Genomic DNA, 72,089 nt, shown 5'->3' on the forward strand with positions numbered 1-72,089 from the left:
TGACTACGTCTATCACTCAATTATTGTTTGATCCATCAATCCTCGTAGGATCGACCCTCACTCACCTGAGGTATTACTTGGTACGACCTAGTGCACTTGCCGGTTAGTTTGTGGTTAGAAATTTTGCACCAAGTTTTTGGCGCCATTGTCGGGGATTGACTGTGATTAACAACTATCAGTTGTTTGATTGCTTAGATTAGGCGTTTTAGCTTTAATATTTTTATTTAAATTTTATTCAAAAATTTTTGGAAAAAAATTTAAATAAATAAATAGCACTAATTTTTTCCTTAATTTCTGAAATTAAATTTGGTGTTTCCTAGTTAGTTTTATTTTAATTTTTTATTTTAATTTTTAGAATTTTGTTCTTTCTTCTTTGCTTTTCTGTTTACCACATGGTGCGTTTAATTCTGTTTGATGTGTTGTGCTAAGGAAAAATATTGGAGAGAGATCACATGGGTTACTACTCCCACCCAAGTAGTAATTCATATGATTGTGGATGGAGGAACTACCCGAATTTTGGTTGGCAAAGTCAAAACCAAAGAAACTTTAATGCTCCAGGTTCCAACTATCAAGAACCACCATCTCCATATTCATATCAAGAACCACCACCTCTCTATCCATATCAAGAACCATCATCTTTCTACCCATATCAAGAGCCACTATCTCCCTATTCATACCAAGCACCATCCTTTTTTTACACTTATCAAGAACCATCACCTTCTCCTTATTCATCTCAAATACCATCAGATCTTGAGCTTCTCATGAAAGAATTCCTTCATGATATAAAGATGAGTGTCAAAAATATAGAAAAACATGTGCAGTTGATTATTAAACCACAGGAAGAAGAGCAAGCAAATTTCTTCCCAAGAGATATAATACAAGATCCTATAGAAAAAAATGAGGAAATCAATCAAAGGAGTTCATACTCCAGTGAATTAGAGAACTTTCCATCCTCACACATGGAAGAAGAGGAAGATGCAAAAACAAAGGAGGAAGATGCACCCACAAAGGAGGAAGATGCACAACCTTTCATGCCCTTGGTAAGAAATGAAGAAGAGATTGAATTAGAAGACAGCTACCAAGAGGAAGAGGTTAAAATTGAGGAAGCTTTCAAAGAAGTGAAAGAATTCAAAGAAGAACACAAGGGAGTGGAGCTTGCAAGGTCTCTCCCAAAGCCATCACCATCCAATACAACATTCAAATGGGTAAAATTCCTATCCTTAACCTTTACGTTCCCACTTGAATATGGGCTACTGGAGACGGATGGTCAACTTAGAGCTCTTTGTGGCATTAAGAGTAAGAGGAAGATGGTTAGTGGTAATAGTTGTCAAGCAAGGGTCAATATGGTTGCATGCTCCAAATTGAAGTGGAAGGATTGGTGTAGAGCTCAATTGAATGGCTCTAGAAGGTTGTTTGGATGTCTCTGTGAGAATTCAAATTGCTTGCCACCCGGTGGAAACAATGGTGATCCACAAGAAGACGGGTATAAAAGCAAGGTTTGGGACCCTGGAATTCATTCTCACAATCAACACTCTTGGGGCCTTGTCACTTGCTTCAACGTGCTCGAAGGAGTTATGCGCCTAGTTTGGAATCCCGGTGGCCATTGGATTTACAAACATTGGTGGAGATTCCTGGATCAGTACAAGCACAAGCCACCATGACAAGAAGCTCACCACATGTCCAACTTAAGGACTTTAACTAAAAGTGCTAGGTGGGAGACAATCCACCGTGGTATGATAATTCCTTTTCATTCTTAGCTTTATTTTGTTTTATTTTTATTAGTAGTAGTTTTCTTACTTATTTGATTTATATTGAGTTTTTGCTGTTTCTCCGATCATGCAGCTATTTTATAACAGGAACCGAACTCCTCAGGCGAAAAAAAGGAGCACATGACGCGCAAGCGTCGCTAACGCGTACGCGTCATATGCATGTGCGTGAAAAATAAAATATGACAGAGTTGAGCGGGAGTAGTGCTGGAAGCACAAGACGCATCACGTGTATGCGTAACTCATGCGTGCATGCCGTTTGCACTTTTTTCCTTCCACGCGTGCGCGTCAGTGACGCGTACGCGTGACTTCGCAAATCGGCGTCAATATGTGTTTGGACAGAGAGTTGTGCGTGCGCGCGGCTGGCTTCGCACGAATCGCACAAAACCCAGGGCACGCGGATGCGTGCCTGATGCTTACGCGTCATTAAGAAAATCTCGCGACCCACGCGTACGCGTGCCGTACGCGTACGCGTCGCCTTCGCCGCACAACTACACTACTTCGCTACCCAGTTTTAATTTTCTTTCTCTCTCTCCCAATCCTAATTCTCTCTTGTTCTTTTATCCTTTTCTTATTCTCTCATCATAATAGTTGTTTCTTTCTGTTTTTAGTTCTTCTTTGCTTGAGGACAAGCAAACCTTTAAGTTTGGTGTGACGCTTCGCTTAGAGGTTTTCTGTTTATTTTTATGGCACCAAAAGGGAGGCGAATCATCTTCACAAAGGAGCACAACCTGAAGAATAAAATGACTGCTAGGATAACTAAGGTGGTTGAGTTCCTATCATTTTTAATTCCTCCCCTCTTTTTCTATATTATGTTCTAGTTTTCTGCTATTTTTGCTTTGTTTGTTACATGATCCTTTATTAGTTAGAATCCTAGGTCTAGTTTAGTTTTCTCTTAATTGCTTTAATTCTGAAAAGATGTCTCATGTATTACTCACTGAGCTTGAATTCAAATAAAAAATACAGAAGTGATGTATTGCATGAGAAATTGAGTAAATTTTAAGAGTAGTCTTATTTACTTAGATGCGGTGGCAATACTTTTTATTTTTTGAATGAATGCTTGAACAGTGCATATTTTTTATAGTGAAGTTTATGAATGTTAAAATTGTTGGCTCTTGAAAGAATGATGAAAAAAGAGAAATGCTATTGATAATCTGAAAAATCATAAAATTGATTCTTGAAGCAAGAAAAAGCAATGAAAAACACGAAGCTTGCAAAAAAAAAAGAAAAAAAAAAGAAAAAAAGCAAGCAGAAAAAGCCAATAACCCTTTAAACTAAAAGGCAAAGGGTAAAAAAGGATCCAAGGCTTTGAGCATTAATGCATAGGAGGGCCCAAAGAAATAAAATCATGGCCTAAGCGGCTAAATCAAGCTGTCCCTAATCATGTGCTTGTGGCGTGAAGGTGTCAAGTGAAAAGCTTGAGACTGAGCGGTTAAAGTCGTGGTCCAAAGCAAAACGAGTGTGCTTAAGAACTCTGGGCACCTCTAACTGGGGACTCTAGCAAAGCTGAGTCACAATCTGAAAAGGTTCACCCAGTTATGTGACTGTGGCATTTATGTATCCAGTGGTAATACTGGAAAACAAAATGCTTAGGGTCACGGCCAAGACTCATAAAGTAGCTGTGTTCAAGAATCAACATACTGAACTAGGAGAATCAATAACACTATCTGAATTTTGAGTTCCTATGGATGCCAATTATTCTGAACTTCAAATGATAAAGTGAGATGCCAAAACTATTCAGGATTGCAGTTGTAAACCCCACTATAAGAAGAGACATGAGCTTAATCAAACTCTCATTCTCATACAAATTCACATCCTAAGCCTATATTAATTTTGGTTGCTTGAGGACAAGCAACAATTCAAGTTTGGTGTTGTGATGCATGAGCATCTTTCCTATCTTTTCCTAGTGAATTTGCATCTAATTTCTTGAGTTTAATAAAGAATTAATTATCTTTTAGCCAATATGGATGCTACTTTGAGTCTTTTGCAATTTTGTTTATTTTAGGTAGCATTCGGCGGAATTTGATGGAGTTTCTGCAGCACAAGAATCAAAGGAGATGGAAGCGAGGAGCGACGCGTACGCGTGACTGACGCGTACGCGTGAATAGGAGCTTTCCATGGCGACGCGTGCGCGTGACTGACGCGTATGCGTGATTTGAAGATTTGCACAGCGACGCGTGCACGTGACCGACGCATCCGCGTGACTCGCGAAAAAGACAATCGACGCGTACGCATGACTGACGCGTACACGTGACATACGCCACGTGCAGAAAAATGCTGGGGGCGATTTCTGGGCTGTTTTGACCCAGTTTCCAGCCCAGAAAACACAGATTAGAAGCTGCAGAATGGACAAAACAAGTGGTCCCCACCCATCAACTGAAAACTTGTTAATTAATTCAAATTTAAATTCAAATATTATTTTTAGGAAAAGATATGATTTTAGTTTTAGATAATAGATTTTAAATTATTAGGATTAGATATAAAAGGGATTCCAACAGGGTAATTCCAACACAACATTTTGAACACAACATTATTCCCATTTACAATTTACAACATTATTCCATTCCAATTTACAATCCTTATTTTCTACTCTAAACCATGAGCAACTAATCATCCATTGTTAAGGTTAGGAGCTCTGTCTATTTGTATGGATTGATTTTTTTGCTTTTTCTATTTTAATTTATGCATGGATTTATAATTTAAGAATTATTTTCGCACTTCATCTTATGAATTTGGGTGGAACGGAAGTATGACCCTCTTTCTATTTGAGTTCTTGTATAACTTGGAAAAGCTCTTTACTTGAACAACAGCTTGAAAACATATTCTCCTAAATTTTAATTATCTGGATTTAATGGGATACGTGACATATAATCCTTCTATCTTTGGGTAATTAGAGTTTTTGTGGCATATAAACTGAAATTTGATCATCACCCTATAATTAGAATTAATTGACCAAGGAATTGGCTGTTAATGAAGTTTAGGAGAGACTAGAAAGGTCTAAGGAATTAGGGTCTAGTCACATATAGTTTGCCATAAATTAAATCCTACATGATTAAAATAGTTAGTAAGAAAAGTTAATCCAGAAAAATAGATAACTCTGAAACCTTAACTGCTTTCTCAATAGTTTATTCCCGACTTATTTATCTGCCTATATTTAATATTCTTAATATTGTTTAATGTCTTTTATATTGCCCAAACATTACTTTCTGTTTGCCTGACTAAGTCTATCACTCAATTATTATTGCTTGATCCATCAATTCTCGTGGGATCGACCCTCACTCACCTGAGGTATTACTTGGTACGACTCGGTGCACTTGCCGGTTAGTTTGTGGTTAGAAATTTCGCACCACTGCCAAAGCCCAATCCAACTCATTTTTGAAGCTATTAGAGGCCAAATTCAAGATGGGACAAAGGGAGAGCAATTTAGGATAGTTTAGTAACATACTTTAGGTCATATTTTAGAGAGAGAATCTCTTTTCGCTCTCTAGAATTAGGGTAGATTAGGTTAGATTTCTCTTAGGCTTATGCTTTAATTGTTGCTTTGATTTAGTTTCCCTTGCTATTTCTTGTTCTTACATCTTGGTTCTCTTAGTTTTACTTGTTTTTTCTTTTATTTGGTTATTTTGTTGTTGATACACTCTTGTTGATTTGGATTTTTTATTAATGCAATTTAATGTTTCTTTATTTATTGATGTTTAATTGAGTTGTTATTATTATTTTTTTTGCATTGGGTAGTTTAGATTTTATTATTTCTTTTTATTTTAATATGCTTTCATTTTATGCCTTCCAAGTGTTTGATAAAATATTTGGTTAGATTTTATAGTAGAATTTTGTATTCTTGACTTGGGTTGAGTAATTGAAAACTCTTGAATTATCAAATTCTTTTATTGATTGGTGATTGAGGATTGCTAGTTAGCTTGTGGTGCATGAAACTGGCTCCGCAGAATTCGCACAGATAGACCGACAAGTATACCGTGTCATCCAAGTAATACCTCAGGTGAGTGAGGATCAATCCCACAGAGATTGTTGGTTTGAGCAAGCAATGGATACCTTGCATATCTTAGTTAGGCAGATAGAAATTATAGTTAGTCACGAAAAGCATATAAAACAGATAAATAGAACGTTACTAGGTAGATAGGAATTCAATGGTGATAGAATGGTTGAGGCTTCGGAGATGCTTTGACTTTTCGGATTAACTTTTCTTACTGTCTTCTTCAATAACCTTCTGATTCCTTCAATGGCAGCCGTAAGTGATTAACTCATGTCCTCTCATCAAGTTAATCTCCTCTACTGCAGCAATCTACCACGTTGAGATGACTCATGTCCTATCATCAAGCCACCTCTAGGTTTCTCACTATAGTAGAAGATGAAGCTCTAAGCAATCCACTCCCCTTCACGATCTTACTCAAGGTGCCACAGACAAGGCAGATCTTCCAGATCAGAAAGTACGGCTTCTCTGACTCTAGCCTTAACACCACAGAGACTTCACGCACCCATAGTCAACGGAATTATATGTCACATATCCAAAGTTGCTCAGATGCTCTATTAGAATCCGCAATGCAATCTCTAACTTTAGTTCAACGCTATCCGGGTCAAGAATCACACGGAACCCATGTAGAACAAGGGTGATTGTCACGGGTCATCCTCAATTCATAAGATGAAGAACGAGGTTGCATAAGAGAATAAAATCAGACATATTGAATGAAAACAGTAATATTATTGATCCATAAAACTCGGCAGAGCTCCTAACCTTAACCTTAGGAGGTTAGTGACTCATGTTGTTCGAAAATACAATGGAAAAAGTAAAATTGGGCAAGAGTCCTCTAACAAGGGTGAACTCTTGTATATATATACTAATCTGTTAACTAGGAATTACAAAAATAAGATAAACTAGTCTTGTAGTGCGAAAATCTACTTTTGGGGCCCACTTGGTGAGTGTTTGGGCTGAGCTTGAGTGTTTCCCATGAGCTAGTACCCTTAGGGGCGTTGAACGCTGGCTAGGGACTCCATCCTGGGCATTGGACACCAGCTGCTCCCCTGTGGGCGCTGGACGCCAGGAATGGGGCTGGTGGTTGGCGTTGAACGCCAGTTTTGGGCCTTCATTTCCAAAGAAAAGTATAGACTATTATATATTTCTGAAAAGTCCTGGATGTTAGCTTTCCATATTCATTGAGAGTGCGCCATTTGGACTTCTATAGCTCCAGAAAAGCTCCTTCGAGTGCACGGAGGTCAGATCCTGACAGCATCTGTAGTCCTTTCTCTGCTTTTGAATCAGACTTTTGCTCAAACTCCTCAATTTCAGCCAGAAAATACCTGAAATCACCATAAACACAAACTCAAAGTAGAATCCAAAAATGTGAATTTTACACTAAAACCTATGAAAACATAATAAAACTTAAACAAAGCATAATGAAAACTATATGAAAATGATGCCAAAAAGCGTATAAAATATCCGCTCATCAGCTTGAATTCCACTAAAGCTAATCTTTGATTAAGACTTGTGGACTAGAGTTGATTTTTCTCAGTTGACTTTCCTTCAATTGTTAGAAGATAACTAAGTGAGAGCAAAAGACAATTACCATCACAATTGAGGATGATAATGAGGATAGGAATCTCAATTCTCACCTCTTGCCAAGACCTTTCTTAGTTGTTAGTTCATTTTCTTGTTATTTCCATTTCTTGTCTATCAAACCCGAAACCCCAACAATACTTTTCCATAACCAATAATATGCACACTTTCCTGTAATTCCTTGAGAGACGACCCAAGGTTTAAATACTCTCGGTTTTTATTAGGTTTGACTTAAGTGACAAACAAATTAAACTTTGATTGAGGGTTAATTGTTGGTTGGGATCTATACCTCGACGAGATTATTTTGTGAAAGTTCTTAACCAATGATTTCCATCACATCAAGATGTAGGCACTATTACCATGCTGAGAACCTCTGGTTCTCACCCCATACATATTTTGTGGTTTTCAGATGCAGGATGTGAGGCACCTTGTTGAGGCATATTGGAAGCTTCTTACAACGAAGACCTTTTGCATTTTGGGGCTTTACTTTTGGTTATGTTGTTTATAAGTAGATACTTATTATCTCCACTACTTATGTATATGATGTATTGTTCCTCTTAGAGGTTATTTTGGAAAAACAGGTTCTGTAAAACTGTATTTTGGACTTTTTTGGGAACTCTCTTATATATATATATATTTATGCTTATGTGCTCTGGCCGGTTTATCTTTGCGATTCGAGTCAGGAGCTTTGTTATTTGTATCTTCGAACTCTTTAGTATATAACCATGTTTAGCTTACTCTTATCTTACTTCGGTTACGCTATCGTTGATGTGAGTGTTGCGCCTTTTTTATTTAACGTTTTTGCTTTAACTTTTCATCAAAGGCTCCTAGATAAAACTTATTTTCAACTATATTTATATATATAATTTTACTTTTAGAGGCTGTAATACCTCACCACCTCTGTCTTATGACTTAAGCATAAGATTCTATATGGTAGGGTGTTACAGTTGATATCATTGAAATGAGAAGATGATGACGGGGATTATGTGTATATGTATATCTATGAATACTTGAGATGTCGAGATATAATTGAGGGCGATAATGATTATTATGATGAATTGTGATTGAAAATCAATCAATATGTGTTTGAGCTCCCCAGGTGGATGTAGTGGTTTGCCCTACTTGCTCCGGGTTGAGATTAGAATGAATTGGAAGTGATTGAAGAGGATGAGTTGGTATGATTAGAAGATAAGGATGAGTTTGATTGAGATGATTTGAGTTCACTGGGTAGATGCAAGGGTGTGGTTCACCCCACTTGCTCTAGGTTGAGAAGATTTGAGCTTCCCAGGTAGATGTAGTGGTTTGACCCACTTGCTACGAGTTGAGATTGAGCTTCCCGAGTTGACACAAGGATTGTAGTTTTGTCCCGCTTGTTCTGACCCTCCGTCGCAAGATATGGCCAGACACTTAGACTTTTCAGGATAATTCCTCAAAGAAAAGAAAATTTTCATTGGGGTTGCGCACACCGAGGGACTGTCTAGGGTTCGCTACCGGGAATGTTGGATTTTGGCTGTATAACCGATAGATGAGCTCATTGGCCATAGGGCAGATATGCATCATTCGCATTTGTGTGTATTGTTTGGATGTGTATCTTGTATTTGGTTTGCCTTATTGATTAATTGTATCCACCTGCTATTTGATCTAACTGCTTTATTTGTTCTCTCTATTTGTGTATTTTTTTGTATTATCTTGTATGTGTTTGCATAACTGAGAGATCACTTATGCTGACGGTGGTGACACTGAGGGTTATTCCAGATGAGATGTAGTGATTATAAGTTTGTGTGAAATTGAGATAAAGAGATAGATTAGAATCCCTTAGACAAGTTACCATGTTCTGCTTAGTATGAACTCTAGGCTTGAACCTTGTGGAATTAGAGATTAAGATTCTCTAGTGGGTTCATATAATTTTACATAGTCTCTATTTAGAATTATTACCCTACTGAAAATACTATAAAGGATGATGTTCTCACCCGTTGTAAAAAGTATTACTTTTCAGACGCAGGTCCTAGCGCTCCTCAGTGAGTGGAAGGTTTATCTGAAAGATAATAAAGAAGACCCTTTATTCTGTTTTGATTTTAGACTCTCTCCTTCTTTTGGAAAAACTTATATAATGTACTTGTTTTAAAGACTTGCATTTAGAGGTTGTTGATGTATTTCTGGGGAGATAGGTTATGTATATCAAACTGTTTTACTATTGTAACTCTAGCCATCTTAATCTTCGCGGCCGAGACTAGTAGATGTGTGTGTGTTTGCCTGACGAGTAGACTATTGTCGATCTAGAATTAATCAAAATAGGAATCAATTCGTTGTAAGTATAGCCTAGACCAACAAACAATCCTCTCAATCAACGTTTAATTTTCAAATCAATAATTAACCGAGATCAAGAGTAATTCAACCTCGGGTCGTTCTCCCTAAGATGCAATTGGAAGTGTTCTCTTTCGGTTGTGGAGACAAAAAGGGTTTTTTTTTTCAATCAAAGAACGAAAGATTAAAAGAACTAAGCAATAAAAGAACTAAGGAATGAGCAAAATTTTCAATTAATGCAAGTAAAACTCAAGTAAGATCAAAATTAGTGAAAATGCTATAAATGCAATAAAAGCCTTGACTTAGGAATGAGGATCCAAGGAATCCTATCATCGCTATAACCACAACTATGATAATTATCATGAGTCAATCTCGACTAGTCAACCCCAACCATCGAGGAGTAAGTCAAGCAAGCATAATTGACCTTAATCCATAAGTCCTAGCCAACTTACCAAACTAGTTGATAAAAGGCTAGCGTCAATGGAAACAAGAGTCAACTAACTATCCAAAAATTACCACTAAATGTCGGACATTATGACTCTAGTATCCTAGGAACTCAAATCTCAAGCCAAGGTGTGAAAATCTACTTAAATGCTAAGGTTGGCATTTTCAGAAACACCTTGTGTGCATAAAAATAAAACATAAGAAATTGCAAAAGGAAAATGGAAAGCAATAACCAACTATCAACAAAACCAAACATAAACAAGCAATCAAACATAAAGAAAGCATGAAACATAAAATTCATTGATCAAAACTTCAAGAAACACAAAATTGCAAACATGGACAAGTAACTTGAACCAAAGGGAAATGAAAGTAAAGACAATGTAATTAAAGAGGAAATTGAGAGTACTTACAATTAAAGAAGCAAAATCCAAAAGAAAAGCTTGCTATAAAATGCTACAATGGAGATGGAAATTAAACCCTAAGAGAGCATTTTCTACTCTACTCCTACTCCTACTCCTAATGTATTTTCTACCTCATCTAACCTCATGAAAAGCTCTCCCTTTATAAGTGTCGAATTCCCCTTTTCATAGCACTCCCATTTAGCATTTCAGCTTTCCAAAAATGAGCCAAAGGCCTCCAAATTTGTGCAGCATGTGTTTCATTAATACAATCACGTGCAGGGACCTGTGCGGACGCACAGACGTGTGCATCCACACACTCGGCTGAAAGTTGACCTGTGCGTACGCACAGGTGCTTGTGCGCATGCACACATGAAAATTCTCGCTTGTGCGCACGCATGCAAGGCTGTGCGCATGCACACTTCGCTGTGTGTGCTTTTCCTTATTTTCTTCATGTTTTCTCCCTTGTACATGCTTTCTTCCATTTTTAGCCATCCATTCTTGCCTCTAAGGCCTGAAATCACTCATAAACCATATCACGGCATCGAATGACATAAAAGTGGAATTAAAAATCACTAATCTAAGCATTAAAATGCATATTTTCACATTTAGAATCAAATTAGGGATCAAACACAAAAGTATGCTATTTTGGTGATTAAGTGTGAGTTCATGTGCTAGAATCCATTCAAATCAAGCCAAAATACATCAGAAAATATGGACTCATCAATTCCCCCACACTTAAACAATAGCATGTCCTCATGCTAAACCAACAAGGAGAATGATCAAAGGGGTAATCAACTTATTAAATGCAACTATCTATATGCATGCAAGTATGTATATACTATATTTATCTATCTATCTATAATCCTATTGATTTGGTGAAAACAAACAATCAAATTCCAAGCAAGTACATATGTATAGGGCTAAGCAAAGAATTAGTTCAATGCAACAAAAATCTAGAGAATTGATTCAATGCGTCAAAATTAGGCACTTGCAAGAATGCATGATAGGAGAAGTGGAAACATAGAATTGAGTAATTGAACCTTCACTAGGTGTGTATATACTCTAATCACTTGGTGTTTAGGGTCAATTCACTCAAATCTCCTTCCAATCATGCTTTCAAGGATTTGCTTTTCAACTAACAATCAACAAACAAGTGATGCATGAATGCCATTATCATGAGGACTTCATATGGTTGTAATGGGGTTAGGGTAAGGTGGGATAGATATGGCCAAGTGGACTAAATGCAATTGAATCCTTGATTAGTTTATGTCTCCACATCAACCCGTACCAACCAAATCAAAACAAAATGCAATCCTAACCTTCCATCATTTTCTATTCACTAGCACTCATGTATGCTTTTCTCACAAAAACATCACATATGTAATTCCTTTATTCATTTGTTTACTCTTTAGGGTGCCTTTGCGCCCTTTTTATGATGAAGAGTTTTTTTTTTTCGAATTTAGAATTGCATGGTTAAGTAGTTCATACATGAATGTTCCCATTTTCCACAATTTTCAATGAATACCCGAATTAAACATTTTCTTTACTACCAAAGTTTCCCAAAAGATTCTCCCACACTTAAATGAAACACACTTCTTCAACCTAAACTAATCAAGGATACAATCCAAGGTAATTCATGATTTTTCGCTTAGGACTGTGATGTGCTAATATCAAGAAAAATAGGATAAATAAAGCTCAAAGGGGTTTAACAATGGTAAATGCAAAGGGTAGGCTATATGGGAAAAGTAAGCTTTTAAACAAAGATGGCCTCAATCATGCTCAATGCAATTCAAAATATCAATCATTGGAAATAAAGAATCAAGCAGTACCACGATTACAATCATAGAAGAGATATAGCACACAATGAACAAAATTAGTGGTTAAAATGTGTAAACACTCAATATAGCCCAAAAGCTCACAAGGTAATTGTTCTTTACTCTTCTATGTTCCATAAGAAATCCATTCAAGCAAGTTTGAAAAATAATTTTTTCATTCAATTCAATAGAAAGCCCAAAATTCTTGAAAAGTTCTTGTTGTTTTTCACCAAATTTATTTCCTATATATGTATGTATGTATGTTGTGATGGATGCAAAATTTTTCAAAATTTCCTAGTTCTTTCCTAATTTTCAACATCACAAAAATTAACATGAACAATTAGGACAAAATTGAACTAGGTGCTATGATATTCACATCATCTAATCACAACTTCTATCTATAACATATATACTAAGTGAAATATGCAAGAATGCACATATATAAAATATATACCAACTAAAAATGCAAAATGCAATAGTATAAGTTAAGATATATATACTAGAAAAGAATGCAATGCAACAGTTAAAAGCACTCCAAATATATACAAGAAACCTAATAAAAAGAAACAAAAATAAAGTGCAAAATGTTCGGAAAAAGAAAGTTTACGCCCCAAAAATGGTGAATCCTCCCCCACACTTAAGTGTTGTACGGTCCTCCGTGCACAAACAAAATCCGGGGAGAATGTCTCTCAAGAGCTTCACCTTGGGTTGGCGGGTGCGGGAGCTTGGGTTGTGGGGAAATCGCCAAGTTCAAAGTATTTTCGGCATCTTCATCCTCAGTGTCTTTCTCTTCTCCCGGCTCCTTGCCTCCACGTCTCATCCTAAAAAAGAATGAAGAAAGTATAATTAGAATCATAGGGCAAGTAACACAAAAGGGTAAAGGAGGGAGCAAATAAGCATCTAATTAAGGAAATTTGCATAGTGGTGTGGAATACACACAACGGCCGGTTAAAGTGGCATCCACACAATCAAAAAGTGAGCATGTGTTCCTCAACTAAATGGCCTAAGATGCAAGTAATGGATGAGCATCAAGTAAATACAAGCAAGCTTAGGCAACTACAACAAGGGTGAATTGAATGTAAGAGATGTTGGATATTGAAGTTGTGCAAGTGAAAGAGCAAAATTGACATAAAATAGCACAAAAACAATAACCAATTCAATGATGAAGAAAAATTACTTATTCATTCTTAAGGATAAGGGAATAATCACATGGGAAGGTGCTTGCTACAAAAAGTGACGAGTCTTGATAAGAATCAAGTTGAGTCAACTCAAACAAATGCAAAACATTAACAAGGAGCAGATACCTTGTGATGTGATTATATTGACTTAAAAACCATGATGAACAAGCAATTCCATTCAATTCACTAAATTCAATATGTACTTGTTAAAAGTTGCACCAAATAAGAGACAAAAAGTCAATTTCTAAATTAATTTGGTGCGAGTAACTCAAGACAATGAACAAGTACATTATTGAAATTCCAATCCCAAAATAACATCATAATCATTCAAAAGTGCACAATTCTTAATTAGAATGCCAAATAAGGATATGGTTTAACACATATAGTCGCGACAACACATGCATTAAACAAAAAATTTATTCATGCATTATGTCAAACACATGGAGTGTGGTGCACATATTCACAAAATTCAAGTCAAAATTCAAACATCAACAACCCAGAAATAAAAAATTTGAACACTTGCAATTCAACAAACAGACAATTAAAAAAACCTAAGCTAAATTACCAAAGTTAAATAAAGAAAATAGAAAGCAAGAAACTAACATAACAAATAAGATTAAAACAAGAAAAGTGAAAAGTTAAAGTATGGAAAAGAAAAAGATAGGGAACAGTGGTACTTGTGTTAGCCACTGCGAAGCTCACGGCGGTGGTGCTTCACCGGAGAAGAGAAGAAAAAGAAAGAAGAAAGAAGAAAGAAGAAAGAAGAAAGAAAAAGAAAGAAGAAGAAAAGAGAAGAAAGAAGAGAGAAGAAAGAGAACGGCAAAACAGGGCACTCTTTCTTATTATCGCCCAGAATTCGACCTGTGCGGACGCACAGGGTAGTGTGCGTACGCACATTAGGGAAAAGAGAGGGTATGCGAGTGCACTGCAGCGTGCGAGCGCTGCGACCAGAAGGGGGTTTTGCAGGCTGTGCGGGCGCACAAAGTGGTGTGCGCGCGCACAAGAGAGACAAAGTGGGTTATGCCCACGCACAAGAGGTGCGTGGGCTGCGAGCAGAGGGGATGTCAAGACGTGTGCGTGCGCACGGGCCTGCGCGCACGCACAAAGGGTTTTTGTCAGAAAAGGGAGGTGTGCGGACGCACGCAGGGTGTGCGGACGCACAAAAGGAGAGAGGTGGGTAGTGTTCCCACGCACAAGCTGTGCACATGCTGGGAGCAGAGGGAGTGTTTTAAGGGTGTGCGTGCGTACGCACAGGAACTGAAAAACAGAGAAACTGTGCGGACGCACAAGGTTGTGTGTACGCACAGGTCTCTATTCCTGCAACAAAAATTTTGCCTCTAAGGCATCAAACATGACATCTAAAATAGGCTTTCAAGTCCCAAATCATCATAAAATTCCCAAAAACACATTATTTCACTAAAATTACCTAACAAACATCAAAATAAATCTAACCAACTAAGCAATATAGCCAATTATTCATGAAACAAAAGGTAAAAGAGAGAAAGCTAGAAGGATATTACCATGGTGGGGTGTCTCCCACCTAGAACTTTGGTTTTAAGTCCTCAAGTTGGACTTTTGGTTGGAGCTCACATCAAGGAGGCTTGTGCTTCCATCCATCCTTGAGTTGCCAACCATGCTTGCTCTTCAGAAATCCTCCGGGATCCCACACAAAGTACATCAAGCTCCTAGGCAACCTCAAGCAAGTAATTGGGATCCTAAATTGTTGGTTGTAGAGTAGTATGTCTGGATCCCACACTTTGGTTTCTCTATCATCCTCTTGTTGCCCTTCATTTGTACCCTTGGATGAATAGACTCTCCAAGCACCTTTGAAGCATCCACTTGAATCTTGGACTCCTCCTAATTGAATCTTGAACCATTTATACCTTGAATTTCTTTGGCAACCAACACCCATTTCTTCATCAGTCAATGCTCCAAGAAGCACCTTGAGTTGATAATCCATTTTCAAGAGAGCAAATTGATATGGGCCTATGAAGCTCATGAAGAAAGTTGTTATCCACTCAATTTGTCCTTGGGGTGGAGTTATCCTATTAAGCTCTTGCACAATTGTTTTCACTTCTTGGGTGATCACCTCTTCCTCACCATCCTTTTCAAGCTCTTCCATATCCCTCTCAAACTCAAGAGTGGAAGGCTCCTCAAGATCATTGAGGGGGTTGACCAAGGTGGACAAAAAATTATTGATGATGCAATCTACTTCTTGATCAAACTCTCTCAATTCTCCATTCACCTCTTCCGTTTCACAAGTTCTACCTTCCTCCTCTTGTTGCAATTCTTGTTCTAACTCTTCTACCTTCTCTTGAGACTCCATGTTCTCCTCCTTACTACACTCCATACTTGATCCTCCACCTTCCTCAAGGGGATGTCTTGAGTTCTTAAGAGTAGTAGGGTCAAGCGGTTCACCGCTTTGGCTATGATAGCCGTAAACTCCCCTTGCTTTTCGGAACCCTTCTTGCTCTTGGAAGAATGCTTGAAGGTCTTGTTGTTCTTGGGGTAAAGGTTGGAAAACATCACATTTTAGTGGAAGAGAGGGTTCAAAGGTTGGGAGAAAGGTTGTATAGTTGGAAGGTGTGTCATGTGGATGAGGGTATTAAGGTGGTGTATAAGGGTGTGGTGGTTCATATGGTTGGTAACAAGGTGTATAAACATTTTGATCCTATGGAGGTGTATGGTGTGGTGCTTGAAGGCTTGGTGGTTGAGGGTTAGCTAGGGGTATCTTTCATATCTTTGGATTTGGTATTCACATAGGGGAGGGTTTGGCTTGTTGTAGTATGAGGGAGGTGTTTGCCATGAGTGTTGCTCATACGCAATTGGTTCCTCCCTAATTTGATTCTCCCACTCCATGAAGCAATTTCAATTTGGATTCATCATACCCTACAAAGTATTCACAACCAAGCTCCAAGCAATAAAGGTGATAGCTCATAGAGAAAGTAGCAAATAAAAACAAAGGATATCAATAAACAAGAAAAAACAGAAACCTAAATATTAACAAAAACAACCAAATAACCAAAAAGTAAGCTATTTACACTATCAACATATTCACAACAACCAAAAGTTAGCACTCAATTGCATCCCCAGCAACGGTGCCAAAAACTTGACGAGTAGACTATTGTCGATCTAGAATTAATCAAAATGGGAATCAATTCATTGCAAGTATAGCCTAGACCAACAAACAATCCTCTCGATCAAAGTTTAATTTTCAAATCAATAATTAACCGAGATCAAGAGTAATTCAACCTCGGGTCGTTCTCCCTAGGATGCAATTGGAAGTGTTCTCTTTCGGTTGTGGAGACAAAAAGGGTTTTTTTTTTGCAATCAAAGAACGAAAGATTAAAAGAACTAAGTAATAAAAGAACTAAAGAATGAGCAAAATTGTCAATTAATGCAAGTAAAAATCAAGTGAGATCAAAACTAGTGAAAATGCTATAAATACAATAAAAGCCTTGACTTGGGAATGAGGATCCAAGGAATCCAATCATCGACATAACCACAACTATGGTAATTATCATGAGTCAATCTCGCCTAGTCAACCCCAACCATCGAGGAGTAAGTCAAGCAAGCATAATTGACCTTAATCCATAAGTCCTAGCCAACTTACCAAACTAGTTGATAAAAGGCTAGCATCAATGGAAATAAGAGTCAACTAACTACCCAAGAATTACCACTAAATGTCGGACATTATGACTCTAGTATCCTAGAAACTCAAATCTCAAGCCAAGGTGTGAAAATCTACTCAAATGCTAAGGTTGGTATTTTCACAAACACCTTGTGTGCATAAAAACAAAACATAAGAAATTGCAAAAGGAAAATGAAAAGCAATAACCAACTATCAACAAAACCAAACAAAAACAAGCAATCAAACATAAAGGAAGCATGAAACATAAAATTCATTGATCAAAACTTCAAGAAACACAAAATTACAAACATGGACAAGTAACTTGAACCAAAGGGAAATGAAAGTAAAGACAATGTAATTAAAGAGAAAATTGAGAGTACTTAAAATTAAAGAAGTAAAATCCAAAAGAAAAGCTTGCTATAAAATGCTACAATGGAGATGGAAATTAAACCCTAAGAGAGCATTTTCTACTCTACTCCTACTCCTACTCCTAATGCATTTTCTACCTCAACTAACCTCATGAAAAGCTCTCCCTTTATAAGTGTTGAATTTCCCTTTTCATAGCACTCCCATTCAGCATTTCAGCCTTCCAAAAATGAGCCAAAGGCCTCCAAATTCGCACAACACGTGTTTCATTAATGCAATCACGTGCAGGGACCTGTGCGGACGCACAGACGTGTGCGTCCGCACACTCGGCTGAAAGTTGATCTGTGCGTACGCACAGATGCTTGTGCGCACGCACACATAGAAATTCTCGCTTGTGCGCACGCACGCAGGGTTGTGTGCACACACACTTCGCTGTGTGTGCTTTTCCTTATTTTCTTCATGTTTTCTCCCTTGTACATGCTTTCTTCCACTTTTAGCCATCCATTCTTGCCTCTAAGGCCTAAAATCACTCATAACCATATCACGGCATCGAATGACATAAAAGTGGAATTAAAAATCACTAATCTAAGCATTAAAACGCATGTTTTCACATTTAGAATCAAATTAGGGATCAAACACAAAAGTATGCTATTTTGGTGATTAAGTGTGAGTTCATGTGCTAGAATCCATTCAAATCAAGGCAAAATACATCAGAAAATATGGACTCATCATCGCCTCCGAGGTTTAAATCCTCTTACAGGCTTCTAGTTTAATATATTCTTCTATACATAAGTATTTATATCTCAACTTTGTGTCGTAGCACCAAATCACCTTTGATTTACCACTTAAGCATAAAGCTCTATGTGGTAAGGTATTACAAAAAAAGGTAAAAATATAGATTAGAAAGATAAGCGGTGAAAATTTGAAACTAAATAAAAAAGAAACTAAAAATGTATGTATATAATAATAATATATTTTTTTAATATTACAAATTTATTTTTTAGTTATATTTAATTTTAAATTTAATGTATTCCTTATAATTTCATGAATTTATTTAAATATATTATTTTATTAATTTTATTATTTATAGAACAGAAAGATGAAGAGAGATAAAGAATGAAAGAGAAAAGATAAAGATAAAGGAGAGAGAAAATTTGTTAATTTTAAAAAAAAAATATTTTAATTGTAATAAAAGAATATCTAGTAACATTTTAGTTTATCAAATTAATAGTATAAATTATAAGTTATATATAGAGTGAAAAGTTAAAGAGAAATAGAGGGAAGAGAGGTAGATAAAAAGATGAAATTAAGAAAGTTTATTAATTTTGAAAAATATTTTATCTCAATTTTAATAAGAGAATGTCGACATATTTTGATTGTTAAATTAATAGTATATTATAGCTATATTTTAATTTCAATATTTTAATTTTAATCTTATTTTAATTATAATTAAAAAATATCATGTTACTATATTTTAATTGTCAAATTTGTAATTAATAATTGATAATAATATAAAAGAAAGATAGAGTAAATAAAAAAATAAGAAAGATAAAATGAGAGAGAAGAGAGAACTCTAATTTTAAAGGCAAAGATTTATTTTTAATTGCAATGAAAAAATGATGTGACACATTTTAGTTATAAAACTAGTAATATATAATAGAGTATTTAAAAAAGATAAGAGATACTAATTTGGAAAAAGAATGAAAATATGAAATGACTAATGTCAGGTAGAGACGTCGCACGGTAATCTCCATGGACCCTTAAAATTTAGAAACATCAACTCATCCAAAACTTAAGTACAATGGCTAATTACACTAGTTTTGGTTGGTAATTAATAGTTTGAACCATGTGACCCACGACAGTAAGCTGTAAGCATATATGGTAAATCAAAAAATATCACAGGAAAAGGTTACAAAATTTATGGGTTTCCCACTAGAACATAAGTGCCAGGTCCTAAGCTTTATAGCAAGAACGATCCCTGCTTTAGCTGAAATTCTTTCATCTCAGCTTTATCGTTATAAGATGAAATAACAGTGAAAAAGCCATATTTCTGAGTTCAGACCTACAACCTCTTCACAGCTCACCTTGGCGACATAAGTGACTGTTGCTTTATACCTGTTAAACTCAATTTTACATTTACACAATTGTGAAAAATGTGAGAAATTAAGGGGCCCTCTCATCATCTTCTAACTGCAAACGCTCCATACCCTTAACTGTACTTTCATAATTCTTGACATGGGAAGCACCTTTAGCTGATGATACTACTTTCTTGGGGTCTAAAGACCTAATAGGTGAACTTTTTCGCACACTTGAAACTCTGTTTGCTGCTCCAGGGCTAGCCTCTGCCATACGCGTACGAGGATCCAATTCGACACCAGCAAAAGTCTCACGGCTGCCAGCAGCAACTCGCCTTGATCCACTTGACTGGCCCAAGATATTGGTGCTAGATAACTGCATGATCACAGATGATATAAATATTAAGTTTGCAGGAACAAAACTAGGGGTGGTTCTGTATTTTGACGTCACAAATGACGTTCATAATAAGTGAGTTACAAACGGAAAAAGATCTAATTATTGAAAAGTAATCCGAATGAAACCATGAATGTGAAACACTCACCATAGCATCCTTACTAACAGCAGAATCAGGGATGACCGCATTTTTCTGCTTTAAAGAAGTTACTGAATTTAAAATGGGCCCTGATATTATTCGCCTTGAATCCACAGAAACCAGGCCAGGTGGTCTTCCTTCTTCCCCTCCTGTGAGACCCAAACACACAAATGCAATAGAAAACAGAAGGCTCAAGCAAGCAAATAAGTTGAACTTGGAGAAATAAGACAGAAGCTATTTCAAAACCCTTAATAATAAGGAGACAGCTAAAGTATATCAATTTTTAGAGAACAATTAAATAAATTTATTGTAAATTGAAAACAGTAAAACGGTAAGCTAGGTCTAGCTTCGTGAAATTTGATCACCTGAATATGTTACAAAAGGAAAATACTTATGAAATACTATCTGAAATCGAATGTCAAAAAGAAACATAAACAAAAGTGAGAGTCAGAGAGATCATTCAAACCCTAAAGAGAATTTCAAAGGCTACCTGTCTGCCTATCAGCAGCGCTGGTCATAGGCGGAGGCATCCCAGAACTAGTTCCAGCATTAGGAGCCTTAAAAAGCAGCATATCAAAGTTTAATCTGTTGATGATGAAAAAGATCCCAAAGAAAAATATGACAAAGAAAAACTACTTACAGAAGCACGCGCTGGTGGAGTGGCTAGTTGTGATTGCTGATACTTCAAGATGGTCCAGTCAAACACATAATCAAACTGAAATCCTGTTAAAACGCCAAGATATAAGAAATTTAATACACAATATTGTCCTTATATTGAAATGGCGAATCGTATTAGACCCTCAAGTTAAATATAACAAGCATAACAAAAGTAATGCTTGCAAAATGAAAATTTCAAACCTTCACGAATAAACAGGTCACGGAATATTCTCTTCAGGTAAGCATAATCTGGCCTATCATCAAACCTTAAAGAGCGGCAGTAATGGAAGTATGATGCAAATTCTGTTGGATAACCTCGACACAAGGCCTGGAATAACCAATAAACTATCACAGTGATTCACGAGATAATGGACATGCTTTGAAGGAGGCTAGTAAAAAGTAAACACACCTCTATTGAGGTAGTGACTTTTTTTTCACTGATTTTCTCATACTTCTGTTTCTTGGTTCCCGCTCTAAGTCCTTGCCAAGGGAGACTACACAGAAAATGAAAATCAAGCCAAAGGCTTTCTACGCAATACTGAAAGATAACAAGGTAGGACAGAGCACAATAATCACCTTCCTCTCAGGAAGTACATCAAGACAAAACCAAGTGATTCTAAATCATCTCTTCGACTTTGCTCTATCCATCAATCACCCAAGAAGTAACAAGCAACAATGTCTGTTAGGTAAAACCTTGCCACATATTAAACAAATGCCATGGAAGAATAAAATGACCATACATACCAATGCCAAGGTGAGTATTCATGCTCGCATATCTTGCCGTTCCGGTCAAATTCTTGTTTTCCCTACAGTATAATGATCAAATAGATTACACGACACAACCACAATACATCAATATCATCAGTACCAGCCTGGTCTAGTATAGGTAACAAAGCAATGTTAAATCTAATCACTCCCCACCAGGTTAACAAATTACTTCTAAAAATAAAAAATCAAACAATGTTATAAATGCAAAATAAATGCTTCTATGCAAATTTACTGTTTAAGCAAGAACAGGGATACATAAATTATACAATCCAAACTTCAGAAACCTGATATTCAGCTCATGAAGCAAGAATAATATTTTCAGCATAGGGCATGCACCTACTTTTTATGGTCGCAGAATTCCAACTAATCATTCTATTATTGTTGTGTGGTTTTTTTTTTTTTTTTTTTTGGGGGGGGGGGGGAGAGGGAGAGAGAGAGAGAGAGAGAGAGAGAGATGGAGGGAGGGGAGTGGGCGGTACCCTTTAGTAGCAAGATTAATTACCCACTCTTACCATATCTGTACTGGTCCTAGCCAAAAAGGGGAAAAAGGCTTAGCATTACCTTTCAGAACAGAAACAGATACGAATTCATAGTCAAGTTAAACACATAGGTAGCGTTTGTTTTGAGGTACTGAGACAGAGACTGAGAGACTGAGACTCAGTATCGTGTTTGTTAGTTCAGAGACTGGTACTAAAATTTCTGTCTCTGTCTCTAAAATTTCAGTATTTTAGTACCTCCAAAAAGTAGGGACAGAGGGGACTGAAATTTTTAGAGATGGAGACTAAAACTTTAATAACATTTTATACCTAAAATACTTTTATTTCAATTAATTATTTCCAATTTTACCCTTTGTGCAAATTAAATTAGAGTTTCATTTTTGTTTCAATTCCTGTCTCCCATTTTGCACCAAACAGAATACTGAAATTTATTTCAATCTCTGTCTCTTAGTCTCTGTCTCTCAGTCTCAGTCTTTCCGTCTCTATCTCTCCACCAAACGCTACCTATACAGAGTAGATCCCTTTCAGGTGAGCCATTTAGACCTGCCATACCCAATCTTGATTTTGTTTTATTCTTAATTTTAGATTACTATTTACACTTATTGTGTGTTGCTGCTTAGAGCCATACAGTAGTCATAGACTATTTCTAGCTCTCTTTATAGGGTCTTACCAAGGAAGACCTGTAATTTTCACTCACAATGCGTAATAATAACAAGGAATAAGAGGGTTTGCATTGGTGATTCAAACAAATTTGACAGCGTTTGTATTTGATAGGAAAGTCAAGATTGCAGAAAACATAATTCTTGCTGAGAGTTGAACAAATCATCTTTTACATCCATATTTATATGCATGCCCTAATCTTTTCCTCATTCGAAGATGAATCATATATGAAAACCGGCAATTTACATGTGCCATTAATTAGCAGTTAAAATTAAGTCATATGAACTCCACATGTCATCAAGGCTTAACAATACCAGTAACCTATATTACTAGCACATTCACTAAAACCAACTGAATCCTTACCTGTAAGGAATGTGTTGGTGAGTTGTACTATCTCTATATTTCTTTGCCAATCCAAAATCAATACAGTAAACCTACATAAGATGAATGTGCATCGAAGATTTTAAGAATTGAGCATGCACTACATTAAAAGTCCACATGTAATCAACATTAAGCTACCTGGTTAGCCCGCCTTCCCAATCCCATGAGGAAATTATCTGGTTTGAGATCCCGATGTAGAAATGATTTAGAATGAATAAACTCAACACGGTTGATCTGGCATAAAACAAAAGACAAGGACAAATAGGATTAGATAAGAATATTTATCAATACAGCATTTTAACAAAATATCAACCACTCATCCATGTTATAGGAATTTAAATGGTTAGCAGTTACAATCAGCTCATTAGTTACCAATGTAAAAATAGGATCTAGAAGTCCTAGATGCATAATTTGCTTATTGTATCACTTGGATGAAATAGTTCAATGAAGTTTTCTTGACTCAAACATAGGAGAATCATTGTCACCAAATAGGGCCCTACCATTTGATCAGCAAGCATGAGAACTGTCTTTAGCGAGAGCTTTCTACTACAGAAGTTGAATAGATCTTCTAGACTAGGTCCAAGGAGATCCATCACTAGAACATTGTATTCTCCCTCTACTCCAAACCATTTGATATTAGGAATACCAGCTGCCAAGACAAAATGTTTGTTAGAACCATTTACAAATTACAAATAAAAATAGTTAATAAAAGAGAGCGGCTCAGAAAAATGCACTAATGAAATAAAGATGTGAGACAGCAGTCCTTACTTCCTCCCTGGAGAATCCTGTACAACTTGGACTCATACAGCAACTGAGGATGTCTTGTGTTGACATTTTCCTGATTTAGAAGGGCATAGAGCAACAAGTAACAGATATAAAAGACCAAGAAAAACATATCGGCAGCACTCATATATTCAACATAAACATGTCAATAGTGCCAAGCGTAGTTCAAGTGAGAGACGAGTAGTGCAGATTACGGAACAGAGAAGAAAGGGAGGAAATGCCTTAATAGAGACTACTAAAAGAATCACACTCTGTCACCACCCAAGACTCTAAACAATTCTTTCCATCTAGTTCAAATCCTTTGCTCTCACTTTCATCCTAACATCATTTCCTCACTCAAAGATTGTCCAAATTTAGATCTTATCAAGGGGACAGAAAGTGTAGACATACAAATCATGGGATCTTAATGGATCCAACCTAAAATGCCAAAGTTATTTCACATGTAATATGCAGATATAGAATAAATTTATTTCCCTAGAATAAAAGTCAATTTCCTAGTTTAAACACTCTATATGTTATCCTTTTTATAATAATCACATGCTCCAAACGCTGCACCAACAAAAAGCATCTTCATTACTATATTATAAAATTTAGCATAGTCCTATCCTTTTTTTAATAGAATGTGTAGCCCTCTCTTTTTCCACATGAGTTGAATATGGACTCTAAGTAGTCCTGACATGTTAAATTATAACAAGCAGGACAACACACTACACCGTTTTAGCTGTGCTTTAGCAGTTGAATCACTTGATAACTAATAAACCTACTGCATACCAGAAAAATTCTCACTCCCACCATAATAATGTTTTAAACTAGAAGCATCCGTTTTTGAAGGCTAAACTCTTATGAAGGATAAAAAGGTACTGATGGTCCTAAATTGTTCATTGAAGGCTTAAATTAAAAGGTCTGCAGTAAAAAATGCTTTAAGTGTCCATCCTGTCACCTTCCCAAAAATCTCAGCATAGATGCAGTCACAGATGATGACTTCAAGAAAAAAGGTTGGATCCAATGCATAAGGCTCCCAACTGCTGGGGTTTGCAGCTAGTAGATATATGAAGACATACCTCCACAAGCAAAAAGGTTATTTCTAGGATTCAAACCTGTGACCTAACAGGCACGTTACAGTTGCACAAAAGTTCCCTCATGATTGACATTAAGAATGCAGAGTAGCAAGAGCAAATTAGTCCCAAACCCAAATTTCACAAACCTCCCAATACATAGCAGCAAGAAACTGACTTCACATGAAACCATGTCTCTCCCAAAACTAGTTTTATATTTTTCATGGCTCAAAAATTGTCAATTGACAATACAAAGCTGACCAATAAACAAACAACAATAACAAAAAAAAAGGTACTCAAATTCATTCAATATATATATATACACCAATTGGTAAGCATAACCTACAAGCTTAATTGCAACTTCCTCGTTAGTTTGAACATTAGTACCTGAAAAGACAAATAAATAACAAAAACGATCATCAACATCATCAATGTATCATCATCATCAACAACAGAAACAACATACATACTGAAATTACGAGTATGAGTTAAGAAAATCAAAAGAAATGAAAGAAAGAAACAGATATGAACCTAAATAAATCTCGCCAAAAGAACCGGCACCGATCTTCCTGCCAAGACGAAACTTATTCGCAACGCGAGGTTCCATTAAAGTTCAACACACAAAAACTCTTTACAAAAAAAAAAAAAAAATCTTAAAAAAGGCAAAAAACAAATAAATAAAATGAAGAATTGAGGTTTTCTTTTGGAACCCTAAGCTAACCTAAAGCTAATCCCAGCGTCTAATTTCAGGAACCAGTATTCACAGATCGGATTTAAAAAAAAAAGAAAAAGAAAAAGAAAAAAAAAGGAACTCGAAACAACGGCAGAATATGAAAACACAAATATTTAAGATAATTAGTGTTTTCCAAAAACAAAAGAATGAATTGAATTTTCTTTTCTCCCTTAGGTGTGAGATCTAGGCAATGTTAGTGTGGGGTCAAAGAAGATAAGATAAAATGATGATTACAAAGAGGAGAAAAAAAATGGGATTCGTAATTACGATAGAAGAGAGGGATTAGGTTGTTCTCTCTCTTTGTTTTTCTCTGTGTTGAGTTGCATTAATGTTATTGTTACGGGCGCTTGCTTTTGGTTTTGGTTCTTTTTCTTTTTGGATGATGAAGAAGAAGATACAGTGGATTGGAAGCATGAACATTCATGCACGGATTTTGATTTTTTTTTTTTTTTTTTTTTTGGTTGGTAGAATAATATTATTAATTAATTATTATTAACTAATGAATTTGTAGCGTAACGGAGGATGGAGAAGCATATGTGCCTATGTGCGATGCGTTACGTGAATGTGGGTAAATGGGGAGAGAGGGAGAAAGAGAAGGAAGGTTTCGCGGCTGTGTCAGTGGTGTGGTCAGGTACTCATCACGTGACTTTTATCCATTATGTTATGTTATTGCTAATTTTATTGATATTGACATTATTATGATTGTTATCCAAGGTTTTGAAAATCCAATTGATTATTACACCCTCTTAGTTATTGATGTATTGATTTAGAAATTTAATCAATTTTATTATAATCCAATTGAAATGACAAATGACTAAAAAATTTATATTAATATTACACTATGATTATAATTATTTGAGTATAATATTTTGAGAGTTTACAATAATTTAATTTAGATTAAATTTATTTAAAATTAATTTTTTTTGTCATTCCAAAGTTTTTTTAAAATACAAATATATCTTCTAATATATATTTATTTTAGATTATATGTATTATAATTTATTTATATTAATATTTTAAACATAAGTATAATATATGATAAAAATAAAACAGAAATTAAATCAAATAGATATTACAAAATAAAAATTAAATCAAAGAGATATTAAATATAAGTATAATATAACATAAGAAAGTAATATTTTACTAACAAAATATTGCTTTTTGTCAATTGCCAACTAAAATAGGCATACATACTGTCAAGGCCTTGGACACACTCCAACGCTATCGTGCCGACACTCGAATTTACTCAACCTCTTAAACTAAGATCAAGTCAGCCTAACCTTCGATACTTAGCAAGGAAGCTTTGGTGGAAATAACACTTTATTACTCAAGTGTTTGTTACAAGTGACTCACACACTTAACTCACACTAACTCTCACCTCCTATTTATAGCCATCCACCTCCTTAATGGATGGTTAGAATTAAATCTAATCAATAGTCCAGATTAATTATCTAGAACTTTCATTACAAATATCTATCATACTACAACTTTCTACATACTTCTAGATTTTTCCATACTATTTTTCATACTCTTGTATACATCCACACTCTTCTAGAATACTCTATGACCTTCTAGAGTCTTCTAGAATCTTCTAGAGTATTTCGGGACCTTCTAGGACATTCTAGAACGTTCCAGAACCATATAGAGCATTCTCAAACACTCCAGAAAATTATACAAACACTGTTAAATCTAACATTCTAAAATTTACCGTAACATTCTCCCCCACCTAATGCGCAAACGTCCTCGTTGCGTTCTATTCATGATAGCGCTCTAGGTGTTTTTGGAATTGCTACAGATCTTCACGAACTTTCCAACTAGCTTTAGTTAACGGGAGCCCTTTCCACTTTATGAAGTATTGGATACTTGGTGGTACCCCTCTTCGTCGCACGATGCGATTAGCTAAGATCTCTTTGATTTCTTTATCAAAGGATCTAATCACCACAGGCGGAGCACGACTCGAGTCACCTCTACTCGGTTCATCTTAGTCTTCATGATATGGTTTAAGCATACTCACATGGAAGATCGGGTGGATCTTCATAGAGGGAGGGAGTTGTACTCTGTAAGCAACCTCCCCAACACGTCCAATAATCTCAAATGGCCCTTCGTATTTGCGGATTAAGCCCTTATGAACCTTGCGAAGGCTTTGAATTATTGTGGAATAAATTTAATCATTACCTTGTCTCCACTTGATAGCTTGCATGCCTCCTCTTCTTATCTGCCCATTTCTTCATCCTCTTTGCAACTTTGTCAAGGTAAGAACGAGTGACATCTGCTTGTTCTTCCCAAGACTTAATCATATGATAAGCTCCAGGGCTCTTCCCTGAGTAAGAGGAAGAAAGAGAGTGAGGTGTAAGCGGCTGTTGTCCAGTCACAATCTCGAACGGACTCTTTCCTGTAGACTCACTCCTTTGCAGATTGTATGAGAATTGAGCAATGTCTAGGAGTTTTGTCCAATCCTTCTGATTAGCACTTACGAAATGCCTCAAGTAACACTCGAGTAAGGCATTCACTCTCTCAGTCTGCTCATCGGTTTGAGGATGGAAGCTTGTTGAAAAATAAAGCTCCGACCCAAGGAGTTTGAACAGCTATGTCCATAGTCGTCCTGTGAAGCATGGATCTTGATCACTAATGATGCTCTTAGGCAATCCCCAATATTTCACCACATTCTTGAAGAATAGTCATGCTGCCCCCTCTGTAGTGCAGTCAGTAGGGGCGAGTATAAAGGTAGTATACTTCGAAAATCGATCCACTACTACGAGAATAGATCCAACCCCCTCAGACTTCGGTAAGGCAGAGATGAAATCTAGAGAGACACTTTCCCATAGTCGCTCTGATGGAGACAGAGGTTCCAACAACCCACTTGGTGTTTTGTTTTCAATCTTATCTTGTTGGCACATAAGACAAGTCTTTACATAGCTCTCCACTTCATCTCTCATTTGAGGCCAATAATAAGAAGATTCAATGAGTGTCAAGGTCCTTCGCTGACCTTGGTGACCAGCCCACTTGGTGTCGTGGCATTCTCTCACTAATTTTCTTCTTAGATTTTTCCATTTAGAGACGTATATTCTTCTCCCTTTGGTGTAGAGAAGGTCATCTTCTAGCCAAAATCATTTAGTCTGACCTTCTCTAGTCAATTCCACCAATTTTTTGGCTAATGGATCATGATACAACCCTTCCTTGATGGTATGCAAAATATCTCCTTCAACCATAGAAATGGCCGCCAACTCAGCCTTGCTCTGATGCCAAAATTGTCACGGCCTTGGACACACTCCAACGCTACTGTGCCAGCACTCGGACTTACTTAACCTCTTGAACTAAGACCAAGTCAGCCTAACCCTCAATACTTAGCAAGAAAGCTAAGAACAAAAGAGAAAGAAAATTTTGGTGGAAAGAACACTTTATTACTCAAGTGTTTGTTACAAGTGATTCACACACTTAACTCACACTAACTCTCACCTCCTATTTATAGCCATCCACCTCCTTAATGGATGGTTAGGATTAAATCTAATCAATGGTCCAGATTAATTATCTAGAACCTTCATTACAAATATCTATCCTACTACAACTTTCTACATACTTCTAGATTCTTCCATACTACTTTTCATACTCTTATATACATCCACACTCTTTTAGAATACTCTATGACCTTCCAGAGTCTTCTAGAACCTTCTAGAGTGTTCCGAAATCTTCTAGGACATTCTAGAACATTCCAGAACCATTTAGAGCGTTCTCAAACACTCCAGAAAATTATACAAACACTGATAAATCTAACCTTCTAAAATTTACCGTAACAATACGCTAATGTATAAAGTCTAGTTTACTCTTTGTAATATCGATAGAAGTAACGTGTGATATGCCATTCGATTAAAAGCAACACACTTTCTCTCTCTTACTTTTGTCTGAAGCTCTCTCTAGGGGAGAACTTTCTTCCACTAGGGAGCAACAGAGAACAGTGATTCTAACTTGCTAGGAAAAGCTCTAATTTTACAACAAGTCATGCCCTCATGAGCTTGTGCTTGGCTTATTTCATCAGTGATCACCTTGATCACCCAATATAACAGTAACCGTCCTCATCTCATTCTGCAAAAACTACCGTGAACATCTTTCTTATCTTTTATAATTTAGATGTGGATTTGATGAATTATTATGAGATTTTGGTGTTTTAAACCATCATGAATGTTATTTTGAATTGTATTTCCATCTTATTGATTACATGTAAAATTTGGACTAATTTAACAGAGTTCGTACAAAAAAAAAAGTGATCAAATTGTTGCTGTCAAGCTAGCGCTAAATGCCACGACTCAACGTTTAGCGTCGAAGACCTCGTAAAGTGTGCAACCACTCGATAGAGGTGGCGCTAAACGCCACTACTCGGCGTTTAGCGCCAGGTGCCTTGAAAAGTGTGAAAAGCATTCTGTTTTGTGGCGCTCGGCGTTTAGCGCCAAGCCCGTGTCATCAAGTTCCACAGAAGGTTCTTTAGTTTTTAAAATTAATTTTTGAATTAAGAAAAGATATCATTAGGTTTTAAAATTTGAATTTTGTATCAATTAGGATTAGACAAAGGAGAAAAGATTCAGCCATTCAGGCTCTTTTCGCTTCTTCGGCCTCATTCTGTACTTTTACACATTTTACAACTCTAAATTTTTCCTGTGCCATGAGCAACTAAACCTCCATTATTAAGGTTAGGAGCTCTATTTATTTTAATAGATTAATACTATTGTCATTCTACTCTTAATCAATGCACTGATTTAGATTCAAAGGATTGATTTCGTCCTACATCCTAGGAATTAGAGTATATTGGAAGATAACTCTTTTTCTATTTGAATTCTTGTTGAATCTTGAAAAAGTTATATTACTAGAATTACGACTTGAAATAAATTCCTCACAACTCTCTAATTATCTAAATTTAACGCGATATGTGATATATAATCACCTTATTTTTGGGTACTTAAGGGTTGTATGGCTCATAAACTAGAATTAGATTTAACCTTCTAATTTAAATTAAGTGACCAAGGAATTAGTAGTTGATTAGGTTAGAGGAGATTAAATTACTAAGAAATTAGGGTTTAATCACTTAAGGTTTGCTATGAATTGGATCTTTGCATGATTAAAGTAGTTGATAAGAATTGTTAATCCGAAAATTTAAACATCTCCAAAACCTTAACTATTTTCTCATATTACTTTTACCAACCATTCACTCTTTGCTTTCTTGCACTCTCTGATTTACTGTTTTATGCTATTTGAACTTGAAATCACTCACTTTAGCTTGTCTAACTAGCCTAATCACTCAACTGTTGTTGCTTAATCCATTAATTCTCGTGGGATTGACACTCACTCACATGAGTTATTACTTGGTATGACCCGGTGCACTTGCTGGTTAGTTTGTAGCATTCAAAATTCCGCATCAATTTTTGGCACCGTTACCGGGAATTAACTGTGATTGACAACTACCCATTGTTTGATTACCTAGATTAGACGTTTTCTTTATTTAAATTTCTCAATTTTCCTTTCTTAATTTCAATTTTTTTAATTACTTTTTTTTATTTTTCTTTTAATTTTCGAAAAAAATTTTATTTATTTTTCTTTCGTAAATTTCATTTTTCTTAGCTATTTTTCTTTGAAATTTTTATCTTTAATTTTTGCACACCTTTTTTTATTTAATTAGTTAATTTTATTTCTTTTGTCTGTTTACCTCATTAGGAATTCTCTTCACTCTGACGTAGAGATTCCCATTTTTTCTTGTTTTCTATTTGTTTATGAGTAAGAACAAGAACAAGGAACCTCTTCTTAATTTTGATCCTGAGATTGAAAGGACTGTTAGAAGATGCCAACGGTAGGCCAGAGCTTATAGATCTACTGAAAGTCTCAAGGACGATTCTGACAAGGAAATTGAAGACATCACTATGGAGCCTAACAACAACAACGTCGTTGCTCCTAATTTTCCTGAGCAACCTAGAAGAACTCTTGGTTCTTACACTGCTCTAAATCCTACTTTCTATGGTAGTAGCATTGTTGTGCCCCATGCGGCTGCTAATAACTTTGAGTTGAAGCCTCAACTCATCACTTTGGTGCAACAAAACTGTTAGTTTCATGGACTCCTGCAGGAAGACCCAGACTTATTCATCTCTAATTTTCTACAGATTTGTGATACAGTCAAGACTAATGGAGTCCATCATGATGTTTATCGATTGTTTCTTTTTTCATTTGTTATACAGGACCGAGCCAAGCAGTGGCTTGATACAAAATCCAAGGAGAGTCTAGATACATGGGACAATGTGGTCAGCAGATTCTTGACTAAATTCTTTCCACCTCAGAGGCTGACCAATCTAAGGACTGATGTTCAGACTTTCAGGCAACAAGAGGGTGAATCTCTCTATGAAGCTTGGGAGAGATACAAGGGTATGCTCAGAAAGTTCCCTCAGGACATGTCTCTGGACTGGATACAATTTCAAATCTTTTATGATGGGATTACTCAGACCGCCAGGACTTCTTTGGATAATCCTGCAGGAGATCTCTTCACATGAAGAAAACCACTGAAGAGGCTTTAGAGTTGATTGAGATGAGTGCCAATAACCAATATTTATACTTTTCTGAGAGAACCATCACGAGAAAAGGAGTCATGGAACTAGATGCTTTAGATGCCATTCTTACTTAGAATAAGGTCGTGTCTCAACAAATAAATGCTATCACTCAACACTTGGGAGGACTAAAAGTTTCAGCTGTTAATACCCAAGATGTTCCTTATGACGAGTGGTGGAACCCCTCAAAGTGAGAATTTTTATTATGGTCAATTTTTTACTGAATAGGTTAATTACATAAATAATTCCTCCAGACCCCCTAACAATGATCCTTTCTCTAAGACTTACAATATGGGGTGGAGGAATCACCCAAATTTTAGATAGAGAAATCAACCACAAAGACAACCAAATTTCAACAACAACAATTCTCATCAGGGCAATCTCAATTAGAATAATTCCAACAACAACAACCGCCTGTTTCAGTCTCCTCAACAACACAATCCACCCTCCATTTTTCAGAAGACCCTTACTTGGAATCTTTAGTTTCAGATTGGTCAACTAGCCACACAAGTTGCTGAAATTGATAAGAGGTCCACCAATACCTTTCCTAGTAACACAATTCCAAATCCAAGAGAGGAATGCAAGGCTATTACCTTGGTAAGTGGACAAGTGGTAGGTACGGAAGCACAGGTTACTGAGGAGCCGGTTGAAAAAGAAGCTCCGGATGAGGTACAAGCCAAGGAGAAGCATGTCCCTGAGAGGCATCCTAACAATCCTTTTCCGGCTAATGTTGAATAGTACTAGGGGTGGCAAGCGGGGAAGCCCACCCCGCCCCGCCCCGCCAGAAGCCCGCCATTTGGCGGGCTGGCCCGCCCCGCCCCGCCTAACGGCGGGCTGGCGGGCCGGCGGGCTAAGCCCGCTAAATATCCTCTTTTTTTTTTACTTTTAACTATTAAATAATATATATAAAGATATAAAAAAATCTCTTTTGTTTTTTACTTTTAACTATTATAATTTCTAAAAGTATAAACAAATTATAATTTTTGTATTCACAAATATTAAAGTCTTTGTAATTATAAATATTATTTCCAAAGCAAAATAAACATAATCCAAAACATAATTAACAATATTGTCTCAAAAACAAAACAAACATAATCTAAAACACCCAATTTTCATCTTCATTCTCTTGTAAGTTGGGTTGGGAAAGTTGGGTTTTGGTAAAAAAAAATTATAAAAATACCCCTTGCTAAAAAAATACTAAGCCCGGCGGTGAAGCCCGCCCCGCCCCGCCAAAGCCCGCCAAAACCAGCGGTTTAAGCGGGCTTTTGCTATTTGGCGGTCCCAATTTTCCAGCCCGACCCGCCTTTTTTGGCGGGTTACGCGGGCCGGCCCGGCGGGTTTAGGCCCGTTTGCCACCCCTAAATAGTACAAGGTAAAGTCTCCAGTGCCTGAGTACCAGCCCAAAATTTCTTATTCTCAGAGGCTTCAAAAGAAAATCAAGGACAAGCAGTTTTTAAAATTCTTGGAAGTTTTCAGGAAGTTACAAATTAACATTCATTTCGCTGAGGTCTTGGAGCAAATGCCTCTTTATGTTAAATTCATGAAGGCGTTGCTATCCAAGAAGAGGATTTTAAAAGAAGATGAGACAGTAATCATGACCAAGGAATGTAGTGTCATCATTCAGAGTAATTTGCCAAGAAAGATGTAGGATCCGGGAAGCTTTCAAATACCATGTACCATCAGATGCACAACCTTTGAAAAAACCTTGTGCGATCTAGGAGCAAGCATCAATTTAATGCCCTTGTTTGTGATGAAGAAGCTACAAATCAAAGAGGCACAACCAACAAGGATAGCATTACAAATGGCAGACAAATCTTTGAAATATGCACATGGAATAGTGAAGAATCTCTTGGTCAAAATGGATAAGTTCTTCATCTCAACCGACTTTATCATTCTTGATATAGGAGAGGATGACAACGCCTCTATAATCCTAGGAAGACCATTTTTAGCTACTGGGAGAGCTCTAATTGATGTAGAAGAGGGTAAATTAGTGCTTAGAGTGCATGAGGAGCAACTGGCCTTTCATGTCATAAAAAATATGCATTCTTTAGGTGAATAAGAGAGGCGCATGCAGACTGAGTTTATTGATCCAAACCTTTAAGAATCCCCTAATGATGCACAACTGTGTCTGCAGCTCAAGCTTCCTTTAGTGACAATCAACAAAATCTTCTTGAAATCAAATCTAAGTTTGGTATTGGAAATATAATATCAAGAAAGGAGGAGGATTCTAAGAAGAAAGTACTCAAGGGATAGAGAAACAAGAAGATCCCAATGAAGGTTTCTCACCAGGGTTGAAAATGGTGCTAACTCACAATCCTTCATTGCCATATACAGAAAACAAAATCCTTTCTCTTGAGTATATTGAGTTACTCCATGAGAACACATGGAGAAGATTCACAGTGAGAGGGGAGGAGTTGAAGCATTATGATCAACCTTCAACTTAGTAACAATCAACCGTCAAGCTAGTAACGTTAAAGAAGCGCTTGTTGGGAGGTAACCCGATATTTAGTATCCTTTGATGTTTATTTGTTTTTTATTTTTTGTTATTTTATTTAGTTGTCCCTAGTTTTCCTTTTTTTTACATGTACTTGGGTCATGCAAAGTGTTTATAATAGGAACAGATGTAATTAAAAGGGAGTTCAGAACACTCTGGAAGAGTCTCAATTCGGGTGCCTCGGTGCTAAATGCCGCAACCTAGCATTTGGCACCAGGAGGCATGTATTTCAAGATGAAGTTACTGACTTGGTGGCAATTTAAGGATATGCTACTGTCTTAGTAGCGTTAAACACCGGTATTTGGCGTTTAGCGCCAGGAGTGTTCCAATTTGTGATTTAGCTACTTCTTGGTGGCGTTTGGCACGGGCCCTGGGCATTTAGCGCCAGGATCTCGTGAAAAAAAAATAAATTTTCTTTTCCTTATCTCAATTCTTTTTCAATTCCTCATCCGTGCACTTTTTTTTTATGTCCCTCTCCATTTTCAGTTTTCTTTTGCTTGGGAACAAACAAACTTTTGAGTTTGGTGTTGGGTCGAGCGAGCTCTCTGTTCTCTCTGTTTACCTTATCATCAATAGCACCAAAGGAAAGTGAATCTTTTTTCACAGAAGATCACAGCCTGAGGAGGGAGATGGCCACCAGGATGACTGAGGTGGTTGAGCTTCCTTTCGTTCTGTTTCCCTTTCCATTCTTATTTTGTTATTTTCCTATTTTATGTTGATTTTTTATACCCTTTACATGATCTTTAGTGTTTTCAGTTTGTTTAGTTTATTTTAGTTATTTTTATTTTAAAAAGATATCTCATGTATAGCTCACTGAACTTAAACTAAAAAAAAAAAGAAAAAAGTGGTGTAATACATGAGCAGTTGAGTTTATATTTAGAATTATCTTATTTAATTAAATGTGATGGTATTTATCTGTGATTTTAAATACATGAAAAAGAACATTGCGTATTTGATCTTGGAATAAAGGATGTTAATTCATGAGGAACAGGAATTTAGAGAAGTATTATGAATTCTCTAAAATTAGACAAGAAGTTAATCCTTGAAACAAAAGAAACAATAAGAAAAAGAAAATAAAAAGCAAGACCCAAGCCTCTGAGCATCAATGGTTAGGAATGTTAAAAAAATGATCAAAGCTCAAAGAGTTATTTTTCTAGCTATATGCTTGTGGTGTGAATGTGTCAAAAAACTATTGAGACAGGGCACTTAGAGTCAAAGCCAAGTGCAAATAAAGAGAAGCCAAAGGCTCTAAGCACCATTGACTAGGAAGAATCAATAGAAAAATCAGTGCTCAAAGGGTTCCCTAATTAAGTGCTTGTGGTGTTTCTGTGTCGAGCAAAGCTTGAGATAAAATATTTAGAGTCACGGCTAGGCTCAAGGTACAAAGTACCAAAGACAAGAAAAGAGAATGTTGTGTTCAAGGATTAATTGGAGGTTAAAAGAGAGAGAATTCATGATATTATCCTAATTCTAGTTTTGAATGATATTGGCGTTCCTGAGTCTCCAAGGAGCAGTGACATGCCAAAACTATTCATAATCACAGTGTCATCAACCCTATCCAGAAGATAGATAGGTGCTTAATTGAAAACTTGATTCTTAGGCAAACTCATATCTCAGGTTTCCATTGTTTTCAGTTGCTTGAGGACAAGTAACAATTTAAGTTTGGTATTGTGATGCATGAGCATCTTTCCTATATTTTTCTAATAATTTAGATGTGGATTTGATGAATTATTATGAGATTTTGGAGTTTTAGATCATCATGAATTCTACTTTGAGTTGTATTGCCATCTTGTTGATTACAGGAAAAAATCGAGCGAGTTTGACAGAGTTCGTGCAGAAGAAAAGGGATCAAATTGTTGCTGTCAAGTTGGCACTAAATGCCACGACTCGGCGTTTAGCGCCAAAGGCCTCGTAAAACGTGTAACAACTCGACAAAGGTGGCGCTAAATGCCACTACTCGACGTTTAGCGCCAAGTACCTTGAAAAGTATGAAAAACATTCTGCTTGGTGGCGCTAAATGCCGCTACTCGACATTTAGCGCCAGGCCCGTGTCATCAAGTTCCACAAAAGGCTCTTTAGTTTTTAAAATTAATTTTTGAATTAAGAAAAGATATCATTAGGTTTTAGAATTTTAATTTTGTATCAATTAGGATTAGCTATAAAAGGAGAAAGGATTCAGCCTTTCTGGTTCTCTTCGCTTCTTCAGCCTCATTCTGCACTTTTACACTTTTTACAACTCTAGATTTTTCTCTGAGCCATTAGTAACTAAACCTCAATTGTTAAGGTTGGGAACTCTATTTATTTTAATGGATTAATACTATTATCATTCTACTCTTAACCAATGCACTAATTTAGATTCAAGGATTAATTTTGTTCTTCATCCTAGGAATTAGAGTATATTGTAAGATAACTCTTTTTCTATTTGAATTCTTATTGAATCTTGGAAAAGTTATATCACTAGAATTACAACATGAAATCAATTTCTCACAACTCTTTAATTATCTAGATTTAATGCGATACGTGAAATATAATCGCCTCATTTTTTGGTACTTAGGATTTGTGTGGCTCATAAACTAGAATTGGACTTAACCTTCTAATTTAAATTAAGTAACCAATGAATTGACGGTTGATTGGTTTAAAAGAGATTAAATTACTAAAAAATTAGGGTTTAATCACTTAAGGTTTGCTTTGAATTGGATCTTTGCATGATCAAAGTAGTTGATAAGAATTGTTAATCTGAAAATTTAAACATCTCCAAAGCCTTAACTATTTTTTCATATTATTTTCACCAACCATTCACTGTTTGCTTTCTTGCACTCTTTGATTTAGTATTTTATACTATTTGAACTTAAAACCACTCACTTTAGCTTGTCTAACTAGCCTAATCACCCAACTATTGTTGCTTAATCTATTAATCCTCATGAGATCGATACTCACTCACCTAAATTATTATTTGGTGCGACCCAGTATACTTACCGGTTAGTTTGTGATATTCAAAATTCCACATTACTACCTTGAACATACTCAGCACATACACCCTCACCCTCTCTCATCTCTTAGATTCTTTAAATAATCACACCTACCAATAGTACACAAATTTGTATGTTGTTAGAGAAAAAAGAAGTATCCATCTTGTCAAACACAACTCAAAAGAATCACCATACAACACCAACACCCTCATCAGTTCTAAAATATACACCCTAGTCAAACACACATTTTAAATCATGGCCAACTACAGAATAGAACCCATTAAGGGTAAAATTATCAACATTCAACCTAGCAAGAGTACATGATATATTCCAAATTGTCTAAATTTGGTTGGTAAAATCTTGACTGAGAAAGAGATTAGATTCAAAGCTAGCAAGAATGCTATCCTAGGCTTGTGGGGATATAATGCCAGAAGATCTGCCATGTCAGGGATATAGTACCCTGCACACTCATGCGGCAGAAAAGGTTATCAATCATAATTTCATCCCAGGGATATAGTGCCCTGCACACTGTTATTCCATATCTGACAAGTTCACCATCTTTTCATCTCCATCTATTCTCAACCTTCAAGTCTCAGAATCCTAGGGATATAGTGCCCTGCAGATAATCTGCTACGCCAAAGTTCACCAAAAATCAAGTTTTACAACAAAACATCAAAGTTCTCTAATTTTCAAATTCCATAACCAAATCAAACCAAAACGTACCCACTTTCATTACAAAATACTACCACATACTACATTTTACCATTCCATTGCCCTTCATTCAACTCAACACCCATTTCACTTAATCTTTCCACCATAATTCAACAAAATCCACAATTTATAAATCAATATCTCCACCTTAACAATTTTCACACAATTTAACTTTTCATATACATTATTCACCACCATTCAATATCAACATCAACTACAATATTCAAAACCTAATATCATCATTAATATTTATCATCACACATCATAATCATCTATATCTTTCATCATTCATCATATTCATAAACAACACCAATAATCATCATAACTTATATATCACATATTCCAACATTTCATAACTTACTTTTCATCATCAAACATAAACTCACATATAATTAATCATACACCAACATCATTCAATCCAATCTTAAAGTCCACTAGCCTAAGTGTCCAGAAATATTACATATTACAAAAAAAAAAACCGAAATCATACCTTAGTCAATTCCCAAAATGCACCAAACACCAAAATAAAGTCACCAAGTTTGATCCAAAAGCCTCAAACCAACTCCAACAAACACCAAAACTCAATCTAACATCATACAACGTACCAACATCAAACCTAAGGTTCACAAAAATAACTAAACACAAGGGTTTAGTGAGACCTTATCTTATCTAATGAGATTAGGGGTAAAACCCAACAATATTCCAATGCTAGATCACCCCTTAACAAATAAAATCACAAAATCTACTCAAAAACTAAACGTAAAAATGTGAAATTACTTAGAGCAGGAAACTGGAGCATGAGATGAAAGTTCTTACCAGAAAAATTTAGAAATTAAGAGCTCGATGAGAGCTTCGCGTGGCCACAAATAGCTCGTCAATCGGAGCTCCGGATCAAAAGTTATGAGTGAAACAAGATGAATGTGAATAGTGTTCTTCCCTCTTCTCCTCTCATCTCAGCGCCTCCCCTCTCTTAATTTAGGGTAAAATGAGCTAAAAACTCATTCAAAGATGTATATATATGTTGGGCTTGGGTCCAATTTGGGACCAATCCAATCCGTTAGCGTTTTAGGTCCATTTGACCTACTTTGGGCCAAAACCTTTAAGATTAGTGACCGGTTTTTAATTTTAAATTATTTTTGTCCTTTCAAAACAATAAATTAAATTTTAAAAATCTTATTTTTCTCAATACGCGGTTCCGGTCAGACTAGAGCTGGTACTACCGGCATAAGTGTCGATACGCATTTCTACAAAAATTTTCTGCAAAAGATACATTTTCCCACTCAGAAAAATTCATTGAATTCAAATTTCACCTTTTTATTTTAAAAAGAACCCTTCTATATTTTTGAACTTATTTCAAGTAATTAAATTATTATTTTATTAAAGCAGTTTTATGTAAAAACTCCAGTTCTTACAGGCTCCAAGTCAAATTTTTGTGCCCTGGGAGCATGCCCTTGTTTTGGGGCCGGGCTCCAAGTCATGCAGCTGGACGCCACTTCCTTTCATTCTTCGAAGGAGCCTAGCTTCCTCTATGAGCTCCATGCTTCACACTTACCCCCTTTTCTTTGAATCAAAATAAAGAAAATTTGAAAAACCTTGAAAAATAACATAAACTAATGTGATGACATTGCAAGAGAACGAAGAAGGAGAAGAAGAATGATGTAATTATGGAATGTTTAAAAGATAAAAGATAAAAATACTAATCGTGGTTGGGTTGTCTTCCAACAAGCGCTCTTTTAACGTCACTAACTTGATGTTGAATCTTCTAGGTTGGGAGTTGGATTATTCCATAGCATCTTCTTCCAATGCCATCTTTCATTAGATATGCATCATCTAGCTCTTCTTTCTCGTCTGTTTCGAAATCCATGAGTTGAAGAGAGTTTTCAAAAGCTCCTTTTTCCACAATTTCTTGAACTACAGAGTCAATGATGTCAACTTTCATACAACTTTCAGACTCACTAGAGTGTTGCATAGCTTTGAAGACATTAAAAATTTATTGTTCGTCATGTACCCTTAGTGTTAGTTCACCGTTTTGAACATCTATGAGTGCTTTTTCCGTGGTTAAGAATAGTCTTTCTAAAATGATAGAGGCGTCCTCATCTTCTTCCATGTCAAGAATCACAAAATCTACTGAAAAAAATAAACTTTTCGACCTTGGCCAATGTGTTTTCCACTATCCCACATAGGAACTTCATTGATCGGTGAGCTAATTGTAGTAAGATCCATGTGGACTTCACTTTTTCAATATGTAAGCTCTTCACTATGGACAAGGACATCAAATTGATGTCAACCTGTAAATTACAAAGTGTCTTGTTAATGATGACATCTCCAATAGTGTAGAAAATTTAGAAACTATGAAATCTTTTAGCTTCAGTGGTAGTTTCTTTTAAATGACACTATATTCCTTGTGAGGGTTACCTTTTCTTCTTTTTTAAAAGTTCTCTTCTTTAATAACAACTTCTTCATAAATTTGATATAGAATGCATTATAAAAAAAATTAAAATGAACTTATAAATTTTTTAAACTTATAAATTTGAAAAGTTGGAGCATTTTGTTTTAAAGAATAAAATATTGGAGAACCTAATTGTTTGTCAATAAAATTAAGATAAAATCTAATTTGAAATATTATTCTTTTATCTTAAACAAGAATATCTATTTATACAATGTTATATATGACATTATTTTATATCTTAAACTAGTGTATGTTTTCGTGTCCTGTACGGGGTAGTATATAAAATTATATAAAAAAATTTGTTAAAATTTAAATGAAAAATATATACATAGTAATTATTATTATAAATATTTTATAATTTAAAAATATTAAAAATAATTAATGTTTATTTTAATCAATTTGGATTGGTTGAATAGTTATCTCATTTGTCTACTTAAGCAAGTATTTGGTGTTCGAATTCACCCTTAATAAATAGAGCATCAATATGTGGTGGATTAATCCTCGACTTGCCGAGTTAGGAAATCCGTAGAAAAAAAATTGTATTTGTCTTTAAAATAGATTAATTTTTTATTAATAGCAATACTTATGGACTTTTATCTTTGTTGAAATTTACTTAGCACAATTTTATTTGTTGGTATCGTATTCATTCTTAAAGTCAAAACAATATGATCAACATTGTTACTTGTTAAAACTTCACCTTTTATAAAATAATTTTTAAATTTTCAAATTCATAAACTTATGTCATTACAAAAGTTATTAGATCGATTAATATTTTTTTATAACACGGTGTACTAAAACACCATCATTGAGTATTAGTTAGTGTGAAAAGAAACCAATAATAACTTTTGTTATTCAATATATAATTTATTCTATTGAAAAATAAATTAATATTTTCTAAAATTATAAATATATTTTCTTCTAATTTCTTACACCATTTTATTTGACATATTAAAAAATAGCAAATGACCACACTATCCCACAATATATATATATATATATATATATATATATATATATATATATATATATATATAATATGTAAAATAATTTCTTGTCTTAAAATTAATTCTAGATAGTGAGATAAAATTTAAAATATTTTTTATTTTCTTACTCAAATTTAAATTTAAATTTAAATTTATAATTAATTAATGACTCATTTTTTTTAATTTCAATAAAAAAATAAATTGGTTAGATGTAAAATATTTAGTATTTAATAATTTCAATCATTTAAATTTTAGTTACCAAAAATTGGATTAAAAATTAATTAAAAACTTAATATTCGATAATATATATATATTATATTAGTATGTAAATAATAATATCTAATGTATTAATTATTTATTTTTTTGACAGAATTAATGTATAATCTATTGAGGATTGATTTATTATCCAAATTTTTTTTATAAACTTTGTAATATGTAAAAATAGTTATCTTATTTGTTATTATTATTTAAACAATTTTTCATAATTTTTTAATTAAGTAATTAACTTAATTAATAACTTTTAGAGTAAAGTATCATTTTTGTCCCCAATGTTTGGGGTAAATCCCAAAATTATCCCTAACATTTCAATCATCCTATTTAAGTCTCTAACGTTTCAAAATTTACTCAATGTTGTCCTGCAGTTAGGGATCTGTTAACAAAATTGACGGCGGGACAAAATTGAGAGGATTTTGAAACGTTAGGGACTTAAATAGGACGAAAATGTTAGGGACAAAAACGATACATAAAAATAAATTTTAATTTAATTTTATCTTTCAATAATATTAATTTTTTACTGTACATAGTATTCAATTATTTTTTAATTACATCTAAATAAATTACACTTAATCACATTACTTTCATTTTAAATAAATTTATTTTTTTTATAATTTTAAAGAATTTTGATACATTAGAGACAAAAGGTATAATTTATATTTTATTATATATATATATTTTTTTTTCTACAAGTTTATATACCAATCATTCTACAAACATTTCATGATAACTAAAAATTTTTAAGAGTAAAATTATAAAAAAAATTAATTTATTTAAAATAAAAGTAATATGATTAAGTGTAATTTACTTAGATGTGATTAAAAAATAATTGAATACTATCTATAGTAAAAAATTGATATTATTGAAGGATAAAATTAAATTTTATTTTCATATATCATTTTTGTCTCCAACGTTTTCGTCCTATTTAAGTCTCGAACGTTTCAAAATCGTCTCAATTTTGTCCCGCCGTTAATTCTATTAACAGATCCCTAACGGCAGGACAACATTGAGTCAGTTTTGAAACGTTAGGGACTTAAATAGGATGATTGAAACGTTAGGGACAACTTTAAAACTTATCCCAAACGTTAGGGACAAAAACGATACTTTACTCTAACTTTTATTATTGCTTTTATATTAAAAAATATCAGTTTATACTATTTATATATTTTCACTACTAATAAATAAATAAATAAATAAATAAATATTTGCACTATTATATTTATTGTCTTAGATAATGACTTAGGTTACTTATTTTGTATATTAAATAATATTTTCCATGTTAATTTATTAAATATTAAGATAAAAAAATTGCTCAATAAATTATATAAATAGTCATTACAGAAAAAAAGTTATATATAATATATAATAATTCTTGATATATATATATATATATATATATATATATATAGTGTCATGTATATATTAAAATTATCTATTTTAATGATTTGAATTATTATTGTTATTTTTACTTTTTTGTTATATTAAAAATAATATTTAAAACTAAAATAGAGATAATTAATTTTTTTAATTTGAATTAAAAAATGTCTTGTAAATATATTCAACTTTTACATATACTAAGTATTATAATATTAAATAGTATCGTATTTGCTATAACAATGACTAAAAATATTAATTCAAGATATATTTGGGTCTAGTAAGACTTCAATGCAAGCAAGATCAACTAAAATCTATTATTAGGGTCCCAAATCCGACTTAGGTTCATTACCTTAAAGGCCCAATGCAGATGAAATCCACGTGTCCCCTCTTAAATCGACTCAAATTGGATCTCTGTTGCTAGTTAGATATGGTAATGAGTACTCAGAGGAGCGTGAGAAGCCCTCTTCCCATCCCTTACTCCTATTTTAAAAAAAATGCCTCCGTTCCTTCTCTGTCATTGCAAGTTCTTGTTTAATTACCCCTTAGGGAATGCAAATTTCCTTAGTAAACTTTTGAAAAAAATTAACACAAAAAGACATAATATAACAATCATAAAATAATCAGCTCAATATAATTTAACACAATTTATAACATATTCGTTATGAAAAATAATATTTCAAAAGGAGAAAACATAAAAATATATTCCAACATAATAACATAACATAATTTTTTGGGACGATACTGAGCAACGTAGTGACGGACTTAAGAGGCAGAGAAAGTGAGTTAGAGAGAGGGGATCGAGACTGAGAATGAGTCTGAAAGAAAAAGGAAGAATTCGAATTAGAGGCAGAAATTAGGGTTACTAAATTCAAGAAATGAATTTATGTATATATAAATTAGGATAAATTAATAATTTTATTCCATGGGACATGTACTTATGTATGTGTACCCATTAGGGGTGGCAAATAGGAAAGCCCGCCCTGTCTCGCCAAAAGCTTGCGATCTGGTAGGCTAGCCTGACCCGCCCCGCCTAGTAAGGCGGTCTTAAATTTCTCCCCCGCCCCGCCTAATGGTAGGCTGGTGGGTTGGCGGGCTCTCCTTTTTTTATATAAATCATTAAATATTAAACAATATATATAATTTCACAATAATTTCAATAAATTTATAATTTCTAAAAATATAAAAAAATTTATAATTATAAATATGCAATAAACATAATTATAAACCAAATTTTTTGAAATAAAATAATAAAATCAATATTGTCCAAAGCAAAACAAATATTGTCCAAAATATATAATTAAACATCTTCAAGTTTATAATTAATCAAACATAAAAACATAATCCAAAATATAACTTAGAACATCTTCCATTATCATCTTCATCCTCTTGTAGATTAATAACATCATAAAAATTTGTAAAAAAATAGTCTTGACAAAATAAAAGCTTGGCCCAACAGAAAAACCTGCACCGTCCCACCGAAACCCGCCAAAGCTCATGGATTAGGCGGTGCGGGATAGGCAGACTTTTTAAGTTTGGCAGTCTCAAATTTTCAGCCTAACCCTCCTTTTTTATTGGGTTATGCGGGTCAGCCCGACGGATTTTGGCCCGTTTGCCACCCCAAGTTCCCATCAATTTTCGGACGGCAGGTCGTGAGGATTTCACGAGGCCCCATCTAGCCTCAAAATGCGAGTATTCCTACTTATTGCTAGCATTCATTGGTTTGTGATGTGGAGCTATTCTAGCCACTCAATAAATTCTCAGATAATCAAAGTTTAAGTTATATCATTTTTATACAGTCACATGTATCTTTGTTATAACAATATTAATAGAAGATAAATAGATAAACACTAAACTATTGTTTGAATATAAGATAAAAAAATAAGAGGAAATAAAATAAAATAAAAGAAAATGAGAGGAAACAAAATGAAAAGAAAAGTATATTTTTGTGTGTGTGTTTAGATGAAGAAAAAATGAATAGAAAGAAAATAGAGAAAAAAAATTTCTTTTGCTTGGATGAAAGAAAAAGTAAGAAGAGAAAAAATTATAATAGAGTAAAATTATATTAATGTTTTTATATATTATATATAAATTATAATTCAAATGGTAACTCTATATTTTAACCCATATTTGCACTTCTGCATAAGTTTTTTTTGCAACTTTGAAAAGAAAAAATTTACATGAGCTCCACATACATTTTTATGTTTTTTATTCAATTTTTTTGTTGATCCAAACAATAAAAAATTAATTTTTTCATCTATTTTCTTCTCCAACATTTTGTTTCTCTATAAATTCTTTTAATCCAAACAATGTATAAATAAGTCACATTTTTCATATATATAACAATAACTAATATCACATATTAGGTTAATTTATGTTGATAAACTAAAGCCATCCCAAAATTACCTAAATCCCCCACATCCAAAAACGTTACCTAGTTATCTCCATTTACATTTCTATATAAATTGAATTTAATGAATTCGAATTAGGGTAATAAGTAATAAATCGAATCTATAGGATTCGAATTACTTGACATTGTGATTTGAAAGTAAATTGAATTCAATGAATTCGAATTATGTCATCCCCTACTAAATCAAATCTATAAATTTCGATTTATATAGTCCATGCTAAATCGAAGCAATAAGGTTCGATGTATACTCACTTAATAGCAATCCAGCTCATTGTAAATCGAATCTCCTTCATTTGATTTAGTAGCATAGATAGCATCCAAGTAATTCGAATCTTATGGATTCGATTTACTACAAAAACACATAATTCGAATTCCATAAATTTGATTTACATAGATATGTAAATTAGGACATGCGCGTAATTTTTTTCACGTTGGCAGATATACGTAAAATTGGTTTGCAAATGGTTTATAAGGTGATTTAGGCCCAGTTTGGGTAACTAACTTAATTAAGCTCCTTTTGATAAAATAACTTAAACAATAAATGACTCTGTTAAAAGTAATTTATAAATAAGTTATTTTGTGTTTGGATTTTTAACTCTAAAAGTGCTTATTTTAAAGAAATATAATGAAAAGTAGAAGTATTATGAGAGAAGTCATTTTTTTAACTTCTCTATAAGCTCCAAAATAGCTTCTTAGAAAGTTGCAATTTGGTTTTGAAAATTGCACCCGACATTAATACTACTACTTTTCATAAGTCAAAAGTTAAAAAAAAGCTACTTCTAGAGTTTCCCAAATGGGCCCTTACTCCATATATTATAACTTGTGAAATCATAATATTTTGAGAAGTGATGTATAGACAACTTAAATGTTGATAAGTCTAAAAAATTTTTGAAAAAAATAAAAAAATAAAAAATTACATGTTGATCCATAAAATTTTTTTAAAAAAAAATTGTCCATAGTTTATGATTAATAACTTTAAAATTATATATTTTTTTTATTTTATAGAGACTATAATTTTGTTATTGGTGATGTTAGTGGTTATAGAGAATTTTTACCTTTAAATAAATTATAGAGAAATTAAAAACAAAATTAGTTGCTATTTTTCTGACAATTCATTTAGTTTTTAGTTTAAATTAAAATTAAATTATATATTCAATTTATATTTATTTTTTTTATCCTAATGATTGTATATAATAGATAATATATTTAAGCATGTTTTGAAAGAAACTATTGCATTTTATATAATTAAAAGTTAACTATGAAATTGAAGTTAAGATGAAGTGAAATGCAATAAACATATGAGGAGTGAAATTAAAATAAATAATTAAAAATAAGGTAATAAAATAATTAAAAAAGTATAAAAAAAAGCAAAAAAATCATGTATGTAGTTGATAAAAATACACTGTAAAAAAAATTAGTATAATTAATGAATATAAAAGATGAAAGACAAAAATTAAAATATATTTTTGTTAAAAAATTCAAGAAAAATATTGTGAAGAAGAATCTATTAATCAAGTTTTATGAAAATATTATAAAAAATTTAAAATATTAGTAAATAAAAGGGTTAAGTACTGAAATCGTCCCTAAGGTAAGATGTGAAAATCAAAATCGTCCCCGACCTTTTTTTGTTATTAAAATCATCCCCAACGTTACAAAACGTTATAAAATCATCCTTTTGTCCATAAATAAAATTTTTCGGACAATTTTGCCCTTAAAGAAAAATTAAAAAGTCTCTCCACCTTCACCACTACCCTCTGCATTATCATCACCATCACCATCACTACACCATAACCACCAACAATCCAGCAACACCAACAGCAACAATAAAAAAAAATCAACAAAAATTTTAAATTAAACAATTCAGTAATCATCAACTATAATTTCAGATCCAAAATTAGCAACAACATAAATTAAAAAATTTAAAAAAGAAGAACTCATATGTTCTTCAAAAAAAATAGAAGAAGAAGAAGAGAGAAAGAGAACAACGCGAAGAAACTGAGAACAAGAACTCAAAATTGCAGTATCTCACATCACAAAATAGAAGCAACGGATTAATTTTGAGTTAACCAATATGATCTCACTAACAAAGCTATTATCCACTGTCACCAAAAATAGCCTTGAGCTTCTTCACTTCAGAAAGATCAAGTAACGTAGTCTTGGTGATCAAATCAGAATTCAAGTTGCTACCAAACAATGCAACATCAAGAACAGACATCATCACCATTCATATATAACAGAAGCCTCATCATTCTCCTCTTCACCTTCCTCACCCCACTACCACCCCCACTATCATCATCAACACCAGAATCCACCACCACTCCCACCTCAGAAAATCATAACTCAGAATAATCAATAATTCGCTTTGAACAATAATCAACAAATTCAGCAACAACAATATTCTAAATTTAAGCCAAATCACAAAAAATTAAATTATAGATATTCCATAACAAATTTCACTAAAAATTCAAAAATTCTACAACAAAAATCCAGTTCAAAGAAGAAGGAGGAGGAGGAGGAGGAACAGTGGTGGATCACAGGCGGCAGGAAGGCGGTGCGGCGGTGCGACGAGGCGGCGGTATAGCGGTGCGGCGGTGCGGCTTCCCCTCCCTCCCCCTCCCCCCACCCCACCCCCCAACGGCGGCCCTGGTGGTGGTGACGCTCCCCTCGGTGGCTCACTCCCTCTCTCGCGCTGTCTCTTCTCGGCTCAACTCTAATTCGCGACGGAACTCTCTCTCCCTCTTCTCTTTGATGGCGACGATGACAAGCAAGGCAGCTGGGCATGGCGGCGGTGGCGCTGGACACGGCCTCCCTCTCTTCCCTTTTCAGCTTTCCGTCACTCTCTCCCTCAAGCCCTCACCATTTCTTTCTTTCTTTCTTTCTTTTTGTTTCCTGAAGCCGTTTCTCTCTATATCTTTTCTTTCTTTTTTATTTATTTTATTTTATAATTATATTTATTTTATTTTATAATTTTTTTAATGAGGGGTAGTTTGGTAATAAAAAAATAAAATTGGTAAAAAGGATGATTTTAAAGCGTTTTTGAACATTGAGGATGATTTTAATAAGGAATAAGGAAAAAAGGTCGGGAACGATTTTGATTTTTGCCCCTTACCTTAAGGACGATTTTAGTACTTAACCCTAAATAAAATAGTAACTCCTTTAAGAATTATTAATCAAAATACATAAAAGTATATTATGATTTCTAGATATAAAATATAATAAGAAAATAATTCAAATTAAATTTATTTATTTTATTTATTTGTTTATTACTTATTAAATAATTTAATATTTATTTAATTTTGGTTAAATCAAATAATATAATTAATTAGTTATAATTAATGTTGTTCATCCTAATGGTTTGATTGAAACATATTAAAACTCTAAAGGTAAAATTAAAGCTAAATATTAAGGATACAATAAAAATAAAATTACATTTGCTATCTTAAATTTTTTTTAATAAAAATTTTATTTATACATCTTCAAAATGCATCACTTTAATACAATGATATTTTTATTAAAAATAAAACTATGATAAATATCTTATACATTTGTTAGTAAATTATTCACAGATATTTTTTGAAGTATATCATTTTTATTATATAAAAATAATTTAAATACTTTTAAATGTGATTATGATAATTCATTAAGTATTATATTTTTTTACTAATTTATATTTAATAATTTACCTCTAACTTTTAATTATAGTAAAAATGTAAGATATGATGCCAAAAAAAAGTTAAAGCGACATAAATTTTTTACTAACAAAAAAAATATTTTTTTAATTTTTTAGACACATATCTATTTTTTTAAGTTATACATTTTAATTTATATAAATTAATGATAATTAAATGTATAAAAAATACTGATTAATAAAAAAAATAAAATTTAAGATAAACATGTCCTGAACAAATTGAAATAAAATAAAGACTTTTAATTATGATCATTAATTATAATCACATATATTTACTTCAAGATTTATATTTCAAAAATTCAGTATATTAATATTTTATATTTATTTTTAATTTTAGACTATCACAAACATTAGTTACTCTCCAATAATGACAATGTTTATAAAAAAATAAACATAATTAAATGATCTTAAAAATTATATAATAATTTTTAAAATAACAATAAAATATACAATTACTTAAAATATAATATTTATGTAGTAATTAAAATTTAATTGCCAATATAAAAGTAGCATATAATATTATTTCGTAATCAAATAAGTGCTTAATCAAAGAATTTAATATTTATATATATAATAATATGACAAAATAAATAAAAGTTTGAGTTTAACTATAATATAAATTGTAACTGATTTGTCATTTGATTTAATAATTTAAAAAAAATTGAATAACCCTTTTTAGAAATATGGCAAACTAAATAATATAGATTGAAAATAAAAAAATATAACTAAATTATATAATACATCATAATATTCCTAAAAATTTGTTTTATAGCAAATTTAATATCAAGATATTTATCATCATCTGTGGTATAATCTAATTTTACAATTATTTCAACGTTGTTTTTATGAAAAATCACATTATTTATTTTGTAAAAAAATATTTATTCATTATTATAATTTAAATAGAATATAAAATAGATATTAAATAAATTGTTTCTTTTAATAATTACTCAGTCACAAATATCCATCAAGGACATGAGATTTAAGAGCATACAAAGTAAATATAAATTTTTACAACTTTTACGCTACTATGATAAGATGATTATCAAAGTCTTTTTAGCATAAATTAAATAGAACAACATATAATAATAAAGAAATAATCAAATCCAAAAAAATTATAGAACACCTATCATACACTACGACGGTTAGTATTGAGAAAGCTTTAACCATTTATTTTTTTATTGAATAAATTACCATTTGTACCCATAAAAGATACAGATGCTGACAAATGTACCCATATAAGAATAAAACGACAATTATAACTACGGAAGATGGCTTCTGTGTGCCATGAGTACTCGGACGTTGGTAACACAATTAGTTCGTTAGGGTATTCTTAACATACGGAAGCTATCTTCCGTAGGTACAATTGTCGTTTTATTCTTATATGGATATATTTATCAACGTTTGTATCTTTCATGGATACAAATGGTAATTTATTCTTTTTTATTAGCTATCTTTTTATCTACACCGCACTTCATCTACGAATATGTTAAGGACTAAACTTATGCTTCAACCTTTCAAAATCCCATATATTCTTGCCAAATACAATATTATTATGCCTTTTTTTTATAGAAACCATTGAATGGAAGAACCGTTAGTAAAAAGATGAGGTTCTCTTATAATATGTATGATTTTTTATGATAATAAAATAAAAGTGAAAAGCATAAAATAATATTGTGTATATTTAAGTTAATTTTAATCTTTTTTAATAACTAGACTTGTCATAATGTAACTGATAAACAATGACAGTTAATACGGATTAGATATGTTTTGAGTATGCTATACATTTTATAATTTTGTATGGAACTGAAAGAACTGACGATTGATGGTTTAGAGGTTATAGTAAACTCTCGTTGCAAGTATAGTTACTAAACCAAGCAATCAACCTTTCTTACAAACATTTTGGTTGTCACAACTAACAAAACCCTTAAAATTGATAACCGAGTATTTAACCTCGGGTCGTCTTCTCAAGGAACTGCAGAGAAGTATGTTCTTATTATTGGTTATGGGGATTGTAAATTTGGGGTTTCAAGAATGAGGAACGAATAATTTAATGACAAGTAAATTAAATGGCAATTAAAATAAATAAATAACTGTAAAGCAAACTTTTGGCAAGGTATGAGAAATTAGAGGTCCTATCCCGGCTATCCTTATCAATGATGATAATAATTGAATCTTAATTCCACTTTGTTAACCTTTACTAAGATAAAGGAAGGTCAAGGGATTAATTGGTTTGATCTTCGAATCCTATTTATTTCCTAAGAAAAGATTGGGATTATGGAAGTTCAATTCAATTAACAAAGATAACAATTATCAATCACGTTTGAGTTTGATAACTCCTGAGTTACTGATTTCTTAACTAAGACCAAAAGGAGAAAAATAAATCTATTTGGAATAAAGATGTCTTCAGAGTAAAAGCAACAATATCATAAATAAAAGAAATCAATATTAAACTGAAATACCTCAATTAACATTAATAAAAGAGTAATCTGTAACATGAAAGGATTCATAAAGTAGCTTGCAAAAGTAAATAAAAGGAATATTGAATCTGATCAAAAGAGATAATCCTGAAAGTGAATAAAAATCCTAATTCTAAATCCTAATCCTAAAGAGAGGGGAGAGAACCTCTCTCCAAACTAAATCTAATTCATGGAAAGTAAAAATTGGCGATCTCTCTTGAATGGATGCATTCCCTCACTTCATAACCTCTGGTCTATGCCTTCTAGACTTGGATTTGGGCCAAAAAGGGCTTCAGAATTCGCTATGAGCGTTTTCTACAATTTCTGGTGCGTGCCCTCTGTCACGCGTTCGCGTAGGTCACGCGGTCGCGTCGTTCAGAGCTTTTTCTTGCCACAAGGTCGTGTCAGTCATGCGACCGCGTCATATTCGTTCTGCTTAAGGTGCGCAGTCGCGTTAGTCATGTGGCCGCGTGGATGCCAGTTTCTTCAGAAACTCCGTTTTGCGCTTTCCTTCCATTTTTGTATGTTTTTTTTCCATCCTTTAAGTCATTCCTACCTTAGAAGATCTGAAACTACTCAACACACTAATCACGGCATCGAATGGAAATAAAGGTAATTAAAATAATTAATTTAAAAGCATAGGAAACATGTTTTTCACATACATCACATAATAAGGAAGGAAAAGTAAAACCATGCAATTAATATGAATAAGTGGGTAAAGGGTTGAATAAATCACTCAAACTAAGCACAAAATATATCATAAAATATGGGTTTATCAACCCCCCACACTTAAACAATAGCATGTCCTCATGCTAAATCCAAGGTAAAGAGTAAGGTAAGATTAAAGTGGTGGAATGTTATGCAATGCAACTTATTCTAAATGCAACTACCTAAATGAGTCATGCAATTCTAATTTATTCACTCATATATAAAGCTTACATGTAGTTAAATTAATTCACATTCTCAAGGAATCATATATATACATAGCCAACCCTTAAATAATAAAGCACTTTTGCAAATGAGATGGGAAAGAAAAATATTTCACAAACTTGTAAAATAATTAGTAAATTAAGCATAGATATATGTTGATGAGTTATTGAACCCTCACTGGATTTTGTGTTTACTCTCTAGTCACTCAGTGTTTATTGGGTTAATCACTCTATTCTTCTTTTTATTCTTACTTTCTATAACTTTGTTCTTCATCTAACCAATCAACAACTATAGAATATAGTCATACCAAAAATCATGAGGTCTTTAATTAAGGTTGTAATGGGGCCAAGGTAAAGGTAAGGATATATGTATAAGGCTAAGTGAGCTAATAAGTGAATCCTCAATTAGACTAAGATCTCACCTAACATACATACTTAGTAAAACAAAACTACTTTACCTGTTTTCCCATCTTTTTTCACTTTTGATGTTACATGCTCATGTTTCAATTTTTATTTTTATCCCATGTGCATTGCTTTTATTTTTGTATTTGGGGAATTCTTTTGTATCCCCTTATTCATATGCTTGAAAAATAAATAACTCTCTCTTTTTTTTTTTTTAAATGCACATGATAATTCTTTCAATTTGATTTCTCATGAGCATGCTTCCCAAAAATTCTCATTTTGATTTATTTTTGTTCTTTTCAACTCTGCACCCTTTTGTTTTTATCATCCATGTTCCCAATAGGTTTCTCACATTTCAAACTATACAAGATTTTCTATCTTAAGCTAACCAAGGATTCAACTTAGGATTTTTATTTATTTTTCTGCTTAAGGCTAGTAATATGGTTTATAGAATAAAAAAAAGGGATTTAAAGGCTCAAGGGGGCTAACAAAGATGATGTAAAAGGTAGGCTATTTTTGGGACAAGTGGGTTAAAATCAAATAATGGCCTCAATCACTTTCTTGGTATGTATCTATATTCTACAACTGGACATATAGATTAAAACAAAGTAAAGATCATCAGAATAAAAAGAAGCGAAACACATAGGGATGAAGTTATGGTTTGAATGCAACCATACAATTAATGCTCAAGACTCACAGGCTGTGTGTTCTCTAACTCAAACATCATATATCATTTATATATGTTATGCAGGTTTAGTTAAAAATTCCCATTATTCTTATAAAAAAAATTATTTAGGGTGGCCTTTAAGGTTTTAATGTTTCTCCTTGATGAGATGTTGTTAACTAACTAACATGTAATGCTATATATACAAGGTGTGTGGATTGTTTTAAATCTGTTAAAGTCTCTAGTTTACTTCCTTTCTATATTTTCAATTTAAACTAAGCTATCATATGCTAAAAGGGTAAACTATACTAATTAATCCACAATTTCTATAACTACTAAGTTAGAATTTGCAAGCTAAACTAAATAACTAAAATATGAACTAAAAATGCAGAATGCAGGAATAGAGTAAAAATACATAAAAGTAGCAATGTATAAATACTCAGAAAATAAAAATAAAAATAGAGAGAAAATACAAAAAAATATCCAAAATAAAAGAAAAAGAGTCTGTAGTGGTTCACCAAGATAATACGCCAGAGATGGCGACCTCCCCACACTTAAAATGAAGCATCGTCCCTGATGCTCACTCAAGCAGGGTATGAAGGGGTATCATCACTGGAAGGGATGGTAGCTGGGGTCTCTGTGGTGGTGGGCTGAGGATCTGGCTGCTGTAGAGGAGGGGCTGTCTGAATGGGGATCTCGGGGTCTACAACCTGAATACGATGCTCAGCCACCTGCTGTGATGCGGCCTGCTCTGTGCCTGCCTGCTCGGCCTCCTGAGGTGGGATGGTCTCTGCCTCGGGCGCATCCGCCTCCTCCTCAGATGCCTCGGATGGTATGTCAGGCTCGGAGGGGATGTCGCCGGATCGTATCATCAGCTTCAGGTGCTCATAGCGTCGCTTGTTGCGACGCTCCATCTGGTCAAGTCGTCGAAACAAGTGGTGCACTAGATGATAGATGGGCTCTGGGGCAGATGGAGGTGCAGTGGTGGTGGCAGGTGTGGCTGTGGAGGAAGAGGGGCCGGCAGAAGGTGTGTCTGTCTCAGCAGTGGCAGTCAGGAAAGGAGGTCTGTAGCCCAAGGCCAGAAAGTTCCTGCTGTGCGGGATAAACTTCTTGCATTCTGCAGCAGGTGGCCTCTCATCAGCATCCTCCCATGGCACGTCAGCTCGACGGCCCAGCTGTGTAACCAGATAGGGAAAGGGAAGAGTGCCTCGGACGTGGACTCTGGCCATATAGTGCCGGATAAAGCGTGACAGGTACAGGTCCTTACCCTCCATCACACACCAAAGGAGGGTGATCATAGCAGCTGGTATCTCAGTCTCGTGAGTACTCGGCATAATGTAGTTGCTGAATATCTGATGCCATAGCCGAGCCTCATCATTCAGGTAAATCCGCTTGATCCCCTTGGGCATGGTGGTGTTCTGACCCATGATCCAAGGAACTGTCGGGTCAAGGGCGATCCTCGCCTTTACTGCATCCCAGTCAAATCGCATATAGCGCATATCCTCCTCAGCTTTCTGATAACCATCTGTCTGATCAGTCTTAGGCAGAAGTTTCAGAACATCTTCTATCACCTCCTCAGTAACCAGAATCTGCTTTCCTCTGAGGTTCACTGCATCTAGGGAGGTTTTGAAGTAATTGCAGTAGAATTCCCTGACCTAAGATGCATTGACCTCAGTCAGAGGTCTCTCCAGGAAGAACCAGCCTCTTTGTTTGATTTGGTCAGAGATGTACTGCTGGAGTTCTTCTGGGATTTTCAGAGTTCTCTCCAGGTATAGGTTCCTGGAGGTTGCAAACACCGGATACTTGAGCTCACAGTATCGGTTTGCAAATTTTATTGGATCAGTGGCAGGAAGCAGTTGGTCAGCCTTCTCCTGCGGGGTGAAGTTTTTCTCCCGCCAGGAGGCATCATGCATGAGATCTATGATAGACAAAGATGGTTCTCCTCTTTTACGTTTGCCAGTGGTAGCCTTTCCTTTTCCCTTTCTCTGGGAATCTGACATCCTGAAAGACAGAAAACCAGGATATAATAAAAATAGGAAAACAAATAGGCAAATAGTCAAAAGAAACACAAAGTGGCAAAGGAGAATTAGAATGAGGTAAATGAGTTAAGTGAATGTGCATTAAGGGTTGTATAGGAGTGAAAAGTTTGAAAGGAAGAATTCACAATCCAAAATGTAATAGAAGGCATGTTAAGTAGGAAAAATTATCAGTATGCCATGGTTAGAAAGTTAAAAGAAAGTGAAAAACCAGAAAAGAGATTTTAAAAGGTGAGTTTGGTTAGAATTGAAAAAGAGTGTCAGAAAATTAGAATTAGTGAGTTAGTGAAAAATGGGTTAAGGTAAGTGGCATAAGGATAAGTTTTTGTTTAAGTAACAAGCATTCACAATTAGAAGCGATAAGTAACTCAAAACCAAACAAGAAAAACAAGTGGATGATGATTCAGATAGATATAGAAATAACAAAAAATAGAATCAAACATCGAAATTGCAATTTAGAACCAGGAGATCAAAGAAAATAAGAATGCGTGCCTAAGCATTCATGAATTGGTTTGGTGAAATATAAGGAAAGTACAGTTGAAAATGCCAAAACCAAGACATGAAGGGAAATATTTTACAGAAATTTGGGCAGCATTCTGGCTAAAAATTAGACTGTCCCGGAAAATAAACAGCAATCAAATAGTTCATATGAATTAAAATTAAAGCTTGCAGTTACATATAAGGAATATAATCATGAAAAATCAATGTAAAGAGCAGCAATATACAGGAGAGTACAGCATATGAACTAACATTACAGCAGCAGCAGGATTGCAAAAACATAAAGCAATAAACATGAACAGCGCAAATAAACAGACCTAAATCCACTAACCACATCCTAGGCTACCTAACAACCTAAAATCCACTACAGCATGCATATCTAACTAGCCTAGACAGGAACATAAATAGAAAAATATGAACTAACTACGGATAGATAAAAAGGTGACGTTTTGCGGAACCTGGAAGGCCGTAGAATGAGATTGGGCAGAAAGGTGGCTGGCAGTGGTGGTGATGGCATTTGGCGCGGTGGCTGGCGGTGGTGGGGACGGCGGTGCGGCTGTTCGGGGCAGGAGGAAAAAAGGGGTAATGGGGGATAGGGGGGATAGAGGAAGGGGTGGTGGTGCTGGTGGATGGGGGGCACGGCTGGGACGGATGGCAGCGGTGGGTGGTGGTGCATGGAGGAGCAGTGGCAGAGAGGGGGGAAAGAGGAAGAAAGAAGGAGAAAGAAGGGGAGGGATGGAGGGGGGAAAGGTGGCGGTGGCGTCTGGGAGGTCGGCGGCGTCTGGGGGTGGCTGTGGTGGTGACTGGGTGGTAGTGGTTGGATTGGAGAAGAGAGAAGGGAGGGGAGGGGGTTCAGGGGGGAGGCGCGATAATAGGGTTTCGCGTGACCTGGGGGGTTATAAATTTGAATCCACGCGGTCGCGTGGGGCACGCGGTCGCGCGGCTGGTGCGAAATGGGGGGTGACGCGATCGCGTGGGTCGCGCGATCGCATGGAAGGGATAAAAGGGGGTAGGACGCGATCGCCTGGGGCATGCGATCGCGTCGATGGAATTTGTGCTAAACGCACGAATCCAGCGTCGTTCCAGCCCAACTCTCTATCTCCTTTTTGGGATTTGTGCAATCCATACGACGCGATCGCGTCGCGTGGGATTGATTGTGTGCAAGTGACGCGATCGCATGGGGCATGCGATCGCGTGGGCCATTTTGTGCTAGACGCACAATGGCCGCACGATTCCAGCCCAACTTTCTGGACGTTAGATCCTTACGCCGATTTTCAGGTCACACGGCCGCGTGGAGGACGCGGTCGCGTGGGAAGTGTATTTCGCCATTGACGCGATCACATGGATGATGCGGTCGCGTCGCGCACCTTCTCTCTTTTTTTTATGCAGAATGCAGAATGCAATATGCAGAATGCAGTGCTTAATGTGAATGCTATGCATGATTCCAGGTTCAATAAAATAAAATAAAATTCAAAAATAAACAAAACTAAATAAAATTAAAATTACAAAAGGAACGATCATACCATGGTGGGTTGTCTCCCACCTAGCACTTTTAGTTAAAGTCCTTAAGTTGGACATTGGAAGAGCTTCCTGCTATGGCGGCTTATGCTTAAATTCATCCAGAAATCTTCACCAATGCTTGGAATGCCAATAGCCTCCGGGGTCCCAAACTAGGCATGTAAAGCTTCTGAGCAGCTTCAAACAGAGTCTCAGACTCCCGGGGTGACGAATGTCAAAATATAATCATGATCCCAAGCCTTGTTTTTAAATCCGCCTCTATCTTGATCTATATTTTTCCATCCGGGCGGTTTAGAAAGTAGATTCTCACCATAGTGACCAAACATTTTCCGAGATCCATTCGATTGAACATGATACTAATCCGTGCACTTCAAGTTGAAGCGTGGAACCTTATTGAACCTTGTACACCAGCTCTGAGCACGAGCCATTTTCCTCTTATTCTTAAAGCCACAGAGAGCTCTAAGCTGGCCATCTGTTTCAAGCAAACCATATTTAAGTGAAAAAGTAAAGTTAAAGGTTAAGGATTGTACCCACTTGAAGCTTGTATTGGGCGGTAATGGCCTTGGGGTAGGTGTTTCTGGTGGTTCTGTAAGTTCTACTCCCTTGTGCTCTTCTGTGAATTCCTCCACTTCTTCATAAAATTCTTCAAATGCATCTGTATCCTGGTCAAAGTCTTCTATGTCTTCCTCATCACTTGAGTCATAGATTGGAGGTTGAGAGAAATCTACCTCCGCGTCATCTTCGTATTTACTTGGGGAAGATTCTTTGATCTCAGAGAATTCACTTGCGGATGCAAGTTCATTACTAAGAGAGCTAGACTTGTGACTATCATCATCAAGGGAATTTGTGTCCTGGATTATTCCGTCTAGTTCTTCATAAACGACTTGCCTTGGGGATTGTGCAATATCCTCCTTAGCATCAACTGTAACGTCCTCGACGGAGTTCTCCTCAACTCTGGATTCCCATGGAGGTTCAGCGTCTCCTAGATCTTCAACCAACTCTTCTTCTTGTATAATGACAGCTTCTTCTACTTGTTCTAGTACGAATTCATGCTCTGTCTTGTCCACTGGAGTTTCTAGTGTCTCCTTCATGCTACGCTCTTCATTAGATTGTCCACATGGAGCTGCGGTCGGTCCTTGAATGTTCGCGCGTCTAGAAGCTAATTGAATTACTGCTTGCTCCAGTTGTCGAATGGTTGTTTGAAGTTTATTTACTGTTGCCTTGAGGCGAACCTCTGATTCTCGGGGTGATGGATTTGGACATGAGACATAGGGAAGTGGTGGTGCTTGGGGGTGATTGGATTGGAACTGGGATAGGAAAGGATCATACGGTGGCGAATGGTGAAGAGAAGCTTGTGAGTGTGGTGGTTCGAGGTTATGTTGAGAGGATGGTCTATAGACACGGGGTGGGGCTTGTTGGTAGTTACAAGGTTGTCCACTATATCTATCAGCTGGGTATGCATTGTAGAATGGTCGTTGTCCATGATATCTTGGAGGGTGTTGTTGCCTGAAGGGTTGATTAGATCCTCTTAGATCCATCCATCCTTGATTGGTTTGACCTTGATGCATATTCCTGCTGTAACTTCTATTTCCTTCAACAAAGTTAGACCCAAACTCAAAGCGAGAGGGGTGAGAATTCATAGTAGCAAATAAAATTAAAAAGGAAAAACAGAAATAAATAAACAAGCAAAAGAAAAATATTTACAATAACCAATAATAAGGCTGGTGCACGAATTGTGAATCACACTTTTCACAACTCGTACCACTAACCAGCAAGTGCACTGGGTCGTCCAAGTAATACCTTACGTGAGTAAGGGTCGAATCCCACAGAGATTGTTGGTTTGAAGCAATCTATGGTTATCTTGCAATTCTTAGTCAGGAAGTCAATTATATTTATCAGTTGAATTACGAATAAACAAGAGAGCATGGGTTAAAGGTTACTTGTTATGCAGTAATGGGGAATATGTTGGAGTTTTAGAGATGCTTTGTCTTCTGAATCTCTGCTTTCCTCTGTCCTCTGATTCACGCACGCACGTCCTTCTATGGCAAGCTGTGTGTTGGGGCATCACCGTTGTCAATGGTTACATCCCCTCCTCTTGTGAAAATGGTCCAAATGCTCTGTCACAACACGGCTAATCATCTGAGGTTCCCGATCATGCTGGAATAGGATTCACCCTCCTTTTGCGTCTGTCACTACGCCCAGCACTCGCGAGTTTGAAGCTCGTCACAGTCATTCAATCCCTGAATCCTACTCGGAATACCACAGACAAGGTTTAGACTTTCCGGATTCTCATGAATGCCGCCATCAATCTAGCTTATACCACGGAGATTCTGATTAAGAAATCTAAGAGATATTCATTCAATCTGATGTAGAACGGAGGTGGTTTTCAGGCACGCGTTCGTGGGGGAATGATGATGATTGTCACGTTCATCACATTCATGTTGAAGTGTGAATGAATATCTTAGATAGGAACACGCATGTTTGAATAGAAAACAGGAATACTTGCATTAATTCATTGAGACACAGCAGAGCTCCTCACCCCCAACAATGGAGTTTAGAGACTCATGCCGTCAAAGAGTACAAAGTTTAGATCTAAAATGTCATGAGATACAAAATAAGTCTCTAAAAGTTGTTTAAATACTAAACTAGTAGCCTAGGTTTACAGAAAATGAGTAAACAATAGCAGATGGTGTAGAGATCCACTTATGGGGCCCACTTGGTGTGTGCTGGGCTGAGATTTAAGTAATTCACGTGCATAAGGCCATTTTGGGCGTTCAACGCCAGGTTTGGATCCATTTCTGGCGTTGAACTCCAACTTTTAATCCTTTTCTGGCGCTGGACGCCAGAATTGGGCAGAGAACTGGCGTTGAACGCCAGTTTACGTCATCTATCCTTGAGCAAAGTATGGACTATTATATATTGCTGGAAAGCCCTGGATGTCTACTTTCCAACACAATTAGAAGCACGCCATTTCAAGTTCTGTAGCTCCAGAAAATCCATTTTGAGTGCAGGGAGGTCAGAATCCAACAGCATCAGCAGTCCTTTTTCAGCTTGAATCAGATTTTTGCTCAGCTCCCTCAATTTTAGCCAGAAAAATACCTGAAATTACAAAAAAACACACAACTCATAGTAAAGTCCAGAAACATGAATTTTTCCTAAAAACTAATGGAAATAAACTAAAAACTAACTAAAACATACTAAAAACTATATGAAATTAACCCCAAAAAGCGTATAAAATATCCGCTCATCACAACACCAAACTTAAACTGTTGCTTGTCCTCAAGCAACTAGACAAATAAAATAGAAGACTAATAAGTTGAGAAGCAATAATATCTCAGAGTTTTTGAGTGAAGCTCAGATTCTAATTAGATGAGCGGGACTAGTAGCTTTTTGCTTCTGAACAGTTTTGGCATCTCACTTTATCCATTGAAGCTCAGAGTGATTGGCATCTATAGGAACTTAGAATTCAGATAGTGTTATTGATTCTCCTATTTTAGTGTGATGATTCTTGAACACAACTATTTTATGAGTCTTGGCCGTGGCCCTAAGCACTTTGTTTTCCAGTATTACCACCGGATACATAAATGCCACAGACACATAATTGGGTGAACCTTTTCAGATTGTGGCTCAGCTTTGCTAAAGCCCCCAATTAGAGGTGTCCAGGGTTCTTAAGCACACTCTTCTTTTTGCTTTGGACCTTGACTTTAACCGCTCAGTCTCAAGTTCTCACTTGACACCTACACGCCACAAGCACATGGTTAGGGACAGCTTGGTTTAGCCGCTTAGACCAGGATTTTATTCCTTTAGACCCTCCTATCCACTGATGCTCAAAGCCTTGGGATCCTTTTTATTTGCCCTTGCCTTTTGGTTTTAAGGGTTATTGGCTTTTTGCTCTTGCCTCTTGGTTTTAAGAGCTTTTGGCTTTTTCTGCTTGCTTTTTCTTTTTCTTTCTATTTTTTTTCGCCTATTTTATTATATATATATATTTTTTTTCTGTAAGCTTTGTTCTTTGCTGCTTTTTCTTGCTTCAAGAATCATTTTTATGATTTTTCAGATTATCAATAACATGTCATGTTCATCATTCTTTCAAGAGCCAACATATTTAACAGTCTTAAACAACAAATTCAAAAGACATATGCACTGTTCAAGCATTCATTCAGAAGACAGAAAGCATTGCCACCACATGTTACTAATTAGAATTTTTCTTATTAAAAACTCGAAATTTTATTGCCTCTTATTCAAAAGATCTACTATTTTATTCATGTTTGCTGACGATGAGAAAAATAGACTATAACTTAATTGGAGATAAAATCAAAATAGACACTAATTACTACTAATGATCATGTAATGAAGACACAAACATAGATAAGCACTTAACATAGAGAAAACGAAAGACAGAGAAAGTAAGAACAAGGAACGAGTCCACCTTAGTGATGATGGCATTTCCTTCTTGAGGAACCAATGATGTTCTTGAGCTCTTTTATGTCTCTTCCTTGCCTTTGTGGCTTGATTCCTAGTGATTTTTGGTATTTCTATCCTTAGTTGCTTCCAATACTTATGTGGAGGGAAGTGCATCCCCTGAGGTATCTCAGGGATCTCTTGATTTGCAGCCACATGTTCTACCACTGAGCTATAGATCCTTCACATAATTGTTTTACCACACCAAACTTAGAATGTTGCTTGCCCTCGAGCAAAAGAAGAAGATGTGGAAAAAAAACTAGAATTATGAGGAGGGAAGGTGGGGATCCTATGGGGTCCACAGATCTTGAAATGATCCTGTGAGGTCCACAGATCTTGAGGTGTCAAGGCATTTACATCCCTGCACCAATTTAGGCATGCAAAATGCCCTTGCACACAACTCTGGGCGTTCAGCGCCAGGTTGGTGCCCATTTTAGGCGTTCAACGCCCATTTACTAGCCATTTCTGGTGTTGAACGCCAGAACCATGCTTGTTCTGGGCATTCAGCGCCAGAACCATGCTCTGTTCTGGCGTTGAACGCCAGACAGGTGCTTCCTCCAGGGTGTGATTTTTCTTCTGCTGTTTTTGATTTCGTTTTCAATTTTTAATATTTATTTTGTGACTCCACATGATCATGAACCTAATAAAACATGAAAAACCATGAAAATAAATAAAAATTGGATTGCCTCCCAACAAGCGCTTCTTTAATATCCTTAGCTGGACCTTGCTGAGCTTTTAATCTAGCTTCAACCTTGAGCACTCTTGCTCAACATTGTCTTCAAGATAGTGCTTGATTCTCTGTCCATTAACAATGAACTTCTTGTCAGAGTCAATATCTTGAAGCTCTACATAACCATATGGTGATACGCTTGTAATCACATATGGTCCCCTCCACCAGAATTTCAATTTTCCGGGGAATAGCCTGAGTCTAGAGTTGAACAGCAGAACCTTCTGTCCTGGTTCAAAGATTCTAGATGACAGCTTTCTGTCATGCCACTTTTTTTATTTCTCTTTATAAAGCTTGGCATTTTCGAAAGCTGTGAATCTGAACTCCTCTAGCTCATTTAGCTGGAGCAATCTTTTTTCTCCTGCTAATTTGGCATCAAAGTTTAGGAATCTGGTTGCCCAGTAGGCCTTATGTTCCAGTTCCACGGGTAGGTGACATGCCTTACCATACACCAGTTGGTATGGAGAGGTTCCTATAGGGGTCTTGAATGCTGTTCTGTAAGCCCACAGAGCATCATCCAAGCTCCGTGCCCAATCCTTTCTACGGGTATTTACTGTCCGTTCTAGGATTCTCTTTAATTCTCTGTTAGAGACTTCAGCTTGCCCATTAGTTTGTGGATGATATGGAGTAGCCACCTTGTGGCGAATTTCATACCGAACCATGGCAGAGTAAAGCTGTTTATTACAGAAGTGAGTACTCCCATCACTGATTAGTACTCTAGGGACACCAAATCTGCTAAAGATATGTTTCTGGAGGAACTTCAGCACTGTCTTAGTATCATTGGTGGGTGTGGCAATGGCCTCAACCCATTTTGATACATAATCAACTGCCACCAGAATATAAGTGTTTGAGTATGATGGTGGGAAAGGTCCCATGAAGTCAATTCCCCATACGTCAAACAACTCAATCTCTAAGATTCCTTGTTGAGGCATGGCGTAACCATGAGGCAGATTGCCAACTCTTTGGCAACTGTCACAGTTACGTACAAACTCTCGGGAATCTTTATAGAGTGTGGGCCAATAGAAACCACATTGGAGGACCTTGGTGGCTGTTCGCTCACCTCCGAAATGGCCTCCATATTGTGATCTATGGCAATGCCATAGGATCCTCTGTGCTTCTTCTCTAGGCACACACCTACGGATTATTCCGTCTGCACATCTCTTAAAGAGATAGGGTTCATCCCACAAGTAGTACTTTGCATCAGTAATTAATTTCTTCTTTTGTATCCTGTTGTACTCCTTGGGTATGAACCTTGCAGCTTTATAGTTTGCAATATCGGCAAACCATGGTGTTTCCTGAATGGCAAATAAATGCTCATCCGGAAAAGTCTCAGAGATCTCAAGAGAGGGGAGGGGCGTCCCTTCTACTGGCTCTATCCGGGACAGATGATCAGCCACTTGGTTCTCTGTCCCTTTTCTGTCTCTTATTTCTATATCAAACTCTTGCAGAAGCAACACCCATCTGATGAGCCTGGGTTTTGAATCCTGCTTTGTGAGTAGATATTTAAGAGCAGCATGATCAGTATACACAATCACTTTTGATCCTACTAAGTATGATCTGAACTTGTCAATGGCGTAAACCACTGCAAGTAATTCTTTTTCTGTGGTTGTGTAATTTTTCTGAGCATCATTTAAAACGCGACTAGCATAATAAATGACATGCAGAAGCTTGTCATGCCTCTGTCCCAATACTGCACCAATGGCGGGATCACTGGCATCACACATTAGCTCAAATGGTAACGTCCAGTCTGGTGCAGAAATGACTGGTGCTGTGACCAGCTTAGCTTTCAGCGTTTCAAACGCCTGCAGGCACTTTGTGTCAAACACAAATAGCGTGTCAGCAGCTAGCAGATTGCTCAGAGATTTTGCGATTTTTGAAAAATCCTTTATAAACCTCCTATAGAATCCTGCATGCCCCAGAAAGCTTCTGATTGCCTTAACATTGGCAGGTGGTGGTAATTTTTTAATTACCTCTATTTTTGCTTGATCTACCTCTATTCCCTTGTTTGAGATTTTATGTCCAAGGACAATCCCCTCAGTCACCATGAAGTGACATTTTTCCCAGTTTAAAACTAGGTTGGTCTCTTGGCATCTTTTCAGAACAAGTTTCAGGTGATCAAGACAGGAGCTGAATGAGTCTCCATATACTGAGAAGTCATCCATGAAGACTTCCAGAAATTTTTCCACCATATCAGAGAAAATAGAGAGCATGCATCTCTGGAAGGTTGCAGGCGCATTACATAGCCCAAATGGCATCCTTCTATAAGCAAACACTCCAGATGGACATGTGAATGCTGTTTTCTCTTGATCCTGGGGATCTACTGCAATCTGGTTATAGCCTGAGTAGCCATCCATAAAGCAGTAATAATCATGACCTGCTAGTCTTTCTAGCATCTGGTCTATGAATGGTAAAGGAAAATGATCCTTTCTGGTGGCTGTATTGAGCCTTCTGTAGTCAATACACATGCGCCACCCTGTAACTGTTCTTGTAGGAACCAGTTCATTTTTTTCATTATGAATCACTGTCATGCCTCCCTTTTTTGGGACGACTTGGACAGGGCTCACCCAGGGGCTATCAGAAATAGGATAAATAATCCCAGCCTCTAGTAATTTGGTGACCTCTTTCTGCACCACTTCTTTCATGGCTGGATTTAGCCGCCTCTGTGGTTGAACCACTGGTTTGGCATTATCCTCCAATAAGATTTTGTGCATGCATCTAGCTGGGCTTATGCCCTTAAGGTCACCTATGGACCACCCAAGAGCTGTCTTGTGTGTCCTTAGCACTTGAATAAGTGCCTCCTCTTCCTGTGAATTTAAAGCAGAGCTTATGATCACTGGAAAAGTGTCACCTTCTCCCAGAAACGCATATTTCAAGGATGGTGGTAATGGCTTGAGCTCGGGTTTAGGAGGTTTTTCCTCTTCCAGAAGAAATTTCAGAGGCTCTTTCATGTCCTCTGAATCCTCTAAATCAGGCTGAACATCTTTAAAGATGTTTTCCAACTCTGATTCAAGACTCTCAGCCATGTTGATCTCTTCTACCAAAGAGTCAATAAGATCAACTTTTATGCAGTCTTTTGATGTGTCTGGATGCTGCATGGCTTTGACAGCGTTCAACTTGAATTCATCATCATTGACTCTCAGGGTTATTTCCCCCTGTTGGACGTCAATGAGGGATCGTCCAGTTGCTAGGAAGGGTCTTCCTAGAATGAGAGTAGCACTCTTGTGCTCCTCCATTTCCAGCACAACAAAGTCAGTGGGAAAGGCGAATGGCGCAACTCTGACAATCATGTCTTCAATCATGCCTGATGGGTATTTAGTGGAACCATCAGCAAGTTGGAGACATATCCGGGTTGGTTTAACTTCTTCAGTTAAGCCAAGCTTTCTGATAGTGGATGCAGGTATTAGGTTGATGCTTGCCCCAAGATCGCATAAAGCTGTCTTGGTGCAATTACCTTCTAATATGCATGGTATCAGAAAACTCCCAGGGTCTTTAAGCTTTTCAGGAAAGCTCTTCAGAATGACTGCACTGCATTCTTCAGTGAGGAGAACTCTTTCTGTTTCTCTCCAATCCTTTTTATGACTCAAGATCTCTTTCATGAACTTGGCATAAGAAGGTATTTGCTCAAGTGCTTCTGCAAATGGAATCTTTATTTCAAGAGTCCTGAGATAATCTGCAAAGCGAGCAAATTGCTTATCCTGCTCCTCTTTCCGGAATTTTTGAGGATAAGGTATCTTGGCTTTATATTCTTCAACCTTAGTTGCTGTAGGTTTATTACCTACAGAAGTGGTTGAAGAAGCCTTTTTAGAGGGGTTGTTATCAGCATTTGTGTGTGGCTGATCCCTCACTGGCAATTGAGTGCCAGAGTTAGAAGCTAGAGTGAAACTGGACGCCAGCTCCTTGTCTGCTCCTGGCGTTTGAACGCCAGAATTGTGCCCATTTTGGGCGTTTAGCGCCAGATCTTGCCCAGTTTGGGCGTTCAACGCCAGATCCTTGCCCATTTCTAGCGTTGAACGCCAGTTTTGCCTTGTTTCTGGCGTTGAACGCCAGTTTTGGGCATGGTCTGGGCGTTCAGCGCCAGCCTTCCACCAATTTTCTGGCGTTTTAGTGCCAGAATTATTTTTCCCTGGGCTCTTACTGTCCTCAGGTGAATTTTGGGTGGTTTGCTCATTCCTTAGCTTTTTGCTACCTTGAGGTGGGGTATTTAATTTTTCCCACTTCTTAATTGAACTGCTTGGCATTCTTCTGTTATTTGTCTTGATAGCTGCTGCTTTGTTTGCTTAAACTGTTCTTCCATATGTATATTAGCCATCCTTGTCTCTTGTAGTCTATCTTTGCATTCGGCTAATTGCTTTGTTAGGAAGTCCAATTGCTGATTGAATTCAGCAGCTTGTTTTACAGGACTGAGTTCAGCAGTTACTGTTTTAACCTCTTCATTCATGGAAGGGTTGCTGCTTAGGTACAGATGCTGATTCCTGGCAACTGTATCAATGAGCTTTTGAGCCTCTTCAATTGTTTTTCTCATGTGGATAGATCCACCAGCTGAGTAATCTAGAGACATCTGAGCTCCTTCTGCAAGCCCATAGTAGAAGATGTCTAACTGAACCCATTCTGAAAACATTTCAGAGGGGCATTTTCGTAGCATCTCTCTGTATCTCTCCCAGGCATCATAAAGAGATTCATTATCTCCTTGTTTAAAGCCTTGGATGTCCAGCCTTAGCTGTGTCATCCGTTTTGGAGGGAAATATTGATTCAGGAATTTTTCTGTCAGTTGTTTCCATGTCCTTATGCTGGTCTTAGGTTGGTTATTCAACCATCTCTTAGCTTGGTCTTTTACAGCAAATAGAAACAGTAATAGTCTGTAGACATCCTGATCTATTTCTTTATCATGTACTGTGTCAGCAATTTGTAAAAACTGTGCCAGAAACTCTGTAGGTTCTTCCTGTGGAAGACCGAAATACTGGCAACTTTGCTGCACCATGATAATGAGCTGAGGATTCAACTCAAAGCTACTGACTCCAATGGAGGGTATGCAGATACTACTCCCATATGAAGCAGTAGAGGGGTTAGAATATGACCCCAGAGTCCTCCTGGACTGTTCATTTCCGCTTAGGTCCATGATGGAGAAAGGGAGATGATGTAAAATAGAAAAAATATTTTTATTTATTTATTTATATATTTATTTCGAAAATAAAATAAATTAAAATAAAGTAAATAAAAATTGAGTGAAGATTTTCGAAAAACTGAGGAGAGAGAAAGTGATTAGGAAGTTTTGAAAAGGATATGATGATTTTGAAAAAAAAAATTTTAATTTTGAAATAAAAATCTGAATTTTAGAAATATATTTCGAAAATTTGTTTTTAAAATAGAGAGAAAAGATATTTTTGATTTTTAAGAGGAAAGAGAAAAACAATAAGATAGCACAAGATTTAAAATTTTTAGATCTAATGCTCCTTATTTTCGAAAATTTTGGAGGAAAAACACCAAGGAACACCAAACTTAAAAATTTTAAGATCAAGTCACAAGGAAAACTCAAGAACACTTTGAAGACTCACAAGAACACAAGAACATGAAGAAAGAACACCAAACTTAAAATTTTTAGAAAACCAAACCAAAATTTTCGAAAACCAAAGGGAAATCAACAAGAAAACACCAAATTTAAAGTTTGGCACAAAATTTAATAGAGAAATTATTATTTATGAAAAAGAAGATTTTGAAAAGAATATAAAAGATTCTAACCCAATTACCAAGAACACAGACTAACGCTCTAGCCAAATGAGTTATGAATGTAACACTTGTCTTGAAGAAGTATTTTTTTGAAAACTAATGTTTTGAAAAGACACAAGAAAAACAAGAAAAATCACAAAACAAGAAAAACTAAAGATCAAACAAGAAAAATTCAATAAAAAAATAATTTTCGAAAAGAAATTTTTTTTTTTTGAAAGAGAAAATAAGGATTCTAAAAATTTTAACCAAAAACAATAATAAGAGACTCTAAACCAAAAAGAAAAAATTTTCCTAATCTAAGCAACAAAATAAACCGTCAGTTGTCCAAACACGAACAATCCCCGGCAACGGCGCCAAAAACTTGGTGCACGAATTGTGAATCACACTTTTCACAACTCGTACCACTAACCAGCAAGTGCACTGGGTCGTCCAAGTAATACCTTACGTGAGTAAGGGTCGAATCCCACAGAGATTGTTGGTTTGAAGCAATCTATGGTTATCTTGCAATTCTTAGTCAGGAAGTCAATTATATTTATCAGTTGAATTACGAATAAACAAGAGAGCATGGGTTAAAGGTTACTTGTTATGCAGTAATGGGGAATATGTTGGAGTTTTGGAGATGCTTTGTCTTCTGAATCTCTGCTTTCCTCTGTCCTCTGATTCACGCACGCACGTCCTTCTATGGCAAGCTGTGTGTTGGGGCATCACCGTTGTCAATGGTTACATCCCCTCCTCTTGTGAAAATGGTCCAAATGCTCTGTCACAGCACGGCTAATCATCTGAGGTTCCCGATCATGCTGGAATAGGATTCACCCTCCTTTTGCGTCTGTCACTACGCCCAGCACTCGCGAGTTTGAAGCTCGTCACAGTCATTCAATCCCTGAATCCTACTCGGAATACCACAGACAAGGTTTAGACTTTCCGGATTCTCATGAATGCCGCCATCAATCTAGCTTATACCACGGAGATTCTGATTAAGAAATCTAAGAGATATTCATTCAATCTGATGTAGAACGGAGGTGGTTTTCAGGCACGCGTTCATGGGGGAATGATGATGATTGTCACGTTCATCACATTCATGTTGAAGTGCGAATAAATATCTTAGATAGGAACACGCATGTTTGAATAGAAAACAGGAATACTTGCATTAATTCATCGAGACACAGCAGAGCTCCTCACCCCCAACAATAGAGTTTAGAGACTCATGCCATCAAAGAGTACAAAGTTTAGATCTAAAATGTCATGAGATACAAAATAAGTCTCTAAAAGTTGTTTAAATACTAAACTAGTAGCCTATGTTTACAGAAAATGAGTAAACTATAGCAGATGGTGTAGAGATCCACTTATGGGACCCACTTGGTGTGTGCTGGGGCTGAGATTTAAGTAATTCACGTGCATAAGGCCATTTTGGGCGTTCAACGCCAGGTTTGGATCCATTTCTGGCGTTGAAGTCCAACTTTTAATCCTTTTCTGGCGCTGGACGCCAGAATTGGGCAGAGAACTGGCGTTGAACGCCAGTTTACATCGTCTATCCTTGAGCAAAGTATGGACTATTATATATTGCTGGAAAGTCCTGGATGTCTACTTTCCAACGCAATTGGAAGCACGCCATTTCGAGTTCTGTAGCTCCAGAAAATCCACTTTGAGTGCAGGGAGGTCAGAATCCAACAGCATCAGCAGTCCTTTTTCAGCCTGAATCAGATTTTTGCTCAGCTCCCTCAATTTCAGCCAGAAAAATACCTGAAATTACAGAAAAATACACAACTCATAGTAAAGTCCAGAAATATGAATTTTTCCTAAAAACTAATGGAAATAAACTAAAAACTAACTAAAACATACTAAAAACTATATGAAATTAACCCCAAAAAGCGTATAAAATATCCGCTCATCAAAGGCACACGTTAGCAGTTCCCCGGCAACGGCGCCATTTTGAAAGAACTGAAGATTGATGGTTTAGAGGTTATAGTAAACTCTCGTTGCAAGTATAGTTACTAAACCAAACAATCAACCTTTCTTACAAACGTTTTGGTTGTCACAAGTAACAAACCCCTTAAAATTGATAACCGAGTATTTAACCTCGGGTCGTCTTCTCAAGGAACTGCAGGGAAGTATGTTCTTATTATTGGTTATGAGGATTGTAAATTTGGGGTTTCAAGAATGAGGAAGGAGTAATTTAATGACAAGTAAATTAAATGGCAATTAAAATAAATAAATAACTGTAAAGCAAACTTTTTGCAAGGTATGAGAAATTAGAGGTCCTATCCCGGCTATCCTTATCAATGATGATAATAATTGAATCTTAATTCCACTTTGTTAACCTTTACTAAGATAAAGGAAGGTCAAGGGATTAATTGGTTTGATCTTCGAATCCTATTTATTTCCTAAAAAAAGATTGGGATTATGGAAGTTCAATTCAATTAACAAAGATAACAATTATCAATCACGTTTGAGTTTGATAACTCCTGAGTTACTGATTTCTTAACTAAGACCAAAAGGAGAAAAATAAATCTACTTGGAATAAAGATGTCTTCAGAGTAAAAACAACAATATCATAAATAAAAGAAATCAATATTAAACTGAAATACCTCAATTAACATTAATAAAAGAGTAATCTGTAACATGAAAGGATTCATAAAGTAGCTTGCAAAAGTAAATAAAAGGAATATTGAACCTGATCAAAAGAGATAATCCTGAAAGTGAATAAAAATCCTAATTCTAAATCCTAATCCTAAAGAGAGGGGAGAGAACCTCTCTCCAAACTAAATCTAATTCATGGAAAGTAAAAATTGGCGAGCTCTCTTGAATGGATGCATTCTCTCACTTCATAACCTCTGGTCTATGCCTTCTGGACTTGGATTTGGGCCAAAAAGGGCTTCAGAATTCGCTTTGAGCGTTTTCTGCAATTTCTGGTGCATGGCCTCTATCACGCGTCCGCGTGGGTCACGCGGTCGCGTCGTTCGGAGCTTTTCCTTGCCACGCAGTCGCGTCAGTCATGCGACCGCGTCATATTCGTTCTACTTAAGGTGCGCGGTCGCGTTAGTCATGCGGCCGCGTCGCTGTTGATTCGCGCTTGGCACGCGTCCGCGTCGCCCATGCGGCCGCGTGGATGCCAGTTTCTTCAGAAACTCTG

The 72,089-nt window shown here is 35.7% G+C and overlaps 1 protein-coding gene across 2 annotated transcripts; it reads right to left on the reverse strand.

The window, feature by feature from the left end:
- Positions 1–19,239: 19,239 nt before the first annotated feature.
- Positions 19,240–26,238, reverse strand: LOC107630507 (casein kinase 1-like protein 1). Of its 2 annotated transcripts, none has more exons than XM_016333660.3 (14): positions 25,414–26,238; positions 25,229–25,269; positions 23,813–23,882; positions 23,545–23,693; positions 23,183–23,278; positions 23,027–23,097; positions 21,483–21,544; positions 21,315–21,378; positions 21,148–21,232; positions 20,940–21,066; positions 20,722–20,804; positions 20,572–20,638; positions 20,091–20,230; positions 19,240–19,924 (listed from the first exon to the last, which is right to left on the reverse strand). In XM_016333660.3, the coding sequence occupies exons 1-14, from the start codon at positions 25,487–25,489 to the stop codon at positions 19,637–19,639; spliced, it is 1,419 nt and encodes a 472-aa protein (XP_016189146.1). In that variant the 5' UTR covers positions 25,490–26,238; the 3' UTR covers positions 19,240–19,636. The 2 variants fall into 2 exon arrangements, with proteins under 2 accessions (XP_016189146.1, XP_016189147.1); XM_016333661.3 differs by having other exon boundaries at positions 24,768–25,269; positions 25,414–25,999.
- Positions 26,239–72,089: the final 45,851 nt, after the last annotated feature.

The sequence above is a fragment of the Arachis ipaensis genome, chromosome B3 (assembly GCF_059453495.1).
Source record: "Arachis ipaensis isolate K30076 ecotype BB chromosome B3, ASM5945349v1, whole genome shotgun sequence".
NCBI lineage: Eukaryota > Viridiplantae > Streptophyta > Magnoliopsida > Fabales > Fabaceae > Arachis > Arachis ipaensis.

Coding starts and splice junctions, on each gene's coding strand:
- LOC107630507 (XM_016333660.3), bottom strand. CDS start 25,489: ATGGAACCTCGCGTTGCGAATAAGTTTCGTCTTGGCAGGAAGATCGGT. Junction 23,098..23,182: donor TGGGAAGGCGGGCTAACCAG/GTAGCTTAATGT, acceptor CATCTTATGTAG/GTTTACTGTATTGATTTTGG. Junction 20,231..20,571: donor CGCTGCTGATAGGCAGACAG/GTAGCCTTTGAA, acceptor TGGGTCTCACAG/GAGGGGAAGAAGGAAGACCA.